The sequence below is a fragment of the Dendrobates tinctorius genome, unplaced genomic scaffold, assembly GCF_039654945.1.
Source record: "Dendrobates tinctorius isolate UK_male_01 unplaced genomic scaffold, ASM3965494v1 ptg000036l, whole genome shotgun sequence".
Lineage (NCBI taxonomy): Eukaryota > Metazoa > Chordata > Amphibia > Anura > Dendrobatidae > Dendrobates > Dendrobates tinctorius.
Window position 1 is genome coordinate 34439103 of NW_027361704.1, and position 62680 is coordinate 34501782.

The 62680-nt window shown below is 44.4% G+C and overlaps 1 long non-coding RNA gene across 1 annotated transcript; it reads right to left on the minus strand.

The window, feature by feature from the left end:
- Positions 1-27150: 27150 nt before the first annotated feature.
- On the minus strand, positions 27151-60244 carry LOC141087963 (uncharacterized). Its single transcript, XR_012231785.1, has 2 exons — positions 59637-60244; positions 27151-28716 (listed from the first exon to the last, which is right to left on the minus strand). It is a non-coding gene; the product is annotated as an uncharacterized lncRNA (long non-coding RNA).
- Positions 60245-62680: the final 2436 nt, after the last annotated feature.

Below are 62680 nucleotides of genomic sequence, written 5' to 3' on the forward strand. Positions count from 1 at the left end.
CTCTTTAGATTTGTTTAAGAGACCACGGTGGTGCAGCGGTGCCGAATCTGTTTCTCTTTTGTGGACTTTATAAAGCCTATGTAAGCTTTACCCTTAGGTGATGGACAGGTGACAGCGGTTTGTTTTTTATATCAAACTGCACCAGGGGCCAAAGATTTCCTGAAATAGGACTACCCCTTTTAATTTACATATGCATCTTTTTCAGCAGGATCAGGCACAGGCAGTGACTGTTGTTGAGCATTGACATATTTTCAGGAAATCTCTCCCTCCTAATGAATAAGCATACCATAGCAAAAATATCAAATATCACTTTTTTTCAGAAAAGCAGCAAAAATACATTTTTTATTGAAAAAACTAATTTATCAAAACTGTCAAAGAGGAAAGCTGACATTACTGCTCATCGCACCCAATCAAAGGTCAGTTTTTATTTTTTAAAACAGCTGTGGTGAGGGAAAAGGTGCAATATGATTGGTTGATATAGGCAATAAATCAGATTTTATTTTAAATGGTTTTGATAAATTTGCCCAGTTGTGTGCTCGGGGTCTCTTATTTGCATCTCTGCCGATCTGTGGATCCTGCAGAAGAGGCGCTGCTTACCAGCCCTAAAGGCACTGTCACAATCCATTTTTTTCCTTTCAGGCCATCGGGGGTTAATATTAGTTTCCCCCCGGTGGCCGCTGGTGTTACTATATGTTTAGTTAGTCTGCGTGTGCTAGTGGTGACCACTCCCACCTTCTGCTGAAGAGAGGAGCTTTCTGGAGCAGTGGTGATACTGCTGAAAGCTGTGTTCTGGAGCCTTACTCTGCTGCACGGTGCATTGGCAGAAGAGAAAGCTAAGTGTTGTTTTGTTTAACCCTGTCTGTTGTATCTCCCCTTGGTGTTTTATCAGTGCAGAGGTGGGACCAGTGTCAGCACTTACCAATTCCCTAGTGAGTGATAGGTGCAGGGTAAGTGAGGGACAAGGTATCCTGCTCGGCGACAGTTTGAAAGAAGCCGTATAGGGATGTCAGGTTAGTCCAGAGTACATCCGTAGGAGAGTGCAGGAGGTGTCCCTTTCCCTGTTCCCTATATCAGGGCCCACTGTTGTAATTGTGTCCCCGGTGTCCCCTTGTTTGTCCAGTTGTTTTGGTGACCGATCGATCGTCGGGTCGTGTCACGCAGGGCCAGTCACATATCATGACAGGCACATTCCCAAATCAACTTTAATTTTTTTAATCTGTAAAAAAAAGCAGACCGTCTTTGCCTAGTGGCATCCATTTTGCTTTATTTTGTTTTTGTTTTGTGTGCTTATGCAGGAACAGTGCACATATGACAAGTGTTGTGAGCAATCAGCAACAGTCTCAGGACCCAGACCCCCATTAATCTGCAGGGCATTTCAAGCCATGTCACCTACTGGAAAACAAAAAAAATGCTGGCATGCTTTAAGGATAAACTGGGCACTTCTTCCCATCGTAAACTTTATATTTTATCAATGTCTGCATGCTACCTAAAACACACAATAAAATGTGTGATCCTTCTACCAGGCAAAAACAGATTGGTTTATGTTCTAGGTCAAGGGTACATAATTTGCAAACCAGGGACCACGTGCAGCCTGAGATGCTAATCTGTGAGGCCCACTATCATCTGGTCACAGGCTTAGGGTACCGTTACACCTAGCGATGCACCAGCGATCCCGACTAGCGATATGACGCGGTCAGGATCGCTGGTGCATCGCTAGGTGGTCGCTAGTGAGCTGCCACACAGGCAGATCTCACCAGCGACATCGCTGGGGACGGGGATCGCTACTTACCTGTCAGACGCGGCGATCCTGCGTCCTCCCGCCCGGCTCCACTCGTCGCTCGTCCTCACAGCAGGAAGCGCCGCAGGAAGTGACCGACGAGAAACAGTCCAGCAGCTTCTCGCGCGATCAGCGATAACCAGCGGGGGAGCCGGTCGGAGGTAAGTATCACATGTAGCGATATCACTAGTAATATCGCTGCAACGTCACAAAATCGGTGACTTTACAGCGATATTGCTAGCGATATCGCAGTGTGTAACGGGGGCTTTACTCGCTCACATGTACTTTTGATATCAGAAAGATTAGTGGTGCGTAGGTGGTCACAGGTACAGTATTTTTGGTGCATTGTCTAGCCATCTTTGAGATCCTCATCTAAAGACTGGATTATCATTTTTCTACTCTACTTTTTTCTGAAGTACATATAGGGGTTATTTTTGGTGACCATAAATGAAGTTCTGCAAGCATTAACTACATCGTAGAAAACTACATCCATGGGCTCTTCTTTTCCGGAGTATGGATGGGGAGAAGGTGGTCCTTTAGTCTCCTGATAAGAGGAAGTCCTAGAAGAGGAACTTACACCTATCAGCCTTTTTATGGCAACTCTCCGGATTGATTGAGTCTGCCATTGTGGTCTTCAGACCAGTAAAGGTTGAATATTTTTGGTCTAGACAATTGTATTATGTCAGGGTTGTAGCTGGGGGGCATGTACTCTGAGTGATGAGTATTGGTGGAGGTTAGGCGACTACTGTAAGTGTTGTGTAATACAATGGAAGTATAGGGTTTGTTGTATAGTATTTACATGAATTTACTGTATATAAAGTAAAGTGTACTCAGTTTGGCTCCATAACCACCAAAAATGCTAGCACCGATATTTACAAGTTTCTTCTATGCATTCAAATTGGCTTTCTGTCCTTTAATGCAGCAACTGTACATAATGTTCTGTTGCCCATTTTTGCTGCATGTAATATGTGAATGCATCTTCTTAACCAGTGCTGCGGATGAGGGATTTTTGTATGTACGGTAGTTTAAAACAGCCACATAAAATATTTAGATTGGAGATTTCCCTTATACACTGGTTTTCCAATTTGTGTGGATCAAGCGATCTCTGGTGGTAATATCTGGTACTGCTGGTCTCAATATACTGTATATAGTAAAATCACTTGTGTGCCTACAGTATACTCTAGTGGTCAATTTTTATACTGCAGTCTCCAATTAATAAGATCTACATTTCTTTCTTTTGGTTCTTGATTTGTTCAGTGATTAATGAAACATTATAGGATCCCAAGAATATAAGTTTTTTTCCCCAAGTTTTCTCACTTTATAGCAAATACACATATCACAGGTTTTACAAAAAACGATGTTTGTTTATAACCTTAAAACTCTGGCATCATAGAAAATACCTCAAACAGATGGCAATAAATAACAGTACATCACTTTGATTAATAGAGTATTTTTTTCTAAATCAAATAGAAGATTAAAATTACTCATTACTGGGAAAATAAATGATGGAACGATCTTAAAAATGGTATTACCTTCCTATTTTTACAGCAAATTTAGATTCCTTTATCTCCACCTTAAAAAAAGCAATACCTTTATTATTTTTCTAGAGACATAGCTGTAGAAGATTTTTTTTTTTAAGTTGGATAAGATATATTCTTGGTGTACCATATAATACACATTACCAATGGCCTCAAAGTGCTGGATAAAAAAGAAAGATGTAGAATTTCCTCCTGGTGTGGCGTTTGAGTAGAATCTTTGAGACTGATCTTAGCAGAATTACATCTGACTCCTGGTACTGAATATTACCATGTTCAGCGCATGTCTCATGGCATAATACTACATTTGAGACATTCATTATTTTCCAACAATGCAACATTTTGCAAGATATTTTAACTGATTTCCAAGAAATATGCCTTTAATATGATGAATATTGATTTCTACAGAAAGAGCTACAAGAACCGATAGATCAGTAAAATATGATTAAGGACCAACTGAACTTCAGAAGTAGAAGGGATAAGCTGAAGTTATTTTTGTAAAAACACAAGAATAACATAGAAAACACATTAAAAGGCAGAAATGGTATAGAGACACTGAGGATTATTGTCTGGGCCATACCTATACCAGACAATTGTGGTAACATCACACAAATTATTTATGTTCAACAGAGTTAGCTACAACTCAGAGGACAAAGAAATAAAGTCTACCAAGTTTGGATTCACTACTGCAGAGTCGGAGTCTGCTGCATACGTTCGCTGGTTCTGCTGCTTTCTTCGGTAAAATGGCAAGGGATGCATCTCTGGGTCTGGCAGATTATTCAGTATACAGGTCAATAGCAATGGACACCCTGCTCACAGTGGCCAAAAGGATTGAATCGCAACCATGAGTGCGGAAGCCAACGCCCCTTAAGGTGGCCACTGATGTGGAAGAGCAACCACCCCGCAGAAACAGAAGATCTGTCAAGTGTTACAACTGTGGCAAACTTGGCCATTTCCGGAACCAGTGCAGAGCTCCGCTGCAACCCAAGACTTTGCCCAGAGGAACAGGCCAAGGAAGAAACACAGGAAGCAGTGAAGAACCCCGCCCATAGGACAGGGACAAGCTAGGTCCGCAAGACACCACGCTTCTACCATGTAAAACCCCACCAGTGGGACCAATACCCCAAATTACCCTGAAAGTGTATGGCGTTGTCAGATCTTTTATTGTGGACACTGGTGCAGCCAGAAGTGTGATGAGACATGTGGAACTCCCCGATCCCACCTGCCTATCAGAATCCTCTGTGTCTTGTGTGGGGATGGATGGTCAAGTCAGACATTCCCAACTTACAAAGCCCCTGAGGATGTGGACAAGCCACGACACTCCATCCTGTCCCAGTTTGTGGTATCAACCTACTTGGAACGGATCTACTGCAAAAGCTGAAGGCGACCATAGTGTTCCAGGAAGATGGAACTGTGACACTTTCCTCACCCCTGACTCAAGAAGAATTAATCATGCTGGCAGCCCTGAGGAGCCCCAAACAACCAATGCAGGCCTACCCCAGGAGGTGCTAGACGTAGTACCAGAAAGTCTATGGTCCAAAGGACCCCAGGATGTGGGGAAACTTCAAATTGCCCCGGTGCTGGTGACACTCAAGCCAGGTGCCCCGTACCCATGTAAGGCCCAGTATCCCCTGTCCGTCGCCCAGAGCCAAGCCGTCTCTGACCAACTGAAGGTCTTCCTGGAAATATGAATCATTGTTCCCTGCACATCGCCCTGCAATACCCCTCTTTTCCCAGTCAAGAAGGCTGTGAAAGGAGAACCAGCCAAGTTCAGAATGGTGCATGATCTGAGGGCTGTGAATGAGGCCACGGTATTTGAAACCCCAATTGTGCCAAATCCGCACACTCTGCTCTCATATGTGCCATCTACAGCAACCGTGTTCACAGTGATCGACCTGGCCAACGCTTTCTTCAGTGTTCCCCTTCACCCGGACGACTAGTTCCTGTTTGCCTTCACGCACCAAGGGGTGCCGTACACATGGACAGTGATGCCCCAGGGTGCTCAGAATAACCCTTCACAGTTCACCAAAGCAATGTCCTCCATCTTCGCCAATTGGATCACAGACCATGCAGAAGTCGTTCTTCTACAATAAGTGGACGACCTTCTCCTTTGTGCAGCTGATGCCGATACCTGAGCAGCACATTCTTTGTCTCTCCTACTCTACCTGTCAGAGCAGCAATGCAAGGTCTCGAAAACCAAAGTCCAGTGGTGTCAGAAGCGAGTTAGGTGAGTTATTGCTCACCAAATGAAACACGTGACAGATGACCGGAAGGCCACAGTGGAGCAGATGGCTCCCCAAACAACCCCAAAGATGCTACAGGCCTTCCTTGGTCTAGTTTCGTATTGCAGAACTTGAATCCCTGATGCCTCCGTCTTAATGCAGCCTCTGTACGATTGCATCAATGCAACCCCGTTCCTCCTGTCGGATGCAGCCTTCATCTCATTCAGGAAATTGAAAGACTCCATAGTCTCCGCTCCAGCACTAGGCCTCGCTGACTACGAGAAGCCATTCCGTCTTTACCTGATGGAAAAAGAAGGTCATGCCACTGGTGTCTTGACACAGATTCACGGAGGAAAACGGAGACCTCTTGGCTACTTCTCAGCCCACCTGGATCCAGTTGCAAGGGGGCCCCTTCCTGCATGAGGGCAGTTTTCGCAGCACACGTCCTCCTGGACAAGACTGCTGACATCATTCTTGGACATCCACTGGAGATCCTGGCTCCGCACGACATCTCAGCAATTCTCAATCAAATCCAGCCAAAACATCTCTCCACCGCCAGGCATCTTCGCCTCCAGTGCTCTCTGCTTTTGCCTGACAATGTCACCATCTCCAGATGCACGGTCCTCAACCCGGCCACTCTACTCCCACTCCCAAGGGGGGATGCGGACATGGACTCCTCAGAACAAAATCTGTAGGATACCTTTCACAAGGATCTGGATTTGCTCCATACTGATGACCATGATTGTTTCAGCATCATGCAACAGGAAACATCAGGATTACCCAATGTGGTGGATGAGCCACTGACCAACCGTTGATCCTCTACGTAGATGGCTTCAGATTTGCAGATGATGAAGGAAAATTCCACACGGGATGTGCAATGACTAGCAATCAAGAAATCCTTTGGTCCAGAAGTCTGTTGCCTAGCCTGTCGGCCCAGGAAGCAGAACTGATAGCGCTGACAAAGGCCTGCAGGTGGCGAAAGAGAAAACTGTGAACATATACACCAATTCCAGGTACTCGCATGGCATGGCAAATGACTTTGGACCCATCTGAGCTGTGAGGGACTTTATCACAGCAAGTGGGACAACCGCGAAGCATCATGGAGCCATCAGGGACCTACTGGATGCACTCCAACTTCCAAAGCTGGTGGCAGTATTAAAGGTCAAGGCACATGGAAAGCTGAACACAGTAGAGGCATGGGGCAATAACATGGCGGACATGACAGTCAATGAAGCAGCCAAAGGAATACAATATGGAGAGGTGGGAGAGGTCGTAGAGCCAGACGGCTACTACATGGCGACTGAAGACAAAAAACCTGACAAAATGACGCCCTGGGATCTGTTCAAGAAATTGCAGAACCAGGCCCCGAAGGAGGAGAAGGAAAGCTGGATGTGGAAGGGAGCAACACATGAAGAAGGAAGGGTATACGCAATGGACTCCAAACCCCGTCTACCTCAAAGCATGTACCCTATGGTGGTTCAATGGGCACATGGGCCCATGCACAGATCAAAGACACAAATGAATGATCTGATCGGTGCTTACTGGTTTGCTCCAGGGATTTCCACCCTAAGAACCAAATTTACCAGCAGCGGTTTGACCTGCGGCAAATGCAACCCTGGACGAGTGGAGAAGGTTCCCCCACATCATCTGGCCAGACCACTATACCTCTTCCAGAGGATCCAGATCTACCACATAATATGCCCTAGTGGTCGTGGATGTGTTCTCAGGATGCCCAGAAGCTTTCCCAGTGAAGAAACAGTCTTTCCCAGTGAAGAAACAGTCGGCGAAGACTACTGCAAAGAAGCTACTCTCAGAGATAATGTGCAGATGTGCAGATACGGGGTTCCAGAAGTGATAGAGAGTGATCAGGGACCTGCAATCACTGCAAACCTGACACAAGAAATCTGGTCAGCAGTAGGGTCAGATTTAGGCCTACACACTCCCTACCATCCCCAAAGCAGCGGGAAGGTAGAAAGACTAAACGGGACACTTAAAAACAGAATATTGAAAGTTGCCCAAGAGACAAACAAAACATGGCATGAGACACTCCCAATTGCACTGTTCAGTGTGAGGCCCAGGAAAGCTGTCACCATTTGAGATTCCATTTGGGTCTAGTCCTAGGTTGGGTGTATTTTGCACTCAGCAGTTGACTATGCAATATGATACCTTGTCTGCTTATGTAATTGAACTGACCAAAAAGCTTGCTGATATGCATTCTCGAGTTTTCTCTTCATTGTCAGATCCAGGATCGGTACCCGGTACGCACTCCTTGAAGCCAGGTGACTGGCTGTTGGTGAACAAGTTTGTGAGGAGAACACTCAATCCCAGATTTGATGGTCCTTTCCAAGTGCTGCTGACGACACCAACCTCTGTTAAACTGGAGGGAAAACCCACTTGGATTCACGCATCGCACTTCAAAAAGGCACCTGTACCGGAAGATACACTTAAACCAAAATGATTTTGTATATTCTCTATGTGATACAGGTCCTGGGGGTGGGAGCACCACATCTGGAAGACATCACCAATGATGGGGCTTATACCATTTTCTGGTTTGACACATCAGCCCACATAATCACATACCTATTCGATTACTGTGATATAGTGCACTGCTCACCCGCATTGCTGGAGAGGATGGGAGATTGGAACCAATATATTTGTGTTGTGGATGACTATTGGGGAGACAACTGTGATTACTGAGTAGCTGCAGCATGGAATACTGGAGAAAGTTGGGGATTCAAACCTAATTCAGCCCTGGACAGGAAAGATAGCAATGGCAAATTACTAATTGACCGCATGCGCCTTACAAAGCAAATTTTTGTGAGAGGGTACAACACCAAGGGTAAATGTAACCAACTCATACTTAGCATTGAGAATCCCTCCCCAGATGATGCAGGTATATCTACACTAAGCAGTACCTGGTCGACAGATGAGCATCGTCCTCCCAGTACATTACTCGGGAAAATTTAGGCTGGCAAACATAGTTGACAAACCCAAGGAGCCCCAACAAACCCCCAGTAACATGAGGGTATGACAGATCCAACTTATGAGGAGACTCTAGCAGTGGAGACAGGATTTGCTGAAACTAACTACTGGCTAGAATGGGTGAAGTATACGGCCCAACAGCACAATGGGAGCGACTGTTTGCATGTGCTGGTACCAGACCCCACCTAGGCACAGTGCCTCTTAACATCCCAGAGTCCCAACAGGCCTGTTTCCTCAGTATATACACCAACTCCTCTGATTCCATATCCTGCGAAAACTGGAAGTCTAAGTACCCACTGATAGTTAAAGATAGATTCCCTGGGACAGAAATAACAATCTACCCTGGTAATTACACCTGTTACACACGCACAGGAACTGGCAGAAATGTGAGGAACTATACCCAGGGGTTTTGCTCAGAATTCAGTACCACTACTGTTAACCTAGTCAATTATGTTATTTCGTTGGGTGACATATATTGGATGTGTGGTGATATGAAAATACATAGTAGACTAGAAGGTATTTGGGTAGGCCAATGTGCCCTGGCAAAACTCCAAATGCCTTCCCACCTTTTTCCTTACACACATGACTTTAATCTTCACCCAGTGCTGGGAGAAAAAGACCAAAAGGGAAAATGTTCCTAAAGGCAGTTTTGATCCACATGTATACATAGATGCCATAGGTGTACCTAGAGGGGTACCTGATGAATACACGGCCGAGACCAGGTCAAGGCAGGATTTGAGTCACTACTGCCGATGATAACTGTAAACAAAAATGTAGATTGGATAAATTACATCTATTGTAACCAACAGAGATTTGTTAACTACACCCGAGACCCTTTAAAGGGTTTAGCAGACCAGTTAGGCCCCACTTCCATCATGGCATTCCAAAATAGGATGACCTTATACATGATTTTACCTGAAAAAGCAGGTATTTCTAAGATGATCAAAGACACATGTTGCACCTTCATTCCAGACAACACCGGTCCAAATGGTAAAGTCACAGTGGTAATAGAAAAACTCACCGAGTTATCAGAGGAATTGAAACAAAATTCAGGAGTTATTGACCCTTGGGACCAATACTTTGGGTGGAAGTGGGTGGCAGGGAATGTTAGCAGCCATACTGGTAGTTTTTGTTCTTGTGATAATTTCTGGCTGCTGTGTAATCCCTTGTATCCGCAGGATGATGGAAAAAACAGTTCATGAGACAACAAATCTGATGCCACTCACTGCCATGGATACATCACCTGTCTGGATAGAGATCCCGCCTCACCTGCCTGACAACCTCTCCGAACTGCCCGATGAAGAGTACACACACTTGACCAAGCATGCTGTTGAATATGAGACTATGATTGCAACAAACCCCCATTAGGGACAGATCTCCTGACTGCCCATTTGCGAAAGTCTGTACGGAGGGGGGTGTATGCACTAGGCGTGCGTCAGCCCACTGGCAGCATAAAAGAGTTCCAGCGCTTTGGGACAGGAGGTTAGGATTAGGGCAAGTGATATCTAAGGATATGTTCCAGACATCAAAACAGAAACCATCACCAGATGTCCAAACTGATGTCTCAATTTTTGCTGAATAGCAGGAAAAAGGCGACAATTAATCATGAATTGCTAAATCGGCCTTTTTGTTATGCCTTAACCAGAATTCTCCATATAGTCAAACAGCCAATAACATAGAACCTTGACCTTATGTTAATTAACTAACCACCCCTTTCTATATGCATCTATAAATACATGTATGAACAATAAAGCATCAGTATTGATGGAATGTTATTCTGTCACTTTGGTGTACAGTCTCATTCTTGATTCTTGAGTGCTCTAAATACTCTGTCTGAATTGGGATACACTGCAGCACACACAGGGATAGATTTATCCTAACAAAATTTCCATAACACTACCGATGATGCATTAAACAATATTCTGGAACCTTTTTAGACCACAGTAAAATGGAGATGGACATCAGATGAGAAGTCCCAGAAGGAGAGGTTATAAATAGAGGAGTCAACTGATCTACAAACCACAGAAGGTACTACCACCCAGAAAGAACCCACCGAGGGTGAGAGACCGAACTTAGTGATAAATGTTTACCGTAATTTTTTTCTCTATCACCTGCTATATGTTGAACTCGATGGACTCTACTGTCAACTTCAAAAACTTTGAAAAGGTAACCTACACAGTTAAATGTTAAGGGAAATGAACTGTCATTTTGGACAATAGAACAGATACAGTAGATTAGTTTCAGATCGACGTTGATTTGAATGCATTTTTAAGATGGTTGAAACTAAAAGCATAATTTGGGAATAATGATGATGCAGTGGAAAAATCAGTGTCCACTACAGACATAGGAAAGTCCTTGAAGGAGTTTGGTCTACATACAAAATGTACATTTCAACCTCATTATTTTATTTCCAACATATGTACATACAGTGGGGAAAAAAAGTATTTAGTCAGTCAGCAATAGTGCAAGTTCCACCATTTAAAAAGATGAGAGGCGTCTGTAATTTACATCATAGGTAGACCTCAACTATGGGAGACAAACTGAGAAAAAAAAATCCAGAAAATCACATTGTCTGTTTTTTTTTCATTTTATTTGCATATTATGGTGGAAAATAAGTATTTGGTCAGAAACAAAATTTCATCTCAATACTTTGTGATATATCCTTTGTTGGCAATGACAGAGGTCAAACGTTTTCTGTAAGTCTTCACAAGGTTGCCACACACTGTTGTTGGTATGTTGGCCCATTCCTCCATGCAGATCTCCTCTAGAGCAGTGATGTTTTTGGCTTTTCGCTTGGCAACACGGACTTTCAACTCCCTCCAAAGGTTTTCTATAGGGTTGAGATCTGGAGACTGGATAGGCCACTCCAGGACCTTGAAATGCTTCTTACGAAGCCACTCCTTCGTTGCCCTGGCGGTGTGCTTTGGATCATTGTCATGTTGAAAGACCCAGCCACGTTTCATCTTCAATGCCCTTGCTGATGGAAGGAGGTTTGCACTCAAAATCTGACGATACATGGCCCCATTCATTCTTTCATGTACCCGGATCAGTCGTCCTGGCCCCTTTGCAGAGAAACAGCCCCAAAGCATGATGTTTCCACCACCATGCTTTACAGTAGGTATGGTGTTTGATGGATGCAACTCAGTATTCTTTTTCCTCCAAACACGACAAGTTGTGTTTCTACCAAACAGTTCCAGTTTGGTTTCATCAGACCATAGGACATTCTCCCAAAACTCCTCTGGATCATCCAAATGCTCTCGAGCAAACTTCAGACGGGCCCGGACATGTACAGGCTTAAGCAGTGGGACACGTCTGGCACTGCAGGATCTGAGTCCATGGTGGCGTAGTGTGCTACTTATGGTAGGCCTTGTTACATTGGTCCCAGCTCTCTGCAGTTCATTCACTAGGTCCCCCCGCGTGGTTCTGGGATTTTTGTTCACCGTTCTTGTGATCATTCTGACCCCACGGGGTGGGATTTTGCGTGGAGCACCAGATCGAGGGAGATTATCAGTGGTCTTGTATGTCTTCCATTTTCTAATTATTGCTCCCACAGTTGATTTCTTCACTCCAAGCTGGTTGGCTATTGCAGATTCAGTCTTCCAAGCCTGGTGCAGGGCTACAATTTTGTTTCTGGTGTCCTTTGACAGCTCTTTGGTCTTCACCATAGTGGAGTTTGGAGTCAGACTGTTTGAGGGTGTGCACAGGTGTCTTTTTATACTGATAACAAGTTTAAACAGGTGCCATTACTACAGGTAATGAGTGGAGGAAAGAGGAGACTCTTAAAGAAGAAGTTACAGGTCTGTGAGAGCCAGAAATCTTGATTGCTTGTTTCTGACCAAATACTTATTTTCCACCATAATATGCAAATAAAATGAAAAAAAAACAGACAATGTGATTTTCTGGATTTTTTTTTCTCAGTTTGTCTCCCATAGTTGAGGTCTACCTATGATGTAAATTACAGACGCCTCTCATCTTTTTAAGTGGTGGAACTTGCACTATTGCTGACTGACTAAATACTTTTTTTCCCCACTGTATATAGGATTGATCTAGAAAAAAGTTCAAACACTTAAAGAAGAGACGATTCAGGTAATCAGAAGCAAATTCAGTAAAGATGAGAAGGCAGCATTGGAAGAGTTGCAGCATAGCAGGCAGATAGCTATCAAACAAACCTGAGGAGATTGGGGGTCTCATAATGATAATAGGTACTCAATTTATGCAAAGAGATAATTAGCCATTTGGGTGAAGAGAATGCAAACAACAAGTTAGACACTGACCCCAAATTTTCACTTAAGAAAAAAAATTATCAGATACTATAATCAAGGTCTCTTGAACAGAAATTACATGACTTACTGGTAAATAGACATCCTGTCACCAGCATAATATAGCATGGCATGTAAAAGTTTGTGCACCCCTGGTCAAAATTACTGTTATTGTGAACAGTTGAGCAAGTTGAAGATGAAATGATCTCTTAAAAGGCAAAACTTAAAGATAACACATTTCCTTTGTATTTTATGCAAAATAAAAAAATTGTGACTTTTTCATTTTAAGAACTACAAAAAGGAAAATGGGCTGATGCCCATTGTTTGCTCGGATAACTTTAACCAAGGTTTCAGACCCTTATTAGCCTGTTAGATTTACGGCTTGTTCCCTATCATCGCTGGGAAAGGCCAGGTGATGCAAATTTCCCAGCTTTATAAAAACCCAGCCTCCTCTAAGCTTGTGCCAAAAAACAGCACCCATGGCTTCTTCTAAGCAGCTGCCTAACACTCTGAAAATGAAACAAGTGGAGACCCACAAAGCAGGAGAAGGCTATAAGAAGATAGCAAACTGCCCTTTCCTCAGTTTGAAATGTAAATAAGAAATGGCAGTTAACAGTAACAGTGGAGGTCAAAATAAGGTCTGGAAGAGCAAGCAAAATTTCAGTGAGAGCTGTTTGTAGGATTGCTAGAGAGACAAATCAGAACTCCTGCTTGACTGCAAAAGAACTTCAGAAAGATTTAGCAGACTCTGGAGTTGTGAAAGATTGTTCTACTGTTCAGAGACACCTGCACAAATATGGCCTTCATGGAAGAGTCATCAGAAGAAAACCTCTCCTGCATCCTTCCATAAAATTCAACACCTGAAGTATGAAAAAATGAACATCTAAACAAGTCTGATGTATTTTGAAAACAAATCCTGTGGACTGATGAGGTTAAAATAGAACTCTTTGGCAATGATGAAAGATATGTGTGGAGGAAAAAAGGCACAGAATTTCAGGAAAAGAACATCTCACCAACCATTAAGCATGGGAGTAGATCAACCATGCTTTGGGGTTGTGTTTCAGCCAATGGCACTGGGAACATTTCACGGGTAGATGGAAGAATGAATTCAATGATATTTCAACAAATTGATGGAAACATGGCACTATCTGTAAAAACAAACTGAAATTGAAAAAAGGATGGCTTCAACAAAAGGATAATGATCATAAACACAAGTGAGAATGGCCCTCAGTCCCTCTCAATGGTCCTGATCTGAACATCATTGAAGAATCAGTAGCTATACCTCAAAATAGCAGTGCATGCAAGCTGACACAGTAATTTTTTCAGAACTGGAAGACATTTTCAAGGAAGAATGGATAAAGATCCCTCAGACAAGAATTGAGAGACTTTTGGTTGACTACAAAAATCATTTTCAAGCTTTCAAAAGGGGTGGTACTAGGGACTAACCATGCAGGATACCTAAACTTTTGCATGAGTCCATTTTCTTGTTTGTAATTTTTAAAATGTAAATGATGAAAATATATATTTCTGTTTGCCTAAAACACAAAGGAAATGTGTCACCTGTAACTTTAGACCTTTAAGTGATCATTTTATCATTAACTTGCTTAACTGTTCACAATAACAGTAATTTTGACCAGGGTGCACAAATTTTTACATGCAACTGTATGCTTAACACAGAACTTCTCAGGAGACTAATAGTTTTGGAGAGAGTTCCCATATTCAGTAATATTACAATTTTTTGGGACAAAGCCCTTAGGGAAATTGACATTTGTATATTATGTGGTGTAGTGACCACTGTGTCCGCTAGGGGGCGCTGTGTGGATGTCCCAAGAGAGAGGATGAGTGGCAGAATACGGAAGGACTGTTATGTATCTCAAGGTGGGTGGCCTTGAGATGGAGACTGATATGTGTGTTGATCAGCAGTGATACTGCTGAGGTGCTGTTTCTATGTGTCAGGGAGAAGTCTCCAGGTAGCTGGGAAGATGGCCGAGCCCAGTTACCTACATACCCACCCAGGGGGTGTGTTTAGAACACTAGTGCAAAGTGTGAGTGAATGGTTCAAGGACCTGTGATGAGGTCATAGCCATGTGACCCGGTGGGCGTGGCTATGAACCATATAAGGTGGCCAGGGTAAGTCACAGGGGGTGAGTGCACGGGCCTGGTTGGTCCATTGTGGAAGGTCCCGCTGAGAGTTGGGGTTGTCTGCCTGACAGCAAAGAAGTGGCTGTGTGTAATGGCTGCATGTGCCTGATGATTCCCTGGAGGGAATGGATGTCTGCAGCATGGAGAAACAGCCATGAGGAAACCCTGACGTGGGTGAGATAACTGAGGCTGCAGAGCCTTGTAGGTGTAACCTGTGTAACCACAGGGATTACAGAGCTGAACTCTGTCATGGACGCTATCCTGATGACGTGAACTGTATGTTATGCTGTGGGTTTATGCTGCATAATAAACCGCATGGACTATAATGGTTTTATGGAAAACCCGTGCCGGATCTGGTTTTGTGGCGGCTAAGCGAGTATCCCCTATGTGATTTACAGCGCTACCTCACTATATATATATATATATATATATATATATAATGCTGTAAGCATCACTCTGTCCGAAGCCTTTATAGACTGCGCAAGCGCGACGTGCCAGCGCAGTCTGGCTCCAGACAGAGTGAGGCAGCCAGCGGTGAGGAGTGTGTATGGCACCGGAGATGGCGGTACCGTACACACTGCATACCGCCATCTCCGACACCATACTTACATACTTACCGGACCGGGAGGAGCGTTGCCGCGGCGCTTCTCTTCGGGGCAGGAGACCGGGACTGGAGTGCGGCCGAAATCGCACTGCGCATGCACGATCCGGCGCCATTTCACTGAAGACACAGAAGACACACTTGCAGTGTGTCTTCAGCAATATGGTGCCGGACAGCGCAATGGGCATGCGCGATTCCGGCCGCACTCCTGCCCCGGCCTCCAGCAGAACAGCGTTGGAGCACAGGAAAGAAGAGTGAGTATAAATGTTTTTTTTGTTTTTTTTGTGTACTTTTAATAGTGAGGGGTACCATGCATGCCAGGATAGGGGAGGTGAGAGGACCATGCATACCAGGATTGGGGGATGAGGGGTACCATGCATACCAGGATTGGGGGGGTGAGAGGACCATGCATACCTGGATTGGGGGGTGAGACGACCATGCATACCAGGATTGGGGGATGAGGGGTACCATGCATACCTGGATTGGGGGGTGAGAGGACCATGCATACATGGATTGGGGGGTGAGAGGACCATGCATACCAGGATTGGGGGGTGAGTGGGCCATGCATGCCAGGATTGGGGGACGAGGGGTACCATGCATATCAGGATAGGGGGTGTGAGAGGACCATGCATACCAGTATTGGGGGGTGAGGGGGCCATGCATGCCAGGATTGGGGGTGAGGGGGCCATGCATGCCAGGATTGGGGGATGAGGGGTACCATACATACCAGGATAGGGGGGTGAGAGGACCATGCATACCAGGATTGGGGGTGAGTGGGCCATGCATACCAGGATTGGAGGGTGAGGGGGCCATGCATACCAGGATTGGGGGGTGAGGGGTACCATGCATACCAGGATAGGGGGGTGAGGAGACCATGCATACTAGGATTGGGGGATGAGAGGTACCATGCACACCAGGATTGGGGGATGAGAGGTACCATGCCTACCAGGATTGGGGGATGAGGGCTACCATGCATACCAGGATCGAGGGATGAGGGAGTACCATGCATACCAGGATAGGGGGTGCGGGGACCATGCATACCAGGATAGGGGGGTGAGAGGACCATGCATACCAGGATTGGGGGATGAGGGGTGCCATGCATACCAGGATTTGGGGATGAGGGGTACCATGCATACCAGGATAAGCGGGTGAGAGGACCATGCATACTAGGATTTGGGATGAGGGGTACTATGCATACCAGGATAGGGGGGTGAGAGGACCATGCATACCAGGATTGGAGGGTGAGGGGGCCATGCATACCAGGATTGGGGGGTGAGGGGTACCATGCATACCAGGATAGGGGGTGTGAGAGGACCATGCATACCAGTATTGGGGGGTGAGGGGGCCATGCATACCAGGATTGGGGGGTGAGGGGGCCATGCATGCCAGGATTGGGGGATGAGGAGTACCATGCATACCAGGATTGGGGATGAGGGGTACCATGAATACCAGGATAGGGGGGGTGAGAGGACCATGCATACCAGGATTGGAGGGTGAGGGGTGCCATGCATACCAGGATAGGGGGGGTGAGGAGACCATGCATACTAGGATTGGGGGGTGAGAGGTGACATGCATACCAGGATAGGGGGGTGAGGGGACCATGCATACCAAGATTGGGGGTTGTGGGGTACCATGCATACCAGGATTGGGGGATGAGGGTTACCATGCATACCAGGATTGGGGGATGAGGGGTACCATGCATACCAGGATTGGGGGATGAGGGGTACCATTCATACCAGGATAGGGGGGTGAGGGGACCATGCATACCAGGATTGGGGGATGAGAGGTACCATGCATACCAGGATTGGGGGATGAGGGGTACCATGCCTACCAGGATTGGGGGATGAGGGGTACCATGCATACCAGGATCAGGGGACGAGAGAGTACCATGCATACCAGGATAGGGGGTTAGGGGACCATGCATACCAGGATAGGGGGGTGAGAGGACCATGCATACCAGGATTGGGGGATGAGGAGTACCATGCATACCAGGGTTGGGGGATGAGGAGTACCATGCCTACCAGGATAGGGGGTGAGGGGACCATACATACCAGGATAGGGGTGAGGGGACCATGCATACCAGGATTGAGGGATGAGGGGTGCCATGCATACCAGGATTGGGGGTTGAGGGGTACCATGCATACCAGGATACGGGGTGAGGATACCATGCATACCAGGATAGGGGGTGAGAGGACCATGCATACCAGGATTGGAGGATGAGGGGTACCATGCATACCAGGATTGGGGGATGAGGGGTACCATGCATACCAGGATAGGGGGTGAGAGGACCATACATACCAGCATACAGATGAGGGAGTACCATGCATACCAGGATTGGGGGATGAGGAGTACCATGCATACCAGGATTGGGGGATGAGGGGTACCATGCATACCAGGATAGGGATGAGGGAGTACCATGCATACCAGGATTGGGGGGTGAGAGGACCATGCATACCAGGATTGGGGGATGAGGGGTACCATGCATACCAGAATATGGGGTGAGGGGACCATGCATACCAGGATAGGGATGAAGGAGTACCATGCATACCAGGATTGGGGGGTGAGGGGACCATGCATACCAGGATGAAGAATGGGGTGCCATGCAAACCAGGATTGGGGGGTGAGGGTACCATGCATACCAGGATAGGAATGAGGGGTGCCATGCATACCAGGATAGGAGGGTGGCAGGATAGGAGACCATATACCAATAAAAATGCTCACCACCCGGGCATAGAACGGGTTCATAGCTAGTATATATATATATATATATATATATATATATATATATATATACAGTATATATATATATGTATATATATAGTGGGTAAAAAAGTATTTAGTCAGCCACCAATTGTGCAAGTTCTCCCACTTAAAAAGATGAGAGGCCTGTTCTGCCCATGTATGAGCAGCAAATATTCATAGCGTAATACCAGTTACAACCCATAGAGGTCATTAGCTACCCATTTATCCTGTTTCTGTATACATTAGTATTTCTCTTTTAAGAAGTAGTGTGTACTGATTAGAACCGCCCCTTTAGCTCCCCGAGGAAAACAAGATCTGCAGACATTTTTCCCGGGCTTTCTGAGCGATACACGTGTTGTTCCTTGCTCTCTCTTCCCTACAATCACTCCTCCTGTCCAGCGGATCCCGGTGAGAGTCTTAATGCAGTTATGTGTTTGTGTTGGAATCTGTATAAGTGAGCCATTATGCAGCCACCATGTAGTATATTGTGAAGTGAGGCAATACTGTGCGCTGTATCTTCCAGTTTACTCATAATGCTCTTTGCACTGCATACAGATAGATGCATTTCTGTATAGAGTAGAACAGTGCTGGCAGCATGAACTTTGCTGTTACTGTGCAGTTTCTGTAATGTCTCAGTTACTGATCTTAATTGCACTCTGTATCATGCTGTTGCTTCTGTGATGTGCCAGTACTTATACTATGTTTATTCTTTGCAGTTTTTACCTGTTATCGTTCACATAGATCAAGTTCACATTATCACCTCAATAAATATAGACTTAAGAATCCATAAAGTCTGTTTACTAGAGAAGTGGACGAGGGTTAAGCTGTATGCTGAAATCCACACAGCATCATACGTGGAGGAATGCAGAACAAGGCCTGTAGTTGACATCATAGGTAGACCACAACTATGAGAGTCAAAATGAGAAAACAAATCCAGAAAATCACCTTGTCTGATTTGGCAAGATTTATTTTTCAATTTATGGTGGAAAATAAGTATTTGGTCATTAACAAAGTTCATCTCAATATTTTGCTATATATCCTTTGTTGGCAATGAAAGTGGTCAAATGTTTACTGTAAGTCTTCACAAGGTTGGCACACACTGTTGGTAGTATGTTGGCTCGTTCCTCCATGCAGATCTTCTCTAGAGTAGTGATGTTTTTGACCTGTCGCTGGGCAACACAGATTTTCAAATCCCTCCAAAGGTTTTATATGGGGTTGAGATCTGGAGACTGGCTAGGTGACTCCAGGACCTTCATATACTTCCTACGAAGTCACTCCCTGGCAGTGTGCTTGGGATCATTATCATGCTGAAAGACCCATCCACATTTCAACTTCAATGCCCTTGCTGATGGAAGGAGGTTTGCACTCAAAATCTCACGATACATGGCCCCATTCATTCTTTCATCTACACAGGTCAGTCATCCTGGTCCCTTTGCAGATAAACAACCCCAAAGCATGATGTTGCAACCACCATGCTTCACAGTAGGTATGGTGTTCTTTGGATGCTACTCAGTTTTCTGTCTCCTCCAAACACAACGAGTTTTGTTTCTACCAAGCAGTTCCACTTTGGATTCATCAGACCATGTGACATTTCTTCTGAATAATCCAAATGCTCTCGAGCAAACTTCAGACGGGTCCAGACATGTACTGGCTTAAGCAGGGGGACATGTCTGGCACTACAGGATCTCAGTCCCTGGTGGCATTGTATGTTACTGATGGTAGCCTTTGTTACGGTGGTCCCAGCTCTATGGAAGTCATTCACTAGGTCCCCCCATGCGGTTCTGGGATTTTTGCTCACTGTTCTTGTGATCATTTTGACCCCATGGGGTGAGATCTTGCATGGAGCCCCAGATTGCGGGAGATTATCAGTGGTCTTTTATGTCTTCCATTTTCTTATTATTGCTCCCACAGTTGATTTCATCACACCAAGCTGCTTGCCTATTGCGGATTCAGTCTTCCCAGCCTGGTGCAGGGCTACAATTTTGTTTCAGGTGTCCTTTGACAGCTCTTTGGTATTCATCATAGTGGAGTTTGAAGTGTGACTGTTTGAGGTTGTGGACAGGTGTCTTTTATACTGATAACAAGTTGAAACAGGTGTCATTACTACAGGTATTGAGTGGAGGACAGAGGAGCCTTAAGAAGTTGCAGGTCTGTGAGAGTCAGAAATCTTGCATGTTTTTAGGTGACCAAATATTTATTTTCCATCATAATTTGAAAAATAAATCTTGCCAAACCAGACAAGGTGATATTTTGGATTTGTTTTCTCATTTTGACTCTCATAGTTGTCGTCTACCTATTATGTCAATAACAGGCCTCTCTCATCTTTCTAAGTGGGCGAACGTGCACTGTTGGTGGCTGATTAAATACTTTTTTCCCCTATGTATGACAGGAGACCATAGGTCCTGTTCAACAGGTTTGGCTTTACTGTGCAATGCAGATACAAGCAGTTTCCGAATACATATTGAGACATAGTCCCTTTTCTGTGATGTTCTCTTGGTCCTGTGTAGTCCTTGACTCCATTCTGCCTGACCTGCCCCGCCCCAACATCTTCTGTTGGGCCCAGTATCTTCCCATCTGGCATAAAAGGTTACCTAAAGCCCACCATCCTTTCCTTTCACTATGACCCGGCTGACATTTTCCTCACCAGGGAGACAGAGACACAACATTCAGTGTCTCTTCCGTGCTCTAAGCCCAAGACTGTCCCGGCGTCCATATAAATTTTGTGATGCGTCTTCCTACTATTTAGAAATTTGTATTGAAAGACCCTTTCCACCGCTGCTACATCTGTTTTTTAAGAACCCATTGGCACCATCATTATCTAGCAGTTCTTAACTATCCTAAACTCCTCACTCAATCTCCTCACTCTTAACTCGACTGATTAAATTAGGAAGTGTTTCCCCTAAAAACTAATCTAATCCTTTTACCTGGTATGATGCGGCCTATATCCCTATGCTGGTAATGGTTCCTCTAGTGGACAAATCTCCCTTCATTCAGAGGGACAGTCTTGAAACAGAGCCTCCAGGAGAACTGAGACACAAATCGGACCTGATAGGGAGTATTCCTAATACTTTATAACAAATACCAGGGTAGAAACTTTAGGGTAATAGAGAGTGTATATTTAGTATCCATATCTTTCACTACTACACCTTGTGAGGAGATGGCTGTGGTTCGCTATCTTTTTAAGTGCTGATCTTGTGACTGTGAATGAGAGGTGGCCATATCTCCTAGTGGTTCAAGACCTCCCTGTGTCACAGTCAAGTGAAGAACAGGATGTCTTAGGAGCCATTTGTGACTCTGTTTCTTTAAAGTGATGACTCTTTCTGCCGAGAAGTTTGGAGACACGGGCTCCCTTTACAAAGAACATGTCTAGAAATGTGGCATGGGTTATTAATATTCGTACCCTTGAGAGTAGTTCTGTTCTTCTGTCACCTTTTTTACTGGCCAGGTTATTTCAAGTGCCTATGTAGCTTCTTCTCTCTGTGAACGATGAGACAGGGAATGGTGCCTCTATATTTCCATCAAATACAATTTCATGGCGCACTTCTTCTATTTATGGAATATAGGATGTATGCAGACAAAATATCTGACCATATAGTATGACTGTAATATAGTCAATTTGGTGTAATAACTGGAAAATGGCAGTGCAAATACAAAGAAGTGTCTCTGGGTGGCAGCAGAGTACTACAGATATTTGATTGTAGTAGAGATTGTGAAACAGAGTTTAGGTAGGCCAGGTTCACATTAGCGTATGTGTGCGCAACGTATGCCTGCATACAGATCCACATGCTTCTTGCGTACATATATTTACCATTGTGTACACAGGGACATGTGTTTGCATCAGTTTGGGTGCGGATGCCTTCGCATGCGTCGTTTTGCCGTGCCCACTGAATGCAACATGTTGCATTTATTGATCTGTCAAATATGCGCAGGCATGCACATGCAGATGAGTGCGTCAAAACAACACATTACTGTCTTTGGGAACGCATTGGTACGCATGGATATGCACATGAATGTGTAGGATTCGGCCAGGACAGTAGTCGTGGCCGAGGACACCAGAGCCCTGGTGTCCTGACCTCCTCCCACAGAAAAATTGTCAGTTTCTGCCAGCGTACCTGTTAGGGGTTTGGGTTCACCATCAGGGATTCCACTGCGGTGCGTCACAGCTCCTTTGCACTCAGTTTCGGTGCATAGGGAGGAAAGAACGGACACAGAAGCTGGTTCAGAAGTCAAACAAACGATTTTATACTTTTCTCTTCAACGGTTCTGGGCACATTACAGTCCACACAGTATTCCTCCTGCACTTTCCCTTTCCTCTACTCTTTCTCCTCACGCACATCACAGGGTAGTAGCGCCTTGGATAACTAGAGGCGGAAAACCTGTGAAGACTCAGACGTCAAGGTTAGATTTCAGAAAGGCAGATTTAATAATAATCTTTATTTTTGTATAGCGCTAACATATTCCGCAGCGCTTTACAGTTTGCACACATTATCATCACTGTCCCCGATGGGGCTCACAATCTAAATTCCCTTTCAGTATGTCTTTGGAGTGTGGGAGGAAACCGGAGTGCCCGGAGGAAACCCACGCAAACACGGGGAGAACATACAAACTCCTTGCAGATGTTGTCCTTGGTGGGATTCGAACCACTGAGCCACCGTACTGCCCAGATTTTAAGGGATTCAGAAAGAGGATTGGAGGGATCCAATGGCTGGATATCCTTAAAGACAAAAATGTCCAGGAAGGATGGGAAATCTTGAAAAATGAAATTCTCAAAGCACAGTTGTTAACAATTCCGAAAAGAGGGAAGAATAGGAAGCATTTAAGGAAGCCAGGATGGATGAACACAGAACTTAAGCACATGCTAAAAAGGAAGAAAAAAATGTTTATAAAATGGAAAGAGGGAGGCATATCTAAAGAAGAATATAATGCTGTCTGCAGAATGTGCAGGGCACAAATAAGATTATCTAAAGCTGAAAATGAATTGAGGCTTGCAAGAGATGTCAAAAGCAATAATAAAGGATTTTGGGGATATGTCAAAAGTAAAAGAAAAGTCAAAGATGCTATAGGATTTTTACAGGATGAAAATGATGAAATGGTAAGACAGGATGTTGAGAAGGCTGAACTTTTAAATTCCTATTTTGCATCTGTTTTCTCTCGGAAAGGAAATGCAACATCAACTGTTATTCACTGTCCTATTAAGGGAATAGAAGAATCCAGGATATCTATAAACAGAAAGATGGTGTCACTGTGCATCGGTCAACAATACAGCGCATGCATAACGCCTTTTTGTATGACCAAACAACTCAATCTTTGTTTCATCAGTCCACAGGACCTTCTTCCAAAATGTAACTGGCTTGTCCAAATGTGCTTTTGCATACCTCAGGCGACTCTGTTTGTGGCGTGCTTGCAGAAACGGCTTCTTTCGCATCACTCTCCCATACAGCTTCTCCTTGTGCAAAGTGCGCTGTATTGTTGACCGATGCACAGTGACACCATCTGCAGCAAGATGATGCTGCAGGTCTTTGGAGGTGGTCTGTGGATTGTCTTTGACTGTTCTCACCATTCTTCTTCTCTGCCTTTCTCATATTTTTCTTGGCCTGCCACTTCTGGGCTTAACAAGAACTGTACCTGTGTTCTTCCATTTCCTTACTATGTTCCTCACAGTGGAAACTGACAGGTTAAATCTCTGAGACAACTTTTTGTATCCTTCCCCTGAAAAGCTATGTTGAATAATCTTTGTTTTCAGATCATTTGAGAGTTGTTTTGAGGAGCCCATGATGCCACTCTTCATAGGAGAATCAAATAGGAGAACTACTTGCAAGTGGCCACCTTAAATACCTTTTCTCATGATTTGATACACCTGGCTATGAAGTTCAAAGCTCAATGAGGTTATAAAACCAATTTAGTGCTTCAGGAAGTCAGTAAAAAGTAGTTAGGAGTGTTCAAATCAAGAAAATGATAAGGGTGCCCATACTTTTGCACCGGTCAAATTTTGTTTAAATGCAGATTGCACATTTTCTGTTAGTACAATAAACCTCATTTGAATCCAGAAATATAACTGAGTCCATCAGTTATTAGATATATGAAACTGAAATAGCTGTTGCAAAAACCAAAATTGTTATAAAGAAAAAAGGTTAACATTAATAGGGGTGCCCAAACTTTTACATATGACTGTATATCTTGACTTCAGCAAAGCATTTGACAAAGTCTCTCATACAATCCTTATTGAAAAAATGACTAAGTATGGAATGGACAAGGCAACTGTTAGGTGGATTCATAACTGGCTTAGTGATCGGACCCAAAGAGTGGTCGTAAATGGCTGCACATCAAGTTGGAAAAATGTCTCAAGTGGGGTACCACAGGGCTCTGTCCTGGGCCCTGTATTGTTCAACATCTTTATCAACGATTTAGATGAAGGAATTGAGGGTAAACTGATTAAATTTGCTGATGACACAAAGCTAGGAGGGATAGCTAATACTAGAGAAGAGAGAGGGAGGATTCAAAAAGATTTAAATAAACTGGAGAAGTGGGCAGCAACTAACAGAATGGTTTTTAACAGGGAGAAATGCAAAGTACTACATCTGGGCAATAAAAATGAAAAAAGCATATACAGAATGGGAGGAATAGGGCTAAGTGACAGCACATGTGAAAAAGATTTGGGTATACTAATAGATCACAGACTGAATATGAGTCAACAGTGTGATGCAGCAGCAAAAAAGGCAAATGCAATTCTAGGATGTATTAACAGAAGCATACAGTCTAGATCACGTGAAGTCATTATTTCCCTCTACTCCTCTTTGGTCAGACCTCATCTGGAATATTGTGTCCAGTTTTGGGCGCCACATTTTAAAATAGACATCAACAAACTGGAGCAAGTTCAGAAAAGAGCGACCAGAATGGTGACCGGTCTGCAAACCCTGTCTTATGAGGAAAGGTTGCAGGATTTGGGAATGTTTAGTTTGCAAAAGAGAAGACTGAGAGGAGACTTAATAGCTGTCTACAAATATCTAAAGGGCTGTCACATTGTAGAAGGATCAACTTTATTCTCATTTGCACAAGGAAAGACTAGAAGCAATGGGATGAAACTGAATGGGAGGAGACACAGATTAGATATTAGAAAAAACTTTTTGACAGTTAGAGTGATCAATGAGTGGAACAGGCTGCCACGAGAAGTGGTGAGTTCACCTTCAATGGAAGTCTTCAAACAGAGGCTGGACAGACATCTGACTGGGATGATTTAGCGAATCCTGCTTTGAGCAGGGGGTTGGACCAGATGGCCCAGGAGGTCCCTTCCAACTCTACGATTCTATGATTCTATGATTCTATGACCTCAAGACATAGGGTATCCAGTTAATCCGTTTTGCCCCGGACTTACAAGCTTCAGCCCTATTTAAGATCTGCCACATTGTGAATATTCTGCACCCTGCACGACTCTTGGACCACGTAATTCTCTCCACTACTTGCTGCTGTGATGAACCGTAACTCCCGGGTTGCTTTAGTCTCATCCAGCACCCGTCTAACTGTGCCCGTGTACTTTTATTCGTGTACTTTTATTCTTTAATAACGTTACGTCGCTGCTATGTCGTCCTGAGCCTAGAGTCCTTGTGGACACTTCGGGCATCCTCGCCCTTCTAACCTATTCCTATATCCTGCACTCACTTATCCCATAGCAGCTCCTCCTACAATTAACCCTCTATGAGCTTCCTACAAGATATACCTACAAGGCCCACTAGGATGCCTCCATCTAGTGGCCCACAACAGAACTATACTTACCCACATCTATGGGACATATATACTAAAAGTGCCCTCCTCTATAGACCCCAAAGGATGCACTAGCTTACTCTCATCTATGCATAAATATGCAGAACATTGTACAACACAATATATTACAATCTTTACAGCATGGTAACACATATATAAATGTGGCAGTTCCAGTCAGACAAACAATGGTAATACACTTTAAGTGTAGCAGTACCATAGAATAATTACATCTGTACATTATATTAACATATTTACATTAGGAATTCTTAAAGGGAGGGTGGCATTAAAGGCATCTTCCTTCAATCCCCTTCAAAAGTATTCGATATGCATGCATATTCCAGACAGCATGCCCAGGAAATGATGATTCATCACCTCCCAAATCCCAGGTGTATAAAAGGGGGTGTGAATGTAAGAGAGGGACAGGACTGTAGTCATGACCTGATATACTGTAACGATGTTCAGTCCTTCCCCTACAGAAAACTGTATTCTTCTCTTTAGCATACCTGCATCTCCACATCCAGACTCCCCTGGGCACTTCCCAGGCGACAACGGTCCCTCCTTCAGGTGACCCCCAGTAATGGAGACACAGTCCAGGCTAACTTGAACACTCTCTTTACTTAATACTTCACACGGTATATCCACAATTGGCACTTCATGATATTCACTTAGTTCCTTATATTTCCCTTTCTGGCTGTCACTTCTGTGCAGTACAAGCACAGACCGGACCGTCCTAGACTGCTCCCCAGTTCCTTCCTGGCGTGATCTCACCATGATGACAATTCCTTCTGCCTGTTTCGCCCCAGACTCGAAATCATCAGTCATTAGGTTTGGTTGCCTCTGGTAAAGCATCCAGCCCATCTGTACCGATCTCGTCGAAGCTCCAACTTCCTTAATTTCCTCAGCCCAACCGACTCCTGCCCTAAAAGCATCTGCCCAGGCAATAAGTCACCACATCTTTCTTTTCCTGCACTGGCCCACTGCTATGAACCACAGTGGCCGTGGGTAACGTGGGCTGCAGCATTTTAATGTTGCGTGGCTGCCAAGCTGTCTGGACCTATAGCCCATGTGGACACTAGGGCACCCTGGTCCAGTCTGAACTAACTTCCTAGAAAATCCAAAAAGACAAAGGAAGTTGAGACATAAAATACTTAGCCTTTATTAAAGCACAATAGCCAAACAATAAAACACAATAAAAACAGATACAGGTCCAATAAAGCCAGACAAGGTAAATATGTACATATGTCACCAAATGGCAGGAATACACCCATAGGAAGTACAAAGATATATAAATATACACTTGGTGTGATAACAAGATAGACACAAAAATAATTCCTAAGTATAGATGCCTATTCCCTCTCTACACAAATAGTGACAACATTATCCACATAGGCAGTATGCATAGTAAAACAAGCTACTGCTGATAAGTAAATGTACAGTGCATATAGGTAAACTGCAGCAGATACCAATATAAAACTAATACCAGTCTGCTACACATATACATAATCAGTCTCAAAGTGTCAGGGTGCATATAGCCTCATTAATAAAGTAAGCGTGCAATATAGGCACAGACCAATATGTAGCAAAAAATAGCTCCAGAATATACTAACTGGCTGGTATATGGTGCAGCAGCAAACAAAGTGCAGCTAAGAAAGATAAATGCTGAGGTAGTAAGTAATGTCCACTAGTGTGGTAGTCTCAGACACTCAATAGTATCAGGCATGGCATCTGAAAAAAGTGTAGAGTGCATAAAGGAGACATACAACCTTGTGGGCGCAAATCCCCGACGCGCGTTTCGCTCTAGCTTCATCCCAGGGGGTAAAGTACAGTATGTGGTTCTCAGTACTGTGTGCCCTTAAATAGCCCAAAATGCCAAGTGATTACCTCACAGATGTGTGGGACCCAGCGTGTAATGCCACCATGGAGCGCATCCGCCCCAAAGTATTAGGCAATTACCTCACAGAAGTGTGGAGTCCGGCATGTAACGCCGCCATGGAGCGCGTACGCCCACAGCTTCGCAACTCCCCCATCCAACACGTCAGGAGAGGAGAGGAGCAGAAGACCGCCCAGGGTGATGCATCTCCACGGCAACGTACCTCATCGCGAGGCCCCACCGCTGGCCGCCTAGCGACGCCCCCATCCAATGTGTCTGGCTAGGGGAGCCGCACAAGCAAGCCAGACGGACGTTACCACACAGTGATTGCCAGAAAGTGCACAAAAAATAAATCTAAAAGTGTAAAAAACTAATGTATACATAGCGCAATGATATCTCTATCCAACGGGCACACTGTTACAGCATGATACATAAGGATATGCAAATGCAACACGTGACATTATTAACAATAATAGTAGAAATAAGCTAAATTAGACCAAATAGGGTCCCACCTACTGACAATGAATAAATTCATGAGACTACAATGGATAACACCATTATACAAGTACTGAAGAATAATACTATGATATCCTACCTTCTATTATACTAGCCCTACATTAGAGACACTGATAGATTATCAATACTGATGTATATGTCCAAATGAGAAAGAGCAGCACAAATCCCATAATGTGGAGTTCTGTAGAGATCTTCATCATTTCTCCGGAGGGTATCCATAAAATGGAGATGTCACTCCTTAAGTCAGTCATGGGTGCCTTGATCATCACCACTAGGAGCTTCCCAAAACCACACTGAGAAGTAAAGGACAATCTGAAAAATAAACCTTATATTAAAATTCTAAAAATAAAAATAAACATAAAACCACATTACAGGAAGGGGGCAAAACTCAGAACCTCATTTAAACCTTTCAGCTGTACTGAGCCAATTTTATATCTCCACTGGGCCTCTACCTGAGCTAATCTTTTTGTTCATATTACCACCTCTCTGATCACAGTACACTCTGTCAATACCCATCATTTTCAGTAATTTAGGATTACAATCATGAAAGATCTTAATGTGTTTGGGTATGGGTTTCAGGGTGGCAGTGTCCTCATTTTCAGATGCATTTTTAATATCCCTATAGTGCTCCCTAACCCGCACTATCAAGGGTCTTGAGGTCATCCCTACATAGATCTATATGCACGGGCAAGTGGCATAATACACTACTCCCACTGTATTGCATGTTATATGTTGAGTGATGTCAAATTTTGGCATTTTGGGGCTATTTAAGGGCACACAGTACTGAGAACCACATACTTTACCCCCTGGGACAAAGCTAGAGTGAAACGCGCGTCAGGGATTCGCGCCTTACAAGGTTGTATGTCTCCTTTATGCACTCTGCACTTTTTTCAGATGCTATGCCTGATACTATTGAGTGGCTGAGACTACCACACTAGTGTACATTACTTACTACCTCAGCATTTATCTTTCTTAGTTGCACTTTGTTTGCTGCTGCTGCACCATATACCAGCCAGTTAGTATATTCTGGAGCTATTTTTGCTACATATTGGTCTGTGCCTATATTGCACACTTACTTTATTAATGAGGCTGTATGCACGCTGACACTTTGAGACTAATTATGTATATGTGTAGCAGACTGGTATTTGTTTTATAAAACCAACCAGAAAACAAATGCTATAATGTCACCATATCAACTAAACAGGAATACTCAGGATAATTAGATCAAAACCACAAAAAAGCGCACAGAGACCTGTATAGAATATCAAAAAATGCCAAATTTTATTAATATTACATCATAAAAAATATTTAGGACAACACATAGTTCAAAAATGACACATTGTTCAGAAATTAAATTTAAAAAGGACATGAACAGTGACAATGCGTTATAAATAGTTAATATAGGGACAGGGTATAGAAAAATCCAAGTTAGATTGTCTATAAATATTGCAAAAAATTTTGTCCCGGTGCATATATCGCCACTTAAAATAGGAGACTAACTTATATAAATTTGTGCATTATTGGTAATCACCTATAAAAAGAGTTATAAGCTCCAAATTATTAAGGTGCCATACTATATCACAAAGAAGACTTCTTACCCAATAAGTCCAGATATACCACACGCAAAGCAGCCCCAACGCGCGTTTCGCGTGGGCTTCCTCAGGGGGCTGTGATCATACTGTGTGTTTCAGCTATATATATATATATATATATATATATATATATATATATATACACAGTATATACCCCCACAGCTGTACCCATTTCACATCTGATAACGGCGCATGTCACAACAAGCGCCTGGACCGGAAATGACATCCTTCCCTGAATCCAGTGCGGCACGCATCGCCACTGAATCATTACCATGGCAACTAAAAACAGCCAATAACTAACATAAGTATGCATTAGAAATGGCGTCCGACCCGGAAATAACATCACTCCCAAAATGCATTGCGGCGCACAGCATCACATAGCCACTACCATGGCAACAGTAAACAGTCCATATCATAGGTAGAGCCAGGACCCGGAAACGACATCACTCCCAACATGCATTGCGACGCACATGATCGCACAACCACTACCATGGCAACAATAAACAGCCCATATCATAGGTAGGGCTAGGACCCGGAAATGACATCACTCCCAACATGCATTGCGGCGCTCATGATCACACAACCACTACCATGGCAACAGTAAACACTATATGAACTATTTATACCACATTGTCACTGTTCATGTCCTTTCTAATTTTAATTTCTGAACAATGTGTCATTTTTGAACAATGTGTTGTCCTAAATATTTTTTATGATGTAATATTAATAAAATTTGGCATTTTTTATATTCTATACAGGTCTTTGTACTCTTTTTTGTGGTTTTGATATTAGTTTTATATTGGTATCTGCTGCAGTTTACCTATATGCATTGTACATTTACTTATCAGCAGTAGCTTGTTTTACTATGCATACTGCCTATGTGGATAATGTTGTCACTATTTGTGTAGCGAGAGAATAGGCATCTATACTTAGGAATTCTTTTTGTGTCTATCTTGTTATCACACCAAGTGTATATTTATATATCTTTGTACTTCCTATGGGTGTATTCCTGACATTTAGCGACATATGTACATATTTACCTTGTCTGGCTTTATTGGACCTGTATCTCTTTTTATTGTGTTTTTATTGTTTGGCTATTGTGCTTTAATAAAGGCTAAGTATTTTATGGCTCAACTTCCTTTGTCTTTTTGGATATTGTATTATTTAGAAGTGCCATTTCTGGTAGGCCCATTTATTTGGATATATTCTAACTTCCTAGAAACTTCTCTCTTACTACCCAGCAGCCCCTCCTACAATTAACCATCTATAAACATCCTATAAGCTATACCTACAATGCCCAACAGTATGCCCCCATCTAGTTACCTACCATCTAGTCTTAATTACCCTAAACTATACATGGACATCAATATACATCAATTTGCATTACTGTATATACAGTGTAGCACTAAGAAACAGTCTCCAAAGCATGTTAACACATATATATGTGCCCGTGTCCGTGTATATGTAGCAGTACCAAAAGGATGAGTGGTAAAACCTATTCAGATGTAGCAGTACCACAAGCATTCATCATAGGCATAATCAAAATTAACAATATGTAAACATTAACAGATCAGGGGCAATTAGAGAAAGGGAAGCAAAGAGGCAAATCGATCTCACCCCCTAACATGAGCACAGGAAGTCCAGAACTCTCAAGACTGTGGATGGGATATCCAGACTCTGTATGTAAGTATAGAAACTTTGAAAATGTCTGTTTGCCTGTCTGTCCCTCACTGCAGTCTGTACTCTGTACTTATGTTTTTCTTTCTGTTCCTTGTAGATTATACAGTCTTCCTGTTGTGGATCCTGTCCTGGAATCCTCCTGGTCCAAGATAGTGTCCGGTGGTGTGGTCCAGGCCCTCTCAACTTCAATCTAATGTAAGTATGAGTGTTTCTACTTTTGCTCTGCCCAGTCTCAGTCTTCATCACTTATGTTTTTCTTTCTGTTCCTTGTAGACATTGCCATGCTGGTGTCCTGGATTGAGAGACAAAAAAACTGACTGGCACATCCAAACTAGTGTGAATAGGTGCATACCAAGAGGAGCTACCCCCATATACAATATACAAAGAATGGTTGCACTCTATCATGCTAAGGCATGTCAATGTGGAATATATGTAATTAGAATTGCAATACAGCTTTGGAATTATAGAAAAAATATAAGAGACGCTTAGCATAAAATTTGGCCAAATATTATCTGCCCACCAACCAACGTCAAGGCGGCCTCAAATCTGATGGGTACCTACACTGTGTGAATACCTCTCTAAGGCTGACATCTGAATTGTCCTGGATTGAGGCCTGTTACGGATTTCCCCAGTTCTGCTGTTCCGGTGTTGTGCTGCCGTTCCGGTGTTGTGCTGCTGTCCTGGTATTGTACTGCTGTCCTGGTGCTGTGCTGCTGTCCCGGTACTGAGCTGCCTGACTGCTGTGCTGTTGGACTCCTGACTGTAATGTAGTCATCCATTGTGTTTTTATTTTTTTAATTTTTTTTTTTTCTTTGTCTTCATTGTTGTTGGCTCCAGTTAATTTTTTCTTCTCTGTTCTTTTCTAGCGTTTCACTTGACTGCTGCCTGCTATTCCAACATGTCCTCCAGTGAAGACCAGAATGCTTCCCAGAGTGGACATGACAGTGATTATGTAATCACATTTGATATCCTGATTGGTATGTATTGACTGACAATAAACATGTAGTAAATCATGTATTTTCTTTACAGGAACCTTCCAATGCGGAAGAGCAGGAGCAGTCCAGTGGAAATGAATCTTTCCAGGGTCGTCGGGCTCAAGTTCTTGAGGAGGAAAGATAGTGTGTAAGTAGCCTTTTCATTATCAGAGTTGTAACTGAGTTTCGTTTCAATTTTGTATCTTTAAAACTATAGGACTTGAAATTTTTTTCTTTTTATTTGATCTATAGGTTCCACAATGTGAGGAAGGCATACCAGAGATGACAAGCCCATTCCTCTTGTGCAAGAGCGAGCCGCGTTGTGGGACACCAGTGATCGTAACCATTCCGACTCAGGATTGATTTGATGGCTCTAGGAACAAGTGGCCAGATCGCTGTTGGATGATTGGGACCATGCCAACCCACAAAACAGAAAGGATTTTCGTAAGTATTGCAATGTGGTCAGATGCGTCTGTTTTTCTGTAAATGTAGGTGCCTTTTTTTACAATTGATTTATTTTTTTTTCCCCCTTCACAGTGAAGAAAGTCAAAATCCGCTGACGTTCGATGAAGGATCGCGTTAACAAGGATATTTAGAGAGGAGATTTGTGTTAGAATTGGTGCTGCTCCAAAGATATCAAAATACAAATACCATCGCATGCTGGCTTTCCTGAGGCCTGCAGTTGTGTTACTATTATCAAAGCTATTTTTTTTTTTTTTATTAATGTTTGTAATTTATTTTCCACACAGAACCTGGAGCAGCACCACAAAACTTGGATCGTCCTCAGTTGGAGCGGCCCCTAATCGAAAAGACACCGAACAGTCCCAATCATCCACCAGCGATGAAGCAACCAGGCAGGCTTCACAGGCTGGGGAACAGGCAGCCAGTCCATCAGGGTTTCCCCTCTGCCACTGGTTTTGTTAAGTCTGCTCACCAGCGGCAGAGGGCCTGGGAGAGGTCAGTCATGCCCGAGTTTATTCATGACTTATAGATATGGGACGGACCCCTACTCCATCTTAAAACCACCATAACTACAGTAAACCAAGGCACTAGAATAAATACACAACACATTATTTTGGTTGTCAAAATGGCCACAGCTTTATTTAAATCACAGGATTAAAACAATCACAGTAGGAGTCAGGTGAAGTGCTAGTACATTGGGATTCACAAGTACTGTGATATCCCCAGCTGTCTGACATACAGAACCAGGACAGAGCCATAAAGGGGCGGCACGCACTGGCTTGCCATTCAAGCAGAGCCAGTAAACTTTCAGGGCACCAATGACCCTATTATCCTCACTCCTGTGCTTAACCACTGTGCCCGCCCCTGATTGTCGTTACCATTACATCGTCCTTGAGGCTGGCCACCAAAGCCGAGCCTGTTCACCACCATGAGGTTTTACATCCTCTATTAGTTAAAATGAGTCCACCTTAACTTGCCTGCAACTTCCACCTGACTCCTAAACCGCAAAGCCGTGATGGGTTATAAATTCACATTTGACACCTTTTTTTTTTTTTTAATAAATCATTTTAGTAAACTTATAAACTAGAAGTCCCTGCAAAAGCATTAAGGAGACTAACTTGGCAAACCTCCGACTCACAAAGAGTCATCCTACAGCGCACAGGAGAGGAAAAACCCCCTGTGGAGGAAATCTCTAGGGAACCATGGCTGAAGGATGGCCCTTCCCTTGGGCTTAGAAGGTTAATGCTGTTAACTCTTTATAGCCATGATAAAATTGAACCTGGAACAAAATATACAATGGTAATTTCAAAAATACAATAAAGCATTCATCATACAAGAAATAATTAAAATGTTTTAGGACAATGATTATAAACAGGGGCGGGAGGGCGGGAAATGCTTACTCCTGTTCATCCTGTGTAAGAAAGAGGGAGAGAGACAGATTTTCCTGTTCTATATAAGCCCCACTCTCCTCACAGTAACCCACCAGGCACAGACATACTGGGCTTCTTACTCTTAAAGCAACATCCCTTGTGCTTAAAAATCTACACCACTATACCAAAAAAGCTGCAGGAGTAAAGGTCCACCCATCCCCAAGTCATGTCCTCCTCCGCCTATGGCTCCAGTGGTTTCTTTTAAGCTCGATCTTTCAGGCTGGGATGAAGTCGGTTGTAGACAGAATGGAAAGTGGGTTCACTCAGGTGAACACGCTTTTCCAGGAAGTCCACAGACGCTTTGACCGCCTGGAAGCCGACCTTCAGAAACCGGTGAGATATTTTGTTTTCCGCAATGAAGTGGGGCGAGTCAGAAAACCTGCCACCTGACTTCCAGCTTTATGTAATGAGGGCCTGTCAGGCTGCTTACAGCGAGGCCATTCAGCAGTCCCAACTGCAGTCAAGATGTCACCTGCAGCCACACATTTCATTTCCTACACAGCAACAAGGGCCAGCACAGCACCAGTGGCAAGTGAACTACCCTTCTACAGTTCCCAGCTACACTACGCAGCCGAGTGCAGCACCCCTCCAGCTTGCAGCACCCACCGTGCAGCCAAGTGCAGCACCCCTCCAGCTTGCACCTCCTACAGTTCCCAGCTACACCATGCAGAGTCTTTGAAAGTCGGAAAGTCATTTGCTCATCCAAATGAGCCAACGTCCACGATGACAAATCAATAGTCATCATCTGCAATCGCCATGAGAACAATCGAAAGGTATTTTTTGTAATTGAAATACTCAGATCCACTTCTAGCAGGTTTCAGAATCCGAATGTGTTTGCCATCCACAGCCCCCAAACAGTTTGGAAAATTACAAATGTCCTGGAATTTTGCAGCATTTTCCAGCTAGAGTTCAGTTGTGGGTTGGGGGAGGAATTCATCACGCAGAACGTCACATAAAGCATGGCAGCTGTCTGCAACTATCCTAGAAAGGGTGAACACTCCAATCCGGAATTTAAAATGTACAGATCTTAAGGTCTCTCCAGTAGCCAGGAATCTGCCAAACAGAAAAATGGAAAAAGAACAATATTCAGTACATGGCTTCTATAACAATAATGCTAATGACGTGTTTCTTTTTAAAAATTACGTACCTCGGGGTCACCAACAGACGTTCCTCAACAGGAATTGCTCGATGTAGTTGTGTGTCCTGCCTGTTGATGGATCCTCGGACACGTCATTGAAGTCATTGAAGCTCTGTTCTGACATCCTTGTGTAGTCGAAAAACTTTTGCGGGTTTTCACGCAGCTTGGTGTTCAACGTAAACACATGCCAAAATGCATACAAACGCATGCACATGCAGCGGATAAAAATGCAGCATAAGTATGCATTTAAATGCATTTGCACATGCAGACGATACGCTGCGTACAGAAACGCTAATGTGTACTTAGCCTTAATCCATCCAGTAATACTGGATAACTGAGCCCAAACCAATTTTCATAAGCAGTCAGCCTCAATCAACCTGACCCCTTCACTCCAGGAGCGTCTCCCACAAAAGGGTGCCACCAGCTAAGCTACCCACAAGACAACACTGGGGTTATAAAATGTTCAGCCCCGGGAAGGGGCTACACTGTCTGGGGATGAGAGCTGCAAAACAGTGTCCATTGATGTAAACGGGCCAGGTGCGCACGGTGGAAGCATGTCTGCGGTTCGCAAACAGCGGGAAGGTGTAGGGGATACCTTAAGGTGGTGTGCCAGAGTTCAGAGGGTCCTGATGTTTCCTCACCTGTTCTGCTACCTCACCGTCAGGGGATGGAGCTGAGTTCAAGGCCCAGACCACTCGAGACCTCCTCGGTTCCCAGCTTATTTGAAGTCTGTAACTCACTGTGGTTCGGAGGATCTGATATGCAGGGCGCGGTGTTTTCCCAAGGGGTTCAGGGTACTTTGTGCAGTCTCTGAGCCTGTCTACTGCTTGTAAAATCCACGGATTATGATGGATGTAAGGTTAGCAGACACAGAGCTTCTCAGCAAGCGTCCACTCTCCCTCACTTCCGGTCTTGCCCCCCCAGTTCCTGGCATATTCAATGTTTGTACAAGCCACACAGTTACTGCACAGTTTGCAGCCCCTTCTAGAGTTATATTTATTTTCATTTGGTTGGTAATAGCAATTCAAAAGATAATCACGCAGATTTCTAGAACATACTGTGTAGCGGACAAATATCTTTTCAAAATAGAATCTGCCAGAGACTCATCCAAACTTATGTAAGGATTCTTGCATATTGTGACGAATCGCACAGGGGAAGGGGGTTGTTGACTTCACTCACCTCGGGGGAGGGGAGAGAAGGACCCAGCAGGGATGAGCTCTCTGGCATCACCACTTGCCCCAGGTCAGTCAGGGAACTGCACTGAGGGCAAATAGTCGCCGGAAAGGCTTCCCTTACAGGTACAAGTTAATGAGGCGCTCCCAGTGTGGGGGGATATACTGTATATCACCAGTCCAGGATGGGGATATATATATATATAAACCTTCTGGCCGTCACTGCCAGAGTTCCTCACTAAAACAGTATGGTTTACTGTCACCAGTTCTTCATTCGAAATAAGCCCCGTGCGACAGCAGGCTTATATCAGGACAGAAACCAACCTGGGTAGTGTATAATAACCAATGAAGCGTGTGGACGTGGGGATTCATGTATCGAGATAAAAGAGCAGCCGAAGATTAATCTTATATTTAATTGCCGAAAGGCGTACTAGAAATATACAGGCATATATTTACAGAGAAATATATAGATATACAGTCAAGAATGTAGTACGAGGATAGTGTTAGGAACAGCGGAACGCACTAAATAAAATAAATGGCCTCAGGAATGGCTTGCTGCAGAGCAGCATGTGAGGCTCTGGATTCCTGTTGTGTAGCTGCAGGAATCCAACGCCTAACATTACCCCCCCTCCTAGGGCCCCCTCCCCCCTGAGCCTTCCAATCCACCACCTTGTGCCCATCAGAGGCATAGGCCTCAGACTCGTCCGAAGGCAAGTCTGATGTCCCAGCAGGTGACACAGAAAACCGGAACACGTGGAAGGCATCAGAGGCGGCAAAATCTCCAGGTTTGAGAAGGGACACATGAGAGACAACGGGAGCTGCAAAATCGCCAGAAACCAAAGTTGAAGTGGAACGCTGCAGTGTATCGGCAGGTGTCTTCACTCTCTGTTTAGGGGAGGCATTTCAAGCACCAGAGGCTCTTGCCCGAATATATTTTTTAGTGTCCCGAACCCTGTGCGGCCACCAATAAGACCTTGCTAGGAGTTTTGTGGTCTGCATGTAGCCACAGTGACCACCCACTCTGGACGCGTGTGCCCTTGCAAGAACCTTCGGGCGAAGGCGAGGAGAGACAAAGGTCTTGCCTGGCGGCACAGAGGTTGGCCACTGCGGGGCCCTGTTATCGTGGGAAACAGAGTGTTGACAGTGGTAACCACAAGTGGAGCTTAGTGCCGGACGTGCCTCGAGACTGGCGCGAGACACCTCCATGGGCCCTGGAAGTGAACATGCTGACTCGTGTGACTCCATAGGTTCAAAGAGGTTGGGAGCCGGAGTAACCTTCCGTCTGGATTGAGCACCCTCCAGCCCGCTCCAGCCCGCGCTCCAAAAAACGGAGATCAATGCAGGTGGAAATGGCAATCAGCTCATCCAGACTTGCAGGAACCTCTCTGGTAGATAGAGCATCCTTAACATGCTCCGCTAAACCTCTCCAAAACACAGGGATGAGAGCTCTATCAGACCACTCCAGCTCGGAAGCCAGTGTCCGGAAACGTACGGCATACTGACTGACCGAGAGAGATCGATGAGTTAGCGCTAATAGCTGATGAGAGGTGTCGTGCGTGACCCGTGGGCCCAGGAAGACCTGCTTGATAGATGTTAAGAACTGAGCAGCGGTCCGAACCTCAGGGTCGCCACGCTCCCATAGTGGCGTGGCCCACTCCAACGCCCTGCCTGAAAGAAGGGAAACAATAAACCCCACCTTAGCCCGTTCTGTAGGGAATCGCGCAGCCAGTAACTCCAGCTGGATAGAGCACTCGCTCACGAAACCCCTGCAGGAGGCGCCATCGCCAGAAAACTTATCAGGCAACGGGAGGTGGGAAACTGTCGGTACAGGGGAGGATGTGGACACACGTAAATCCGCCTCTGCGATTGCCTGAACAGCAGCCTCAGTAGACTTCGCATCTGAGATAGCACTCAAGAGTAGCCAACCGGCCCTCCAGCTGCCGAATGTACTGTAGTAGTTGCTGCTGATCTGCCATTACTAGCCAGACCCTGGTGCTAGTATAATGTTAGGAACAGCGGAATGCACTAAATAAAATAAATAATAAAGTGCGTTCGCCACTCGGGGTCCACCATACAGTAGGTGTGAACACTGCTGCTAAGTAGTGACAGACGAGCAATATGGCGGAAATGCACATGCGGGTTAAACGTCACCCAGGTGCGCAAAACAATCACTGTTTACTCACAGTGATGCCAGCAGAGGTAAACACAAAAGGCTGAGCCTGTTAGCGTCACAGGTCTCAGGTAAATGCACACACGGTATCCGGTCACAGGAGCGTGCGGCGTCGCCACTGCGTACGCCAAAGAGAGCTGCAACTGCAGCGCAGCGTAGGACACTGCCGCTAGACGATAGTGCCGTGAGGCGTAGCAAAATCGGACGCTAGTGTAGAGGTGTGGTGTGCACAGTGGCCTAAGGCTTGCCACTGACTGGCACTGACTGCTACTCTAGTTCCCTATCCACATGCGTAATATCAGAGGGAGGGGAATCTTAATGAGTCAGTCACCAGAATCATACATCCGTCACCATTCACACATCCAGCAAGTAAAGTGTATACTAGCGCATGGCCAAACGGCCATGCGGACCTTTTATAGCTGTGCGCTGCCAGGACCTTCCAGATCTCTGAGATGGACCAATCAGATCTGGAGAAGGACCAGAGCATGTGACTCCCGACCTCCAATGGAAGATCGTCTCGTGAGAATGCTCAGTGGAGCAGCATAGGAACTTAGCCTCAGGAATGGCTTGCTGCAGAGCAGCAGGTGAGGCTCTGGATTCCTGTTGTGTAGCTGCAGGAATCCGACGCCTAACAGACAGAGTATAAATAGGTTGCAATTACTGTGTTATGTAGCATGTGACCACAGGGAGGTACTGATGGTTCACAAGTCCAAATCATAGTTTCGTGGTTTTCCCAGCTGTCAGCTAACGGATCCTCCTTCCAGTAGAAAACTAAACTAAAAATGAGCAGCTGTCTCTTATCTGTCTGCTCCTTCCCACACTCAGTGACCAGCGATCAAAGGGGCTGGTGATACCAGACAAACTGTTAGTGAAGGTGCAAGGGCTGAGGAACAAATAGAGCAGGAAGAGGGGATGGGAAAGCAACTGTCAGGATATGAAGACGATAATCATCCCCTCTCTGTTTTTTGTGGTTGGTGGGAGGGGACGGAGGGAACAAGCATCAATGTTGCCCAGCCACCAACACCCAGCCGCTATTCCTCTCCTGGCTCACTGCGTGCTGTTGTGCCTCCAAGTCTTAGATGGGGGTGGGGCATTTACAGCCTCCTACTCCTCTGGTGTCTGTTGCAGGACCGTTAGTATCCGTACATCCGTGGAGACCAGGCTCCAGTTCATGCGCTCTCACTGTGAGGGAGCTCTCTTTCCTCAGCTCAACCTCCAGCTTCTCTCCACACGTCTGCACACGTGGACCTCCTCACACTAACTGACCACTCCTTCCTCTTGGCCCTCAGAGAGCACTCCTCCCCTCAATTCCGGTTCAGAGTCCCCCCTGCTGGCCTGGAGTGGAACTGTGTTGCATGTATAGGTTAACTGCGAGAGAGACCCTTCACTGCTTCCAAGCCTGGCATTACCCTCCCTGGAGGAAGGCAAAGCCACTGTGGCGGCCATACTCCTGGGGGTGCCACAATCCCGATATAGTTATGATTCAAAATAGTGCTGCCTACTGGGTTGCCACTCGGTTAGATCCTCATTACAAGAGTAAATTTTGCCAGATGCTTCCCACCCTGGAAAGGGACCCGCGAAAGATGGAGTATCGAAACATGCTTTTACATAACCTTAAGAGAGGTTTTACCCAAGACAGCACTGAGGCACACAGTGTGCATCGCAGTTCTAGACTTAAAGGCTTTGTCAACACCAAATATTAGCAGCAGCAGCAGCAGTAATGAAAGTGGCAGAAGCAATTTCTGTGAGTCCTTTGACACATTGTTTAGACCAGCTTGTACACCAGCACAATAAAGTCCAAGTCTAACATGTGGTGAATGAAAGGAGAGGATAGTGCAGGAGTATCTTGAACTGAATATCAATACCATCAGGGAGGGTTTGGACCCTTTCACATTTTGGTCTTCAAAAATGGATGAGTGGCCTGAGCTCACCTCTCACGCCTTGGAGGTTTTCTCATGCCAGACAGCCAGCATTCTCTCAGACCGTGTCTTCAGCGTTGCTGGTGGTCCCCTGAAAGTGTAGACCGCCTAACTTTCAACAAGATGAACAAGACATGGATCTCCAAGGACTTTTGCACCCCAATTGCAAACTGTACAAACTAGGCGATGTTGAAGTTTTTAGTGTGCTGCATAGATCTCGCGTAATAGTAGTCTGTGATATCTTTAGAGTGGCTTCTGTGCCTATTGTTGCTGCTGCTGCAGATGTTAACACTAATTTGAAGAAATTTGAACAGTCACGGTTGGTCTCCATCTGCTGGGTTGGCTGTAGTGGTAGTGGTGTCGGTCTGTATTATACTATGAAATTGATGCCACTTTGTTGGTGTCTGCCACTAAATTTTTGGGAACGTGTACACTCCGGGTTGAGTGTCCATCTGCTAGGTTTTCTGTAGTGAAAGAGATGTCACACCCCATTATACTATTTCTACTCTGATGAAATTGATGCTACTTTGTTGGTGTCTACCACTAATTTTTGTAAATGTATACACTCCTGGTTGGGTGTCCATCTGCTGGATTGGCTGTAGTGGAAGAGATGTCACTCCCCATTATACTATTTGTACTCTGATGAAATTGATGCCTCTTTGGTGGTGTTGACACTAATTTTTGGAAATGGGAGCACTCCTGGTTGGATGTCCATCTGCTTGGTTGGCTGTCATGGAAGAGCTGTCTGTCTCCATTTTACTATTTCTTCTGTGGTGAAATTGATGCCGCTTTGTTGGTGTCTGCCACTAATTTTTGGAAATGTGTGCACTCCTGTTTGGGTGTCATCTGCTGAGTTTGCTGTAGTGGAAGAGATGTCACTCCCCTTTATACTATTTCTACTATGAAGAAATTGATGCCACTTTGGTGGTGTCTGCCACTAATTTTTAAAAATGTGAACACTCCTGGTTGGGTGTCCATCTGCTGGGATGGCTGTCAAGGAAAAGATGTCACTCCCCATTATGCTATTTCTACTGTGGAGACATTGATGCCTCTTTGTTGGTGTCTGCCACTAATTTTTGGAAATGTGAACACTCCTGGTTGGGAGTCCATCTGCTAGGCTGGCTGTCATGGAAAAAAATGATACTCCACATTATACTATATCTACTGTGGTTATATTGATGCCACTTTCTTGGTATAAGTAACTAATTTTTGGAAATGTGTACACTCCAGGTGGGGTGTCCATCTGCTAGGTTGGCTGTCAAAAAAAAATAAGGTCACTCCCCATTATACGATTTCTACTGTGGTGAAATTGATGCCACTTTGGTGGTTTCTGCCACTATTTCTTGTAAATGTGAGCACTCCGAGTTGAGTGTCTATCTGCTGGGTTGGCTGTCGTGGAAAAGATGTCACTCCCCATTATACCATTTCTACTCTGATTAAATTGATGGCACTTTGGTGGTGTCTGCCACTAAATTTTGGAAATGTGTACTCTCCTGGCTGGGTGTCCATCTGCAAGGCTGGTTGTAGTGGAAGAGATGTCACTCCACATTATACTATTTCTACTGTGGCAAAATTGATGCCACTTTGTTGGTGTCTGCCACTAATTTTTAGAAATGTGTACACTTCTGGTTGGGTGTCCATCTGCTGGGTTGGCTGTGGTTGAAAAGATGTTGCTCCCCATTATACTATTTTTACTGTGGTGAAATTGATGCCATTTTGTTGGTGTCTGCCACTTATTTTTGGAAATGTGAAGACTCCTGGTTGGGTGTCCATCTGCCGGTTTGGATGTAGTGGAAGAGAAGTCGCTTCACAAGATAAATAAGAAAAAAGCCAGCTCACCGTTCAGCAATGGGTGCCCGAAACTCCGTCCTGATGAGACGTGATCACATGAAAAATGAAAGGAAAGTTCCAGCTCCATGATGTAAAAAATTCATTCTTGTTTATTCCATAATAGTTAAAACATTTACAGCTTCTCGGACATCACAAGGCACTGGAGGACAAGCGACGCGTTTTGACCGCTATTGCGGTCTTTATCGCTTGTCCTCCAGTGCCTTGTGATGTCCGAGAAGCTATACATGTTTTAACTATTATGGAATAAACAAGAATGAATTTTTTACTTCATGAAGAGATGTCGCTCCCCATTATACTATTTCTACTCTGATGAAATTGATGCCACTTTGGTGGCATCTGCCACTAATTTTTGGAAATGTATACACTCCTGGTTAGGTGTCCAACTGCTCGGTTTTCTGTAGTGGAAGAGATGCCGCTCCCCATTACACTATTTCTACTCTGATGAAATTGATACTACTTTGGAGGCGTCTGCCACTAATTTTTGGAAATGGGTACACTACTGGCTGGGTGTCAATCTGCTTGGTTGGCTGTAGTGGAAAAGATGTCACTCACTGTTATACTATTTCTACTCTGATGAAATTGATGCCTTTTTGGTGGTGTCTGCCACTAATGTTAGGAAATGTGTGCACTCCTGGTTGGGTTTCCGTCTGCTGGGTTGGCTGTAGTGGAAGAGATGTCGCTACCATTATACTATTTCTACTGTGGTGAAATTGATGCCACTTTGTTGGTGTCTGCCACTAATTTTTGGAAATGTGTACACTTCTGGTTGGGTGCCAATCTGCTGGGTTGGCTGTCATGGAAAACATGTCACTCCCCATTATGCTATTTCCACTTTGGTGAAATTGATGCTACTTTGTTGGTGTCTGCCACTTATTATTGGAATCATGTACACTTCTGGTTGGGTGTCCATCTGCTGGGATGGCTGTCATGGAAAAGATGTCGCTTCCCATTATAGCATTTCTACTGTGGTGAAATTGATGCCACTTTATTGGTGTATGTAAATAATTTTTTGAAGCATGTACACTCCTGGTTGGGCGTCCGTCTGCTGGGTTGACTCTAGTGGAAGATGTGGCAGTTCCTATTATACTATTTCTACTCTGGTGAAATTGATGCCAGTTTGTTGGTGTCTCCAACTAATTTTTGGAAATGTGTACACTTGTTGAGTGTCAATCTGCTGGGTTGGCTTTAGTGGAAGATATGTCGCTCTCCATTATACTATTTTTACTGTGGTGAAATTGATGCCACTTTGGTGGTGTCTACCACAAATTCTTGGAAATGTGTAAACTCCTGTTTGAGGGTCCATCTGCTGGGCTGGCTGAAGTGGAAGACGTGTCGGTGCCTTTTATACTGTTTGTAATCTTATGAAATGAATGCTACATTGGTCGAGTCTGGCACTAATTATTTCAAATGTGCACACTCCGAGATCATCAGGCATCCACTTCCTTTGAGTCAACTGCCCGTGTTACTTGTGGAGACACGGAGTCAGTGAGTGCTCTTGTCCGCTAGCCAGGCTGTCTTTAGAAACACTGCATGGATCAGGAATCATACTACTGAAGGCCCGTTCTCTCTCCCTATGGGCAGAACACTACTCAGACAACAAAGAGTGAGGGTAAAACAGTATGGCAATTAATTATTGAACCACCTACACACAATAGCATGCAGAACAGTCCTAGCAAATATCCAAGATGGAGCAAATTACAGAGTCCCACTCTTCGGCTGACTAGCCGGGATTAGAGCTGCTTCCAGTTTCGCATACCCCCACCAGTGGCTCCCCTTTTTGTCAATCCCCCACAGCGAGGAGGTAATGGCAAGCTTAAGAAGCTAAGCGAAAGCAGTGGGTTTTGTAGCCAACTGAACCAATTGTCCCAACCTGGATTCTCTGGGGTTTCAATGATGGTAAATGGAACAGTCCTGTGTCCTTCTAGTCAGGTCTGTAAGTACCCTAAGCAGAGATCCTGAAGAGTCACACTGACCTGAAGAAAAAGTCTCTTTATATAGTTCTTAACTGGTCTTCAACCATCATCCAGAGGTCAGAGAGAGATGTGACTGAGGCCAATCTGCATTGTTTGATTATGTAATCTATTTGGTTAGTTTTCCCTCCTCTGTTTGGGAATGCCAACAAACTGGCTGTCATAAATAATGTAAGTAATCAACATATCAGCATACATAATTTTTCAGTGGCCATGCCTTACTATTTTGCAAAGATTGTATACTGCAGGGTAGGATGTGGATTATTGTCCGCACTGCCCAAATAATGAAATTCCAGGAGTAGGTAGAAGTTAACAGTGGTTTTTTCGATGTGTTTCAAGGTTTATACAACCCCTTCTTCAGGAAATACCACGTACAACTTTGTACATGGTATTTCCTGAAGAAGGGGTTGTATTAACTTGAAACGCGTCGAATAAACCACTGTTAACTTCTACCTACTCCTGGAATGTCATCATTTGGGCAGCGCAGACAATAATCCACATCCTACCCTGCAGTATACTGTGTTATCTGGTTGATGACCGACCTGTGGTTCTGCGGCAGCCTATACCTACTATATGTGCTTTGACTACTGAATACCAGGTGAGCAGCTTTTTTGTAAAAATCTCTGTTTAATTTGTGGGATAAGACCCTCTTTTGCACTTTGTGTCTCCCTTTGCTTCAAGTATATGTTTTGCAAAGATAACAGAAGATAATTTTAGGAGATAATGTATTAGAGGTAAATATTCGTCCTACAAGAAGAGTCAATAATTCAAACAATAGTTTATGATTCTGGGCCCACTCAATTTACGTCTGACATAATTAAGAAGAAATGCTGTGTCGTCATATTACTATCCTTACATTTTTCTGACAATAGTAGTCTACAAAACTGATATTTGAGTTTGGCTCAGCATAAAAGCAGAAAAATGCTGGCCAAGACCCTGATACCTCATGCGTGGCTGATTGCTGCCCTGCCGTTCAAAAATTTGTACCGTGAGTGAATTGAAGCCACTTTCCTGGTATCTGTCCTTCATTTAATGTGTTTTGGCAACTTTTGGGCCAGTTTGAAGGTGTTGTGTATGCATTTGTTTTTGCCTCCCATTGACTCCAATGGCGTTCGGATATGTGCTGTGAATATTTGATGAATAAATCGGAGATCGTAATCCGAACCGAACATTGAAAAATTGCAAAAAAGTATTGGTGTTACAAGTATATTGCTGTAATAAGGAGGAAGTAGCTGTAGGACATGTGCATTGAAGAGGTGCTCATAATACATCATAAGTGCCCAGGAGAATGGTGAATTGATGAGTATCTATCGATTCTGTGGAAAACAGAAATAAAGTTATTGATCAAAGAGCAACCTGTAGAGACAACAGAACATACTGAACTGGTTGTAAGGTAAAATACCATCTATACTCATGTCTAAGCCGAGATTTTCAGCTGAAAACACCCCTCTCAGCTTATACACAAGTCATTGCCGGCGGGGGAGTGGGGATGGGGGAGCAGAAGACATCATACTCACCCTCCTGGCGTCATCGCTGCATATCAGTCCCTTCCGCGCACGGTGGTGGAATGGGGACAGGTGAATATTGCAAGTGCCGGGGGCCTGAGCCAGTGGCGACACCAGCACCTAGCTCCCATAGCGCGCCGGTGTCCTTACCTGCTCAGGATATGGGCACCTGGCCCCCAGCGACGATAGGTGAGTATGTCAATTTTTTTTTAATCGCAGCAGCAGCAGCATTATGAAGCATATTTTAATATGTAGCATCTTATGGGGCCATCATTAACCTTTGTGCAGCATTATACGGGGCATATTTTAATATGGAGCATCTTATGGGGTTATCATTAACCTTTGTGCAGCATTATATGGGGCATATTTTTGAATGAAGCATCTTATGGGGCCCATCATGAACTTTATGGAGCATCTTATGGTGCCCATCATGAACTTTATGGAGAATTATATGGGGCTCCTGATTCAATATGGATATTAAAAAAAAATACGTACTGATGTCTTAATTAATTTTACTTTTATTGTATCAATTTTTTTTTTTGAAATTTACCAGTAGCTGCTGCATTTCCCACCCTAGGCTTATACTCGAGTCAATACGTTTTCCCAGTTTTTTGTGGCAAAATTAGGGGTCTCCGTTCATACTAAGGTCGGCTTATACTCGAGGTTATACGGTAATATCAATTATAATATAAAATCATAATATTTTACCAGGGTGAGTCACAAATTAAAAATAAACATACTTGTACAATTGCAAAGGAAACTCGCCATATTGTAGTCACCATTGAGACCTTTTGGTTCCAGTGTTTGTTGGTAATAGATCCAGAAGGCCTCACGCTTTTTCAATTGCTTGATCCTGTTTTGTCCCCTTCTGAATCATGGAATTTGTAGCAGTCGCAGTATCACCAATATATTATATATGAGGGAAAATAACCTGACCTGTTAGTAACCGATTAGAGATACCGTAATAATGAAAATACATATTACATGCCTTGATGCAAATTAAAGAGCTAGCAAGTGTAATGAAGAGGCAACAAGACAACTCTAAATGGAGTGAGATGAGAATTGTGCTGGTGGAGGCCACAGACAATTATTCTCTCCTTATCCTTCCTCATTCTTCTCTAGTTCTGTGTTTTGCCAGTGTCTTTGTCACCATTGGTAGCATGAGGCAGAACTTGCAAACCAACTCCTCCAGTAAGGCACATTCTTACAAGCTGCCACAGAATGGTGTTCTTTGTCTTCTGGCACAGTGTCAAGTGGAGAGACCGGCAGTGTAGTCGAAGGTCATGAATCCAACAGAGGCACTTCCAGAGGCCTACAAAATGTCATACTGCGTTCTACTATTGTGCATGTTACTTAACCAACAGTTGGAAACAGACTCCATGAGGGTAGCATGAGGTCTCAACATCTTATATTATGACCTGTGCTTACTCACAGACTAGTATCATGTATCATGATTGGTATTCACTGAACACCAGAATTGGTAAATCTTGCAATGGTGCCCCATTCTCTTCACACATCAAAGCAGTTTCACACTGATCACACATGAAATACATATAGGAGTCTGGAGACACCATAATATGTTGCTTGCAATATCATTCAGCATGACCGTTGCTATCATGTTACCCAGACCTGAATCTAATTGACAACTTCTGGGGCTTTATTTTCAGAAGTTCACTAATGCCCTTATCCATGTCTGGCAAGACAACCCGCCATTTCATCAACACCATTCCTAGATGTTGTCAGGGCTGCATATAGTCAAGTATAAGCAATACATTCTACAGAACCATTATAGAGGAGCAAAAAGGGGGCAAAATTGCATGTGTAACTTGTCACCGTCATTCAGGAGCTCAAAGCAAGTGAACAGAAACAGTCACTGGTTTCAGGAATATAGGACACCAAATGATGATCTTATCAAGCATGGCTCTATTTGTCACATTACGTTAACTCGCAAACACACATAAAGGGGTACCCAAAATACCCCCAAAAAAAGCAGTAAAAAAATCCCTCTCCATTAAAAGACTAATTTTCTTTGACACCATTAGAACGCCGATGTGAACCTTTACTTTTTTGAACAGTTTGTGAATCAACTGGAGGATAGTGGGTTAACGGAAGGCTACTTTCAGGAAGGAGCATGGCAGAAATTGAGTCTTTTTTAAGCAACAGGATAATTTTAAAGGGGCTTTAGCCACCACAGTCTCTGGATCAGACACCATCAGACTACATTTGGAGTATCAGAACATGCCTTGTACTGTGAAAGATTTTGAAGGAAACCAGTCAACGTGAAATTGCTGCTGTTCCCTCTCTCTATACTTGCCGATATGTACATGAACATGGGAATGCTGCGTCAAAATATATCTAGCAGAAAACGGAGATCACTTCAGGCACTGCTTGTATTGCAGTTAGCTGCAAATAGGTCAAGGTACATAGTGTTTTTTTGGTTCAGATTGCTTTATTCTAGCCAAAGTTATAACAGATTATTTGGGGCCTTTTTCGCATGAATCTCTCTGTTAGTGGTGAATTTAAGCCAATAAAATTTGTGCTTAATTTATAAAAATATAAAAAATTTGCATAAATTTAGAAAATTGCAAGTTTTACCACAAAAAATAGTTAATGTATACATGTGGTAAATGTTTATCATGTCAGCATTATTTTGTAAACCTTTTTTTGTTAGAGTAAAGGAAAGTGCCCCAGATTGTGTATGTATTTATATATATGTATATATACACTGCTCAAAAAAATTAAAGTAACACTTAGGCTGGGTGCCCACGATCTGGAAGTAGCAGCGCTTTGGATGCAGCATATGTTCACTGCGTCCAAAGTACTGCCTTCTTTTGAATGCAGGTAAATCCGCATGTGTTCACATAGCGGCACACCACACAGCCGCTATAGCCCCCTGCATCTCACATTCAAACTGTATCAGCATCACAGATGGAGGGGAGAGCAGCAGGTGACACTCCCTCTCCTATCATTCCCCCTGTGCTTCAGATGCAGCGTGTGCCATGCTGTGCCGAGCGGTGGCGCTTCTGAGAATACGTGCTGCAGAGACCGGAGCAGCGAGGGAACTGGGAGAGGTGAGTATTCCATTTATTTATTTTTAAATCAGTGAGTACATGGTGGCCATAATACTGGAGGAATATGTGGGCTGCATTATGCTACATGAAGCTGCATTATACTATATGAGGGTGCATTATACAGTACTCTACGGGGCTGCTTTATACTATATGAGGCTGCATTATACTCTGTGGGGCTAGGGCCCCCCCCAGAGTCCTCCAGACAGTGGCATGCTGCTAATAGTGGCACACCAAGCGGTTGCTATGGGGCGCCTGAGTCAGCGCTGGCCCCCCTGCATTCAGCTGTATCAGCATCATAGATGCTAATATAGTTGAAGCGATAATGGAGGAGAAAGCGCCAGATGACGCTCATTCTCCCATCATTCCCCTCTGCCTCTGACATAGTAAAGGTGGCATGATGTCACTTTATCCCGTGCCATGCTGTGCCGGGCAGTGGAGCTGCTGAGACATGTAGAAGAGACCAGATCAGGGGGGTAACGGAGAGAGGTAAGTATTGTAATTTTTTTCTTTATACATCCGTGAGTACATGGTGGCGATAATACTGCAGGACTGCGGGTTTGCATTATACTCTATGAGGGGCTCCATTATTCCCTATGAGGAAGCCACATTATATTCTATGGGGTGGCTACATTTTACTCTATGGGGGCTGCATTATACACTGCGGGGGGACTGCATTATTCTCTATGGGGTGGCTGCATTATACTCTGAAAGGGGCTGCATTATACTTCATCAAGGACTATGGGGTGCATAAAACTCTATCAAGGTCTATAGTGAGCGCATTATACTATTGGCTATATGGGACCTGCATTATACTGTATTGAGGACTATGGGGAGTGTATCATACTATATGGCATACTATGGGGCACATTATACTATATGGAGGACTATGAAGTGTGCATTATACAATATATAGGACTATGGGGAGTTTGATTCTATGTGGAGGACTATGAGGTGCACTATACTATGTGGACTGTGGATTGTATTATACTATACAAGCAAAATGATGCCTATTCATCAAGTGATTGGATTGTTTATGCCAGAACGAAAATCATTGTTCTCAGCAACACATCGCACTCTGAAAACTGCAGATATCCTGCTGACAACATGATATTGTATGTGGACAGATTGATCTATAAGTAATTGTTCTATTCCCATCATTGTTCCTCAGCCGATATAAAGAGGCAGGGAAACAAGCACCAATCGACTTCAATTTTGTTGATCATGCTTGTTTAGCAGCCTGAACTCAGCACATGTAATTACATCGGATATGTTCTATGTGATGGTGATATCTATGTGATATGTTAGCATTTGTTATAGCATTTGGGACCCTGCTTTGTCTAAAACCATCCCTGATCGTCTCTGCCACATCTGCAGATACAGTTCTCACCTGCTTGATTGTTCCTATACTGTTACAACCACAGTTCCACCATCTGTGTGCCCTCTCTCTTTAGCAGGATCTTCAGACCAGGACCCAGCAGCCTTTGCACTCCATACTGGGCTAGGTATGCTAGGCTGCATGATAAATCCCTGTATTAACCCCTTCTTTGCATTGCTATTAACCCCTTGAATGCAGTAGGGATAGTGAGTTATAGGTGCGTTTGCTGATAATTTGTGTGCTTTTTAGGTAAGTGGTGTAAGGGGCTGGCCTTGTCCTAAAGACCACTGGACCAATGGACGTTGAGTGGAATCCATGGGGATGCAGACTTTTTCAAGCACGGGGCATCAGTTACGTCAAACTTATTGTTGTGTTTTATTGGAGATTTGCTTTCTGTATTTTATTAAAGATTTTCTAGCTTGTCTGTTTAAGTGCATTAATTTCACCTGCAAAGTATTCAGACTCTGGAATCAATGTCTCCAGTTTGTGACAGTAATCAGAGGAAGACGTGGCGGCTGCATCTTATGTATACATAAGATAAAGGCAAAAGTAAAAGCAATCATTCCATTACGCTTGATAGTGTTGCTTCATACCAGACTGTACATTGACTGGTGGAATACAGGTCAGCTTCTCTGCCCATCACTGAATACAGAAAGACATTTGGAGAACCCAATTGGGACTGTGCTATGTGGTTGCTGGCTGGAGCTTGATACATGTGATACAGTCATGATATCAATCGTCTGGATGGGAGGAACTATCTTAAGGACTTTTGCTGCCTGCTGGAATGGGAGGCATCTGCTACAGTCATGGTATGGAGCATGGACTGTGACCATAGAGTATACTTGTGGGAGATACAAATCTGTGAGCCAACCAAAAGTTGGTAGACAATGAGTATCGCCTGTTATGGGGGCAATGGAACGGTTAGTCCCAGGATGGGATCTTGTGACCTGTGGACATTGCATTGTGACCATCTACCCGGAATTGCTGTAAAACTATGGATGTAAGGAATAGTTGCATTGTTAACCCCCCTAGGTGATTATTCACAAGTGGTGGCAGCAGTGTGATCATCTATCTCTGGACAGCATACCAGAGAAAGTAACTGAGTGGTGACTTAGCAGAAGAGATGGCAGACTTCTTCTAGAAAAGTATCAAGAAGGAGGAGCTGAGCGCCCTTTGCTCTGGAAGAGAGCTAGAGTGGTTGTCAGAGGACAACTGGGAGACCCTAATACAATGCTTGGCCGGTTGGGACTGTGAATACCCACAGGAGGATGCCAGTTCAGACATGGAGGAGGGACCAAAGCCTAGGGTTGCCATAAAGATGGTGGAGGATCGACCGACTGAATTTAGGAGGATGCTGGCAGCACTAGGAGAGCAAGCCATGAAGATAGAGTGGGCGTCAGTGTTAAGAAAATATTTAGGTGTGCATGTAACTGCACCCCCACCCACTCAAACGCAGATGACAGTGGGTAACAGGAGAGAGTGGCCCACATGTTTACAGTACCGGGACATACCACAGTTCATTGAAGAAACTTTGGATATTGATGAATATCTCTGGTTATTTGAGAACCTCTGCCTGCTGCATGAGGTGTCAGTCGGTGACTGGCCCACATTTTTGAGCATTGGCCAGACCGGAAAAGCAAGATAAGCTTTTAATCATTCGTCTTCTGGGGATCAGAAATGTTGCTATTAGAGATGAGCGAACCTTTTATGGTTCGGTTTCACTGAACGGATCTCCATTCACCGAAAAGTTTGCTGAATGGTGTGACGAATGTATCTGAACCCCTTTAAATTCAATGGGAGGCAAAACCAGGTGCATAGACAACACCTTAAGGGGTAACAAAAAGCTTCCCAAACAGATAAAATTAGGGGCAGACACAATGAAAAGTGTCATCAATTGACCCACAGTAGAAATTTGCAAATGGCTCAACAGCAGTCATCCATGGGACATGCATAAGGTATCAGGCTCTGGCCCAGCACTTACATCTTGGAATTGAAGGTTTAATGAGGACCTGGTGGTTAAGGGAGCGGTGTAAGCCTTCTTAGTTGGGAGACCTCACAGCTCCTGCAACACGTCCAATTTTTTTTTTTTATTCCAGCCACACTCAGATGGCACAAACATCAGTTTTATACAGTAGTACTGGTAGAAAAATGTAAGGAAAGTAACACAGATAGTTGACTCAAAGTAAGTGCAGGTCTGCCTGTCTGGGAGACCTACTTACACAGGCTCCACATTTCAAAAAAAATAATTGCCACACCGCACAAAAGTGGCATCAATTTGCACAGAGTAGAAACAGTATAATAAGCCTCTGACACACCTTCTACTACAGGCAACCCACAAGATGGAGACCCATCTTGAAGTCTACACATTTCAAAAAATAATAGTGACTCACCACTTAAGTAGCATCAGTTTCCACACAGTAGAAATATTATAATACGGCTCTGGCACACCTTCCAGCACAGGCAACCCACTAGATGAAGACCTAACTTGGTTTTTACACTTTTCAAAAAATTGTATCATGAGCAGCAGTAGCAACAGCAGGCATAGAAGACACCACAAAGATAGCACAGACTGCAATAATGCGAGATCAATACATGGCACTAAAGACAACACCATCACCTAGTCTGCCCAATCTGCCAACGGGGTGCAAATGTCATCGGAGATCCATGACTTGTTCATTTTGATGAAAGTTAGGTGGTCTACACTTTCAGGTGACAGTCATATGCGCTTATCCATCAGGACACTACCAGCAGCGCTGAAGACATGGTCTGAGAGAACGCTGGCTGCCCAACATGACAAAACCTGCAAGATGTGACAGGCGAGCTCAGGCCATTCATCCATTTTTGAAGACCAAAATGTAAAAGGGTTCAAACCTCCCTTGCTGGCATTGATATTGACCTCCAGGTGCTCCTGCAACATCCTTTACATTCGTTCACAACGTGACAGACTTGTACTATGTTCTGCTGGTGCATCGGCTGGTCTAAAAAAATGTGTTAAATGACTCACAGAAATTGCTTATGCCACATACACTGCTGCTGCTAATGTTTTGGTGATGACACCTTGATGTTCCTGGGGTTGGACGTCTACAACTGGGATGCATGCTGTGTGCCTCACTGCTGTCTTGGGGAAAACTTCTCTTAAGATTGTCTGTCTACAAGAGTATTTCAATATTCCATCATGTGTGCATCCCTTTCCAGATGGGAAACCATCTCGCAAAATTTACTCTTGTACCGTGGATCTAACAGAGTAGCAACCCAGTAGTCAGCACTATTTCTAGCCCTAAGATTAGGGGCATTGTGCAGCAAGAAGGTGCTCATGTGTCGGGAGCTTCCATGAGGTCATAGTTGGTGACAGGGTAACACTCAAGGTTGCTTCCTCTGTCCCCTCCTGCCAGCCACGGACAACAGAGAACGTATCAATATCCTCTTCATCTCCTGACTGTTGCACATCCATCACCTCATCCTTCTCAATTTGATCCTCGGTTCATGCATCTTCACTAACGGTTTGTCTGGTACCATGAGCCCCCCTTGATCTCTGTAGACCACCTTCTCATGGCACCCTCCTGTGCAACAACAGTCTGTAAATTTGAGATATTGTTATTCCTTCTGCATCCTCCTCTGCTTCCAACTCTTCCTTTGGGACCATCACCACCTCACACAGACTATTGAAAGTGTGCTTCAGCATGTAGATGACCAGAATCGTGATACTGATGATGCCATTGTCAGGGCTAGTCATCTTAGTAGCCATTTTAAAACTGTGCAGAAATGTGCAAATATCATTCACCTGTGCCCACTCCACAAGCGTAATTTGCACCATCTCTGGACTGCGTTGGCCCAAGCTATGCAAAAGGGCATACTGTACCAGGGTTAACCAGTAGGCTGAAAGACTTCTGTAGCGATGCAAATCGATGACCTGCAAGGTGTGATCATCAGAAGTGAGCACACAGCGACTGTGCTTTCTGCAGCAGCACATCCAGGCCGGGATAGTGGTGGAGAAATTGCTTTATCACTAGGTTGATGATGTGAACCATGCAAGGCACATGTGTGAGGTTACCACGGCATAGGGCCGCTACCCGGTTTTCACCATTATCGCACACGGCCTTCCCTGGCTCTGGATTTAGTGATTACAGCCATTGCTGTAACTCAGCCTGGATACCTGTCCACAACTCTTGAGCTGTGTGACGGCGATCTCCATGGCATATTAATTTAAACACTGCCTGATTGTGATGAGCTATGGCTGTGCAGTACATAGATGGGGAAGATTCTCTCTGCACTGTTGGAACGCGTGTCTAATTAAGGGAGAGGTTGAGGGCATAGGTGGAGGCCCTAGAGGAGGTGGAGGCAGAAGCAGTGGAGGAACTGTTAGATACAGAAATTTGTCCAGCAAGCCTTGGGGATTTAAAGACTTGTGGAGCAGCCCCTTGACCGCCTGCCCTCTCAGCCAAAGAGTCGCCCTGATGAACGCCCTGTCCATGTTTGCTCATCCACGTGTCAGTGGTGAAATTCACCATGGCAGACATAGATTATTTTCAGGGAATGGGTGATGTTGTCGGCAACATGCTTGTGTAACACATGCACATCTTATTTTGAAAAGTAATGGTGACTGGGCAACTGATAGTGGGGGACTGAGATGCCCATCCACTCTCGGACACCGTCTGTATCCACCAGGTGGAAAATAAGCATTTCCGTGGCCATCAGATTGGAGATGGCGGCATTCAAGCTTTAAGCTTTGCCATGTGTAGGAGGAAACATTCTTTTACGTGACCACAACTCCAGGACCAGGAGCTGGCTGCTGTACTGAGAGAGGGCAGAGGAATGATTACAGGACAAACTACTGGACTGTGAATAAGGTGCAGGCAGAGATGTAATGGCGGATTGAGAAAGATGTGTTGTGCTAAGTGACACAAAAGCAGCAGTCATGTCTACTTCTGTAACAGCTCACTGGTTCTCTCACCTCGACTGTGGTGGGTAAATAATTGTTGTTTCTGTGGCCGGAGACCTGTGTGATAACACTTGGTGACGGAGGAGGAAGAAGCAGCAGATGGGGTTTATGGAATAGCCGGTGGTTGGCGAGGCCCACTAGTCCAAATTTTAGGGCAGTGAGATTCCTACATTAAGGTATGTTGATCGCGCAGGTGCCGGTTCATGCATATAGTTTTCAAATTATTGCAATTTTTGCCTCTGATTTTTTTTTTTTAAATGTAACAGATATCGCTTGTTGGGTCATCCTTTGTGGTCACAAAAAATGCCCTGGTAAGGCATCCCTTGCCGCCCCTGTGAATTGCACACTCATGACTAGGGATGAGCGAGTAGTGAAGTATTCAGACTCACTATACTCCTATGAGTATACTGTAATGCTCGGGTATTATTCGGTACGAGTAGCGAGTCCAATGATAGTCAATGAAATATGCGAGGAATTGTCTCCTGGATCCTACAAAGCGGTCTGGGGGCTGAGGAAAAGGCTAAAAAAGTGTAAATGTTAAAAAAATGTATGCTGTAAACAAATGTATATAACATGAGGGCACCTGGTCAGGGGCTGCATGAGTGGTTTTGCACCACTGCTTCACTAGAATGTACAAACACTATTTGAAGTTCTGTCGTTTTTTGCCGGCAGAGCGGGACTCGTACGTCACTTACGCAGTGCCAGTGATATATCATAAGTGCCGTAAGAGCGGGTGATGATGGAGGCGATCTTCTGACAGCTAAGTGTGTAAGGAGAGCGATCTGCCCTAGGGGCTGTGTGACGGTTATCGCAGGAAGAAGCCACCTATCATCATCACAAGGGATTCACAATTATAAAGCTTGGACTACTGTCTTTGTTGTTCCAATGCCACTGCCCAATGTGTAGGCATAGACATAGTGTCTTCAAAACATTAGCCTTAGGGGCTGTCTCATTGTTGACACAGGAAGGAGGCCTCAAGAGCCAGAGAATTTGAAAGTAGACTACTAGCATGGTAGTTCCAGTGCCCAATGTGCAGGCATAGACATAGTGTCTTCAAAACATTAGCCCCAGGGGCTGTCTCATAGTTGATGAAGGAAGAAGGGCAGGTCTGAAGGACCAAACAATTATGATGAAGCTAGGACTACTAGCATAGTAGTTGCAGTGCCCAGTGTCCAGGCATAGCAATAGTGTCTCCAAAAATTAGCCCAAGGGGCTGTATCATAGTTGATGAAGGAAGCAGGGCAGGTCTGAAGGGCCAAGCAATTATGATGACGCTAGGACTACTAGCATAGTAGTTGCAGTGCAGAGTTTCCAGGCATAGCTATAGTGTCTCCAAAAATTATCCCAAGGGGCATGATACCATGGTTGATGAAGGAAGAAGGGTCTCACTCTCATCACAAGTGCCTCAGATGGGAAATATTAATTAACAGAACATTGTTTTTAGCTTATTAACCATGAGGTACATGTGGCAGAAGCAGGATTTGAAAACATGTGTAAGAAGAAGAAAAGGGGCTTGTATGGGAAGGGAGGGACGTGATCACCAATTGGCAAAAAATAACGTTTTGGGTGACTTTAGTTTGGGATACTATCATCTGCAGGGCTTAAATACTGTTGCGAAATCCAGTCCTTGTTAAATTTTATCAGAGTCAGCCTGTCTGCAATCTCTGTAGTCAACCGTGTGCGTGCATCTGTGATGATTGCCCCAGTGGCACTGAAAACACGCTCTGACATCACACTAGCAGCAGGGCAGGCCAGCACCTCCAAGGCATATAAGGAGAGGTCTGGCCAACTATGCAGCTTGGATACCCAAAAATTAAACTGAACAGAAGCATCAGGAAGGATGCAGATGTGGTCACTTAAATAGTCGTTGACCATCTTGTTCAACTTCTCCTTCCTTGACATTGTTACCGTTCCAGCTAGTACTTGTTGATGAGCTGGTTTATTGAAGATGGCCCAGTTTGTGGACATTTTACCACCACCTCTTTTGGACCTGCTTGGTGTGTCTCTCCCCATTAACGCATGCTGTTGCACAGAGCTGGTACCTCTGCTAGCAGTGGTGTCTGAGGGTGCTGTTGCCATCAAATGATCGACAACGGCCCTCTTGAAGAATTAGATTGTGAAAACCCTTGGTGACTGCAACAGTAGCGATGCAAATTTGACCTTGTACCGTGGGTCTAGAAAGGTGGCCAACCCAGTATAGGTTGCTATTGCAAATGTGGATTACGTGAACGTCTTGGCACAGGCAGTCAGAGATGAAGTGTGCCATGTGTGCCAAGCTGCAAAGACGCAAATCTTCTGTGACCCCAGAAGGAGGAACAATACCCATCCTCTCCACACACTGACTCTCCTCCTCCACCGTCTCCTGTCCAGCCCACCCATGCTGGACAGACATGAAGCTGGGGTGGGTTTCCCCTCTGTAGCATGAGGTGTTCCCTCGGTACCGCTGAAAAAGAAGTCCTCTCCCTCATCGTTTTCATCATCTTCATCCCCCAATCTTACCTGATGATATTGGCTGGGCTGGGTAGGATCACCCATTGTAAAATCTTGCTCCATACCCAGCTGCAGGGCACGCAAAGATTCCATTTTTTGATTCTGCAGCGATTTTTTCAGCAGACATAGCATAGGAATGGTTACGCTGATAATAGCCTGATCACCGCTCACAAGCTTGGTGCAGTACTCAAAGTTATCAAGCACCTCACAAATATCAGCGATCCACACCCACTCGACAGTTGTTATGTGTCTTTGCTGAGTCTCAGTGTGACGGGCATGTTTAAGTTGGTATTCAGCAAGCTCCCTCTGCTGCTCACTTATCCTTGCCAAAATATGATATGTTGAGTTCCACTGTGTTGGCAGGTCACAAATGAGTCAGTGGTTAGGCAGATTAAATTGCTTTAGAAGCGCTGCAAGACTGGCAACAGTGGTTGAGGAATGGTGGAAATGGGCGCAAATATGGCACACCTTCTCAAGTAGGTACAGCAAGTCAGGGTATGTTTTTATAAATTTCTGCACCACTTGGTTCAGCACATGAGCCATGCATGGCACGTGTACCAGCTTCCCGAGCTTTAAAGCCGCCACTAGGTTACACCCATTGTCGCAGACAACCAGACCGGGTTGGAGTTGCAGTGGGGAGAGCCACTGATCAGTCTGTTGTTTTAGTCCTTGCCACAGCTCTGCTGCAGTGTGTGGTATTTCACCTAAGCAGATCAGCTTCAAGAGAGCATGTTGCCGCTTTGCCGATGCGCTACTGCACAGCTCCCAACTTGGGAGTGATGTGGAGGGTAATTCAGCATAGGATGACGAGGCGGAGGAGGAGGAAGAGGGGAGGCTGGACGTATATGATGAGGCGGAAACCCTGATTGAGGTTGGGCCCGCTATTCGTGGCGTGGGTAGAATATGTGATGGTCCAGTTTGAGACTTTGTCTCACCCTCCACCAGGTTGAGCCAGTCTAATCTCGCTCTAACAATTTGCCGCAGGGGGATTTATGGATATCCCACTTTCTCAGTTCCACTTTGGAACTCGCAGCTCTCCGGCACCCCCCTTACCCTCAGGTCAGTCAGGGAACTGCACCTAGGATAATTAGTCGCCGGACGGGCTGCTTGTTGTGAACCGGCAATTAGGCTTCTGCAGTGAGGGAATTATCAATACTGTGGCCGCAGCACCTCATTCAGCAATATAAAACCCTTCTGGACTGCCAGCAAGCCGCAATCACCGTGCACAACACGCTGCCACCAGTCACGGTTTACTTAATTCACAGAGTTAATTAAGAGGGTCCGTGGCAAACCCCACGAATTCGTAGCGATTATCTAAACAAGGCGTATAGTTTGTTTCTTAGAGCATGGAGGCAGACTAAATATTAAATCATTTATTCCTCGAAAAAGTAGGGCAGTGATTACAGATAAACGTTGCTATAAGATTGAGACATTACATATGTATAGTTACAAATATGAAACAAAAGAATGGATGAAAGCGGAAAGTACACTCACGGTTGTTCATGACTCTTTAGGCAAAACCATGTGGCTGAGTGGGGGAAGGAGAAGGCGGAGCCACACGTCTCCACTCATCTGGGTTCTGCTCAGCACGAGGACTGGAGCTCTTCTGAGCTCCCTGTATGGGAGGGGTACCTTATAGCACGGGTGTGTGACATCACCGAAAGGGGCAGTCTGGAGAGGGCCCACCTCTTCCTCTTCAAGTTATGATCTGGCTACAAACTTTAGAATAACCATAACTTAACGGGAGGAGCTCGCACAAACACATATTTTGTGTCATTGGTTGTAATTTACCGAATAGAATCCGAAAACACCAAGAATGATATAACAGACATTCTATTTGGGTGCAATCCATAATTCAGGTTCTGGCAGTCGGAGAACTACGCAAAAGGCACCGTAGGGAAGCTGGGTCCGCGCAGATCACAAATATGAGATTGTTATTTCTCTGTCATGTATGGTTTGCAAGCTAGGCTTCTTTTTAATATTTCCTATATTGATCCCAGCACATTTCCAGAGAACAAAGGGATCTTTTCCCCCTAGCTAATTAACATTCCTGCTCTTAGACAGGAAGTTGTTGGTTTCAAGTTTCACAGGGCCCTGCACATGAAGGGTTGATAAGACTTGGGGGAAGGGACTGCTACAGCTTCATGCTAGGCTGACAGTTTACAATGTCATAGAATGGAGGATTTCTAGCACATTCCAACAGAAAACATCATATTTTGCAGACATTGTATATCACAGTAATTATGAGCCTAAGGCTTGACTATCAGAGACCCCCTTTAAGATTAGAGTGTTATATTGCTTTGAAAACTTGAAGTCTATCATTTTTTTTTTCCCCAGTGAAGTTTACCAATCCTGCTTTTTTTGGGAGAGGGGCACTTTACTTATGAAACAATTTTGAACTCAGGTGCTTCACAAAGTTAAGACACTGACCCCAAATTTCTCACCTTAATGATAGGCTTGTTCTGGTTTCAGTGGCACCAAATGTGATTTTTTTTTTTCTTTAGAATATGAATATATTAAATATTTGTCTCATGTTTTTACATTAATTCTTAAAAATAAATGTAGTCCCTTTAAGGGACTTGAATATTTTAAAGTCAGATTACCAATCTAATCAGTGCAGTACTTGTGCATTGCAGCAAGTTAGACATGTCAGTATTACACTGCAAGAGGCCTGTTAGGCCTTATCTTAAGCCAGGTCTAAACTGGTTTTTGTGACGTTATAGCGATATCGCCATGTCTGATACTTACCTCAGACCGCTCCCCCCGCTGGTTATCGCTGATCGCACGAGAACGTCCTGAGCCGTTTCTCGTCATCAGCTTCCTGCTGTGACGACGAGCGACGCGTGGACGCGGTCGGGAGGACGTCAGGATCTCCGCGTCTGACAGGTAAGTAGCGACCCCCGACCCCTGCGATGTCGCTGGTGAGATTAGGGACCACTTAGTGATGTACCAGCGATCCTGACCGCGTCATATCGCTGGTACATCGCTTAGTGTGACAGTACCTTAACATACCACAAGATCACCATGATTGGTACAGTACATAATAAGGTGGAAAATACTTAACCATTATCACATGCATGTACAAAAGTGTTGGGAAGGGGTAAGTTTATTTTTAGGATCATCGTAATGAGTATGAAATAAACTGTTTATGCCAAGAAGCAAAATCACAAGACAAAGTTTGAAATGCAATTTATACTCGCTAGTTTTGGTTTGGGTGAGGTGAACAAACAGATGCAAACCCAGGCAAGGAACAACCCATAAAACTTCTATCCATAAATATGGGTATACTAGATGGTGGCCCGATTCTATCGCATCAGGTATTCTAGAGTCTCTGTTAAAATAAAATATAGTGATATACTCACCTTCCGACGACCCCCGGACTCTGTCTCGCCTCTCACCACGCTCCCGGCATCTTCTGGTCCCAGTGATGCTTTGCGCGAAACACCGCTGATGACGTCACGCTCTCACGAGAGTGACGACATCTCCGGCCCTTCTCGCTAAGCATTACTGGGACCGGAAGATGGTGGGAGCATGGTGAGAGGCGGGACAGAGTCCGGGGGTCGTCGGAAGGTGAGTATATCACTATTTTTTATTTTAACAGAGACTCTAGACAGATGCGATAGAATCGGTCCACCATCTAGTGTATTATACTCCTGTTACACCCGGGGCTGCTGTCACTGTTCTGCTCTTACCTAATCTATTATACTCCTGTTACAGCCAGAGCTGCAGTCACTGTTCAGATCTTACCTAATGTATTGTACTCCAGTTAAACCCAGAGCCGCAGTCACTGTTCTGCTGTTACCTAATGTATTGTACTCCAGAATATGTACAGGACTGTGCCTGTGTAATGAGCGACGCAGCAGTGATGCCTTTAACGGCTGTAATGTGCCTGTACAATAAGCAATGCAGCCGTGTTGCCGCGACAACTAAGCAACTGTCGCTGATTGGTCACAGCTGTTAGGCAGAATTAGACAATTATATAGTAGATGGACAATATGCACTACTCAAAAAAATAAAGGGAACACCTGAATATAACTCCAAGTAAATCAAACTTCTGTGAAATCAAACTGTCCACTTCGGAAGCAACACTGATTGACAATAAATTTCACATGCTGTTGTGCAAATGGAATAGACAACAGATGGAAATTATTGGAAACTAGCTGAAGAGCCCGGTGCTGCCCGGGCATAGTAACTAACTGTGATCAGTTATAGCAAATTATAATTATCCTCCATCCCATAGTCCCGTGCCCATATACCCGTCATACATATCCTCCATCCCATAGTCCAGTGCCCATATACCCATCACACATCCTCCATCCCTTAGTCCCGTGCCCATATACCCGTCATACATATCCTCCATCCCATAGTCCAGTGCCCATATACCCATCACACATCCTCCATCCCATAGTCAACCATTATGACATCATAATGAGTGGCGGGGCTTGCAACCTATGATGACAGCGGGCCATGGCTACCATTATGATATCATGAGGGGCAGGGCTGGATACACACACTTTTTCCCCATTATGTAGATAGGG